A 63,274-nucleotide genomic window follows, 5' to 3' on the forward strand; every position below is an offset into this window, starting at 1 on the left:
TCCTGTTTTCTTCCTCATCATTTTTACTGACATCCAAGGTCCCCTGTGGTAAGCAGAATAATGCCCCTACTCCACCACCCGCAATACCCACATCCTATTATTCCCTTGGGCCTGTGACTAGGTTAGGTTACATGGCGAAAAAGAAATTAAGGTTACAGATGGAATTGAGGTTGCTAATCAGCTGACCTTAAAATAAAGAGATTATCCTGGATTATTTAGGTGGACCCAATCTAATCACAAGGGTCCTTAAAAGTAGAGAAAGGAGGCAGAAGAGGTCAGAGTGATAAGAGAAGGGAAGGGGAACATCACACACTGGGGACTGTTGTGGGGTGGGGGGAGGGGGACGGATAGCATTAGGAGATATACCTAATGCTAAATGATGAGTTAATGGGTGCAGCACACCAATGTGGCACATGTATACATATGTAACAAACCTGCACGTTGTGCACATGTACCCTAAAACTTAAAGTATAATAATAATAAAAAAAATTTATAACCCAAAAAAAAAAAAAAAGATAAGAGAAGGACTCGATTGCCACTGTTAGCTTTGAAGATGTGGGAAGAAGCCACTAGCTAAGGAATGCAAATGCCTCTAGAAATTAGAGAAACATCATCTCCAGAGCCTCCAGCAGCCCTGCTGATACCCTGATTTTAGCCCAGTAAGACTTCTGACCAGAAATCAGGAGGTTAAATTTCTGACCTACAGAACTGAAAGATAATTTCGTGTTTTTTAAAGCCACTAAGTTTGCAGTAATTTCTTAGAGCAACTAATAAGAAACTAATATACCAGACTTTAGGGATCATTTTTCTTCCTTTTGAAACATCCTTAGATATTCTTATCAGTTGTAACAAAACAAAAGACTAAATGCTTGAGGTGATGAATACATCCAAAAAAAATTTTAAAAAGAAACATCCTTACATATTCGTTTAGGAAGTAATCTCATTCACTGTTTATCCGGAAATGTCTTTATGGTGTACTTCTTGAAAGATTGGTTTGGTTTGGTTTGGTTTGGTTTGGTTTGGTTTGGTTTGGTTTTGAGGCAGAGTCTCACTCTGTCACCCAGACTGGAGTGCAGCAGCATGATCTCAACTCACTGCAACCTCTACCTCCTGGGTTCAAGCGATTCTCCTGTCTCAGCCTCCCAAGTAGCTGGGATTACAGGTGCACACCACCACACATGGCTATTTTTTTTTTTTTTTGTACTTTTAGTAGAGATGGGGTTTCACCATGTTGGCCAGGACGGTCTCAAACTCCTGACCTCAAGTGATCCACATTCCTTGGCTTCCCAAAGTGCTAGGATTATAGGCGTGAGCCACCACGCCTGGCCAAAAGATATTTTTGATAGGTACACAATTTTATATTAACAGTTAGTTTTTCTCTCACCATTTTCAAGATGTCTTTCAACTGTCTCCTTGCTTTCGTTGTTGTTGAGAAGTCAGCTGTCATTCCACTTGTGAAATAATATCTTTAGCTTTGGTGATTTACAGATTCATTACAATGTATCTCTGGTGAATTTCTCTTCATTTATCCTTTGTAAAAGCTGTGTTTCTGAGATCTGTAGATTCATCTATTTATCAGTTCTGGAATAGTCTCAGACATTAACTCCTCAATATTGGTGCTCTCTCTCTATTTTCACCTTAAGGTGCTGTGATTAGATGTCTATCGGTTCTTCTCATACTATCCTCACAGTGTCTTAACATATCTGCCATATATTAAATTACCCTATTTCATCATTTTGCATTCTGTGTAATAGTTTTTTAAATCTTTCAGCACAATAGTTTTCTTTAACTATATTCATTTTGCTGTTTAAACCTATTGACTTGAGTTTTTACTTCAATAACTGTATGTATTATTTCTAAAAGCTCAATTTAATTCTCTCTCAAATATGCCAGTTCATTTGTTATTCTTGCTTCTTGCTCACTTTTTAATTTGATTTATTTTCTTTAAATCTTTCAAACATAGTTATATTAAATTCTGAATCTGATAAGTCTGGTTTCTGAGGGCCTCAGTCTACTATTTTTGTTTTAGACTCTGAGGTTCCCACATCACTGGGACCACTTCATGCCTGAAGTTGAAAGTTTGAGCAGTGAGGTCAGATTCCCACCTGGTACTCTAAAGCCCACTTAGTGATAGCCTCAAAACTCTCAAAAAAAGGAAAGGAAAGAGAGGCCACATTAAGTTATTTATAATATTGACCCTCTAACACAAAATTTAACAATTAGCTCTTTGCTAGGACAGGTAAACACAAGCAATAATTAAACATTTTGGTTAAAGCAGTTATTATAGAACAATGTTTCTTAACCTGAGAGCGTTTTGTGGATACACTTCAGGGGATCTATCAACCCATTTAAATTGTATGTACTAATTCATTTTGAGGATAAGAATGCATATCTCAAAATAATTTATAATCTTAAAAAGGTCAAGAATGACTGCCTGGGGAAAGCTTCAAAAATAAAAATAAGTTATTATTTTGTATCTTTATTCACTATCCCTTTGCTGTTCTTATTCCTTATTCATTCCCTTGTTTAGCCTCTAAGAAAGACCCTTTGCTTATTTTATCACTGATTTTGGAGTCATACAAATTGGAAAGAAAAATACTAAATTCCAGTGAAGAAGTGAGCAAAGGAAATTGTGCAAAAAGTAGAATTTAGACAGAAAATAAAAATACAGAAAATGCTTAACTTTCATCAATAACAAGGGATTAATAGTTAAAATAAGCCATTAACAACTAATGAATTAGCAGAAAATAGGAAAAGCCCATTTTCCAACATTGGTGAGATGGCTATGAAATGGGATGCCAGCAATAGGCTCTCGTTCCAACTCTTCCAGAAGGTGATTGAGTGACATGTATCAAAAGTCATGAAAAGATTACTCATCTTTTGATCAACTAATTTCATTTCAGGGAACATTACAATATAAAATAATTCAAAGAATAAAAACCACATGATTATTTCAACATAGTTAAAAATAGCAAAACATTAGAGGTAACCTCAATGTGTTAAAAGGAAAATTAACTAATAATGCTGCATGTATAGACAATTATACAGTTGTTTGAAATGCTTAATTTTGAATATGGGGTAGTAAACATGAAAAGTGCTTATAACACACTGTTAATGTCATCTCACCCAACTGGGGGATCAAAAAAGGGAAGAAGATTTCTGAGCTGCACAGTTCTCAGAAGAGATGGAACTCGGATGTCAGTTTCTCCCAATTATAAAAAAGTTCTGAGCAGAAGGTTGTGCCTCATGATTGGATGACCATATTGTTTGAGTGGCAAACTGTGAAGCCTGTAACTACATATATAGAGTTTACATTTCTAATCAATTCTCACCTAAAATTTACCCTGATTCATCTTTAATGAGTGACATAATGATTACTGAGCAGGATGATAAGTAAGCCCAAACATTTGTGTTGTCATGAGAGATGATATATAATCACCATGGCCCTAGTACTCAGCTGGAAATGTTAGGGTTTTCTTTTCACAGAATCTTCAGTCATTAGCTACGCTAGCAGTAGCCCCTGACGTCATAAGCTCCTGACTCATCGTGTCCATCAGTCTAGTACTCACTCTTTCCAAACATGTCCACCATCTTCATGCCTTTCTATATATGTTCTCCCTTTACCCACAATGCGCTTCTAGCCAAAAACTCATCCACCCCTGAGCCCAGCTACAAGGCTACCTCCTCTGAAAGATCTCCTCAGTGCATTCCTCTATTGGTGTTACAACTTCCTTTCAGGGTTCCCATGTCTTTGTTTTTATATCTACATCACTACACTGTGTTATGGTAATTTGTGATTCCATCTGTTTTCCCACTGGGACTGGGAGTTTCTCAAAATCAGAACTATGTTTAATTCATGGCAAAATAAATCAGATGTGGGATTTGGAGTTGGATAAACCTGGTTTTAAATTTCAGCTGGACCACTTACTAGCTACATGACCTTGCCCAAGTTACTGGGCCTTTCTGACCTTCTGTTTCTTTATCAGTATAATGGGACTCAAAAAGAACCTGTCTCATAAAGCTCTTTGGCACACACTAAGTGCCCAATAAATGTTAGCCATGTACTCAGGCTTGTGGGCTACTGGGGTAAAGCAAGACCAAAGTCTTTGACTACTTGCTCAGCACCATACATAGAAACTAAAGGGAGGTGTTGAAATCCCAAAACGCCCCAGCTGCCTGAGCCAACAAGACTCCAACTCCAAGTCATCAGTTACTTTTCCATCTCCTGGGAGCACTCAGACGCTGCGGAAATCCCTTTGCATACCTTTTGCCCCCACCATGAGAAGGCCCAGGAATAGACATGTGGGGGCAGGAGGAGTCAGATTCTCTACCCACTACCCAGCCTTTCATCCCTCCCCTCACTGGGCCAACAGTCAGTGAGTCACAGCTAACATCCCCCAGAACACCCACTAGTCTTAGAGCTGGTGACTTCATGCTGTGAAGAAATTTTCCTCTGAGGAGCATCTCCTCCAGGTTACCAAAGATTCACTCCTCTCCAAGTACCATTGCCCTGAACTTTATTTACCTCTAACCTTTCAAAGTGACCAGCTAACACTGACAATACCTCTGCCTCACTTTGCATGTTACTAAGACTCCAGACATTTCTCAGGAACTCTCTTGACTTCCTTCCTCAGTGCTTCAGTAGAACCATAGCACCATGTAATGATGAAAATCACTCTGTCTAGTCTTAGTCACATCTCTTAACCCCTGGCCACTTACATGGGATGCTTAACTGAGAAAATTTGGTTTAAGAAAAAAAAAAAAAAAAACCCTGGATGCCATAAAAATTAAATAAAATAACTTGGTGAAAGAACCAAAAACCTTGTAGGTACTCAACACATATTGAATATTACCTACTTTCTCCCTTTCAAAATATTGTTGCTCCTTCCTTTCTTTCTTTGAAGTCCCAGCTTTTGATAGACAGTTCCCCAATAATATTCATATGACACCAAGAATGTCCCAAACAGAATCCATCACCTTCCCACCCCACCCTCTGCTCTCCCCAACCATCTTTCTTCTGATTGCTGTATTTCTGTTGGTAACACAACCCTTCTTGTATTAGTTTCCCATTGCTGCTATACCAAATTACCATAAACTTTGTGCCTTAAAACACAAATTTATCCTCTTACAGTTCTGTAGGGCAGAAGTCTGACAGAGGTGACACTGGGCTCAAATCAAGGTGTCAGCACTGCTGTGATCTTTCTGGACTCTGGGGGAGAATCCATTTCCGAATCATTGCTAGCTGCTAGAGGCCACCCACATTCCTTGTCTCATGGCGGCATCACTCCAACCTCTCCGTTTATCAGCACATCTCCTTTGCAATTCAATCTCCTGTGTCCCTATTTTGAGAATGCTTGTTGTTACATTGGACACAACTGGATACTCCAGGAGAGTCTTTCTATCTTGAGATCCTTAGTTTAATCCCACCTGCAAAATCCTTTTTTCTATGTTAGGTAACACTTGAATTGACTCTAGACATTAGGACACGGATGTCTTTGAGGGCCATAATACTACCTACTGCACTTCTTTCAGACTCCCAGGCCTGTGATATCAGGACCACCTGTGACTCCTCCACCTCCATTCCAATCCCATCTCCCCTCACAGGATGGAGTGATAGCACCAGGCCATGTGCCCACTCTGATCTACTGATACAGGCTGCCTGAACCATGATGCTGAGGACTGTGAAGTTGTGTCTTTGATTCCAAGAAAGTATTGTCCGATCAAGTAGTCATGTCTGCCATGGGCATGGGATGTCAGGTCAGCATGAGTACTTTGCACCTCTATCCCAGCTCCTTCTGTGCCTTGTCAGGCCTCTGAGCCCAAGCTAAGCCAACGTATGCCCTGTGACCTGCACATATACATCCAGATGGCCTGAAGCAAGTGAAGAATCACAAAAGAAGTGAAAATGGCCAGTTCCTGCCTTAACTGATGACATTCCACCATTGTGATTTATTCCTGCCCCACCTTAACTGAGCGATTAACCTTGTGAAATTCCTTTTCCTGGCTCAGAACCTCCCCCACTGAGCACCTTGTGACCCCCACGCCTGCCCAAAGAGAGAAACCCCCTTTGACTGTAATTTTCCACTACCTACCCAAATCCTATAAAACGTCCCCACCCCATCTCCCTTCGCTGACTCTCTTTCGGACTCAGCCCACCTGCACCCAGGTGAAATAAACAGCCTTGTTGCTCACACAAAGCCTGTTTGGTGGTCTTTTCACACAGATGCACGTGACACGCCTGACCTCTCCTTCCCATGCCTACAGGCTTCCCCCTTCCCCAGTTAGAGCTGCTTGTCCAAACCATTGCAATAGCTCTGTGTGAACTGAATCCCTCCACAATCCACATATCAAAGTCCTAACTCCCAGTGTGGCTGTATTTGAAGATAGAGCCTATAAGAAAGTAATTGAGGTTAAATAAGGGTGGGACCCTAACACAATAGAATTGGTGTCCTTATAAGAAGAAGTAGAGACACCAGAGAGCTCTCACTGTCTCTGTGCCTGCACAGACACCAAGGAAAGGCCACAGTGAGAAGGTAGCTGTCTGCCAGCCAGCAAGTGGATGATCTGAGACTTGATCACAGCCTCCAGAACTGGGAGCAAATACATTCTTCCTGTTGGTTAAGCCACCCAGCCTGTGGTATTTTGTTATGGCAGTCTGAGGTGACTAAGACAATCTCCTTAAGACAAAAAGTCTCGGGCGGGGCACGGTGGCTCACATCTGTAATCCCAGCACTTTGGGAGACCGAGGTGGGCAGATCACCTGAGTTCGGGAGTTCGAGACCAGCCTGACCAACATGGAGAAACCCTGTCTCTACTAAAAATACAAAATTAGCCGGGTGTGATAACACACGCCTGTAATCCCAGCTACTTGGGAGGCTGAGGCAGGAGAATCGCTTGAACTGGGGAGGTGGAGGTTGCAGTGAGCCAAGATCACGCCATTGCACTCCAGCCTGGGTAACAAGAGAGAAATTCCATCTCAAAAAATAAAAATAAAAAAAGAATAAAAAAGTCTCTCTTCCCCAGCTCCAATCTGCCTTCTATGCTACTGCCAGATCTTTCAGAGCAGTGGTTTCTACATGTTGGTCCTTAGACCAGTGCCAGTTTTAATGATGAGCTAAATTAAATTAGAAAATCGAGAGCCCAGGGCTTGATATTTAAATATGTTGGGATGCTATTGTTAACTCTTCATTCTTGAGAAAGGCAGTCCTTTCTTCTGAGATCATGCTCACTGAGTGGAGAGGAAATGTAAAAATGGCCTTTCTTTTATGAAATAGTGGCTATAGTAGGTGCAACTTGTTATTTTTATTAATGTTCTTGTAAAAATTATAAGTTGTTTTCCCAAGTTTTTAAAAAGATTACAGGTATGATATATTAAAATATCTTTGAATGTCGGTTTTACATCACAGCTATAATCACATCAGGCCTCCTGCTCCCAATCTTAAAATGTGAATGCCTCTTCCCACAGGTGGAAGGAAACCCCCTCGCTACCCTAACCCCTACTCCCCACCCCCACTGCGTCCACCAGGGAGGACAAAAGTCAACCAGCGAAGACAACTTTAAGACTCTTATCAGTCTGGAGATGGCACCAGGGGAATTTACATTAACAAGCTTTACAAACTAGCCTTTATCTGACATTTCGCCTTTCCACAAGTCACTACTCTTAGAGACTCAAAGTCCTTTTTAATTCTCTTGTCATGTCTCTAAAACTTTACTGTTCTTTGTTGAAGACACTATATAAGCTGGAATTCAAAGCCACCTCTTTGAAAGCTACTTATTCCCTGGGTGTCTCCCATGTATATAAGAAATATACATGTTAATTAACATCTGCTTGTTTTTCTTTTATTAATCTGCCCATTCCAACTAAGAACTTATGAGAACTGAGAAAAAAATATTTTTCCTCTCCTACAAAGTCTTCCTGATCGCCCATCCACTGGCAGTCTCCTCCTCCTCACAGGTCACTTGGATCTTCTTTGTGGTATTTAAATCTTGGCTTGTTTGAGCTTTTTAGCCACCCTGTGCTAAGAAGGAGCATGAATATGTGGTGATTACAAACATGGCTTTCTGTCAGAACTGTCTAAATTTGATTCTTGTCGGCACCACTTACTAACTGGGATAAGTTCCTTAACCTCTCCGAGCCTCAGTTTCTTCATCTGTGCGATAGAGTGATAGAAGTGCCTCCTAGGTGGGGCCCTGTAGGAAATGCAATGGCACTGTGCCTGCAAGAGAAACCATTAGGTCAACCTCATAGCTGTGGTCCGGCTCATTCTTCTTTGTCTCCATAAGGGACCAGTGCTTGACCTGACAGACTCCTGTCCTCCCCTTGTCATTTGCTGCTTCTCTTGTGACTAGCACAAGGCTCAGCTAGTACCTGTTGGCCTGAACATGAATACGCCTGGCCTCAAAATAATCTCCAGTTTTCCAGCATTTTTTTTTTTTTTTGAGACGGAGTCTCGCTCTGTCGCCCGGGCTGGAGTGCAGTGGTGCGATCTCGGCTCACTGCAAGCTCCACCTCCCAGGTTCACGCCATTCTCCTGTCTCAGCCTCCCAAGTAGCTGGCACTACAGGCGCCCGCCACCATGCCCGGCTAATTGTTTTTGTACTTTTTTAGTAGAGACGGGGTTTCACCATGTTAGCCAGGATGGTCTTGATCTCCTGACCTCGTGATCTGTGCGCCTCGGCCTCCCAAAGTGCTGGGATTACAGGCGTGGTCCAGCTTTTAAGAAGGAAGAGGATGCTGAGGAAAAATGGCGGATAGGAGGCAGGACTAATTTGCAGCTCCCACTCAGACGAACAGAGCAGTGTGTGGAGACCCACATCGTGAACTTTTGCTCCAAGAACTTCCACAGGAACATACCAGGAAAGCCGAGAAAGTCCACAGACCCTTTGAAGGAGGTGGATTGCCACTGCAGGCTCCATGGGACAGTCGAGGAACTGTGAGTTCGCTCGTTTTCTCAGCTGGGAGGCTTGTAGCCTGGAGCAAGTTCTCAGCCCAGCTCACCAGCTTCCTGGAAATAAACTCATTGCTGTTGGTGGGGCATGGTGGGAGTGAAACCGGCCTTCAGGGCTGTGGGCTGCATGGGAGCTGGGTGAGGCCTGTGGCTGCCAGCTTTCTCCTACTTCCCCAGCAACCTGTGTGACACAGCGGAGGCAGCCATAATCCACCTGGGAACAGAACTCCATTGGCCTGGGAACCACACCCCCAGACCCCATAGCCGCCTTAGCAAGCCCGGCCCAAGAAGAGTATGAGCTCAGACACACCTAATCCTGCCCCTACCTGATGATCTTTCTCTACCCGCCCTGACAGCCAAATACAAAATACATAATCTCTTGGGAGCTTTAAGGCCAGGAGTAGGTCTCACCCACTGCCTGATCCTCCCTATACTGATGCATTCTTGAAAGCACCAACTCCTAGCTGGAGGCCAACCAACACAAAATCAGTGCAGTTAACAAAAATACAAGAACCCTCATAGAGTCTACTTCACTCCCCTGCTGCCTTCACCAAAGCAAGTGCTGGAATCCATGGCTGACAGACCTGAAGACGGATCATATCACGGGATTCTGCAGATACTCCCCAGTACTAGCCCAGAGCCCAGTAGCTCCACTGGGTGGCCAGGTCCAGAAGATAAATAACAATCACTGCAGTTCAGCTCTAAGGAAGCCCCATCCTTAGGGGAAAGGAGAGCAGCACATCAAGAGAGCACCCCGAGGCACAAAAGAAACTGAACAGCAGCCCTTGAGTCCCAGATATTCACTCTGACATAGTCTACCCAAATGAGAAGGAACCAGAAAAGCTATTCTGGTAATATGACAAGATCAGAGCAGAACTAAATGAAATTGAAACAAAAAAATACAAAAGAAAAATGAAACAAAAACTGGTTCTTTGAAAAGATAAACGAAAGTGATAGACCATTAGCGAGATTAACCAAGAAAAGAAGAGAGAAGATCCAAATAAGCTCAATTAGAAATGAAATGGGAGACATTCCAATACTACAGAAATACAAAAGGTCATTCAAGCCTACTATGAACACCCTTATGTGCATAAACTAGAATACCTATAGGAGATGGATAATTTCCTGGAAATATACAGCCCTCCTAGATTAAACCAGGAAGAAATAGAAACTCTGAACAGACCAACAACAAGCAGTGAGATTGAAATGGTAGTTAGAAGTAATTGGCCGGGCGCGGTGGCTCACGCCTGTAATCCCAGCACTTTGGGAGGCCGAGGCGGGCGGATCACAAGGTCAGGAGATCGAGACCATCCTGGCTAACACGGTGAAACCCCGTCTCTACTAAAAATACAAAAAATTAGCCGGGCGTGGTAGCGGGCGCCTGTAGTCCCAGCTACTCGGGAGGCTGAGGCAGGAGAATGGCGTGAACCCGGGAGGCGGAGCTTGCAGTGAGCCGAGATCGCGCCACTGCACTCCAGCCTGGGCGACTGAGCGAGACTCCGTCTCAAAAAAAAAAAAAAAAAAAAAAGAAGTAATTGTAATGGAAATGGTAACAACAGAAAAAGTCCAGGGCCAGATAGATTCACAGCTGAATTCTATCAGACATTCAAAGAAGAATTGGTATCAATACTATTGACACTATTCCAAAAAATAGAGAAAGAGGGAATCCTCACTAAATCATTCTATGAAGCCAGTATCACCCTAATGCCAAACTAGGAAAGGACATAACAAAAAAGAAAACTATAGACCAATATCCCTGATGAACATGACACAAAAATCCTCACCAAAATACTAGCTAATCGAATCCAGCAGTATATCAAAAAGGTAATCCACCATGATCAAATGGGTTTCATACCAGGAATGCAGGGATAGTTTAACATTCACAACTCAATAAATGTGATACATTACATAAAGAGAATTAAAAACAAAAGTCACATGATCATCTCAATAGATGCAGAAAAAGCATGTGACAAAATCCAGCATCCTTTTATGATCTAAAACCCTCAGCAAAATTGGCATCGAAGGGACATACCTTAAGGTAATAAAAGTTATCTATCACAAACCCACAGCCAACATTATACTGAACAGGAAAAAGTTGAAAGCATTCCCCTTGAGAACTGGAACAAGACAAGAATGCCCACTTTCACCACTTCTATTTAACATAGTACTGGAAGTCCTAGCCAGAAAAATCAGACAAGAGAAAGAAATAAAGGACATCCAAACCAGTAAAGAGGAAGTCAAACTGTTGCTGTTTGCTGATGACATGACTGTATACTTAGAAAACCCTAAAGACTCATCCAGAAAGTTCCTAGAACTGGTAAATGAATTTGGCAAAGTTTCAGGATACAAAGTTAGTGTACACTAATCAATAGCCCTGCTATACACCAACAGCAACCAAGCTGAGAATCGAATCAAGAACTCAATCCCTTTTACAACAGCTGCAAAAAAATAAAAATAAAAATAAATACTTAGGAATATACTTAACCCAAGGAGATGAAAGACCTCTACAAGGAAAACTACAAAACACTGCTGAAAGAAATCATAGATGACACAAACAAATGAAAACACATCCCATGCTCATGGATGGTAGAATCAGTATTGTGAAAATGACCGTGCTGCCAAAAGCAATCTAAATTCAATGCAATTCCCAACAAAATACCACCATCATTTTCACAGAGCTAGAAAAAACAATTCTAAAATTCATAAGGAACCAAAAAAGAGCCCACATAGTCAAAGTATGACTAAGCAAAAAGAGCAAATCTAGAAGCATTACATTACTCGACTTCAAACTATACTATAAGGCCATAGTCACCAAAACAGCATAGTACTGGTATAAAAACCAGCATATAGACTAATGGAACAGAATAGAGAACCCAGAAATAAAGCCAAATACTTACAGTCAACTGATCTTTGACAAAGCAAACAAAAACGTAAAGTGGGAAAAGGACACCCTATTCAACAAATGGTGCTGAGATAATTGGGAAGCCACATGTAGAAAAATGAAACTGGATCCTCATCTCTCATCTTATACAAAAATCAACTCAAGATGGATCAAGAACTTAAATCTAAGACCAAAAACCATAAAAATTCTAGAAAACCCTTCTAGACACTGGGAAACCCTTCTAGACATTGGCTTAGGCAAAGTCTTCATTACCAAGAACCCAAAAGCAAACACAACAAAAATAAAGACAAATAAACGGCACTTAATTAAAATAAAAAGCTTCTGCACAACAAAAGAAATAATCAACAGAGTAAACTGACAACCCTTAGAGTGAGAGAAAATCTTCACAATCTATACATCCAACAAGGGACTAATATCCAGAATCTACAAGAAACTCAAACAAATCAGCAAGAAAAAAAAACAAACCCATCAAAAAGTGGGCTAAGGACATGAATAGACAATTCTCAAAAGAAGATATAGGAATGGCCAACAAACTTATGGAAAAATATTCAATATAACTAACGCAAATCAAAACCTCAATGCAATAACAAGTTATTCCCACAAGAATGGCCATAATGAAAAAAAATAGATGTTGGCATGGATGTGGTAAAAAGGGAACACTTTTACACTGCTGGTGGGAATGTAAACTAGTATAACCACTATGGAAAACAGTGTGGAGATTTCTTAAAGAACTAAAAATATATCTACTCTTTGATCCAGCAATCCCACTTTTGGGTATCTATCCAGAGGAAAAGAAGTCATTATATGAAAAAGATACTTGCACATGCATGTTTATAGCAGCACAATTCACAATTGCAAAGATATGAAACCAGCCCAAAAGCCCATCAATCAATGAGGGGATAAAGAAAATGTGATATATATATATCACTCATAAGTGGGAGCTAAGCTGTAAGGACTCAAAGGCATAAGAATGATACAATGGACTTTGGGGACTCAGGGGGAAAGGGTGGGAGGAGGAATGAGGGATAAAAGACTACACAGCGGGTACAGTGTACACTGCTTGGGTGATGGGTGCACTAAAATCTCAAAATTCCCCACTGAAGAACTTATTCATGTAACCAAACATGCCTGTTTCCCGGAAACCTATTGAAAAAAATGTAATCACACACAGAAAACAAGTAATGCTGAAAATAAAATGATTTTCATTCCCAGCATCCCCCAAAAGAAATTTTTTTTAAAAGGAAGAAGAGAATGTTACAGCAGAATGATCCTTCCTCTGTGAATAGCCCCTCTCTATCTTTCATTGGCACATTCCCCACCCCCTACAAAAATCTCCCTTGATCTCTGTCCATTTTCTAAGCCAGTTATCCAGCCTTCCTATTAATTCTGGGAACTAACCTGATTTTTTTTGAATACTTTTTTTTAAAAATAAATAAATTTCTGTTTAAATTAGTCTGAAGTCTATTTCCACTGCTTGTTCCACAGAGACCTGACTGATGCACATGGATCTACCCACAAAGATTAATTTGCCACACTAATTGTTGTCAACACTTTGCATTTGGGTTCCTAAAGTATGTGATGTATATCACTGGTGGTACATAGGATTAATTTCAGATCTCAGGATGTATTTCTGTGTTTTAATAGTATTATTATGTGTTTATTTTAAGATGTAATAGAAATACCCAGTCCATTAAACTTATGATTTCATGGATATCAGTGTCATGCCCAGGAGGAAGCAAAAGTGAGCAATCTCTATTTAAAAATATGTGCAATTATACAGGCATTCTCAGTGTAGTGGCTTTTAAGTTTTCTACCCATTAACTAAACATGCTTTCCATTTGGGGATGAATTCCACACTGGTCTCGTTTTGGTGGGAGACAGGGCTCTGCCTTCCATTTCATAACCAGAAAGAACCAACTACTCCCTTCCTCCTCCCTGATAGGAAAGTGTGGGCACATGAGCCTTTGCTTATAGGCCACATGGATGCTCTTACTGAAGACTTTGAATCTGAGGGAGTGAAGCGAGACACAGAAAGCATTGGATTACCTGTGGCAGTGGCTACTATCCTGACCACTCACTTTATGAGTGAGCATTTTGATATCACAAAGCACCAAACAAGATCCAGAACATTGCAGGAGTCTGTCCAGGGTCACACAGCTATTGAAGAGTAGGGCTCATGGTGAGACAAGACCTCTCCTCCAAGCCCCATACTCTGTACTACATTCACTTGTAGAAGAGTATCAAGTTTGTCTCTGTGAGTCAGCCACCCTATGAGCACTGTCCCCGGACATGGTGATGCTAAGCTGGGCTCTAAGCTGCACGGTGGAAACCCAGAAAAGGAGCACAGGCTTCACTTGAGAAGAATGTGAGAGTGTTGGCTCAACTTTCCACCATGGGCATAAAGGTACACAAATTACGTGGTGCCCCAGCATGGCCGGGGAGCAGGAGGGGAAACCACTCTACAAAGAGCTCTGGCTTATCCCTACTGACATACACAGGCCATTTCTGGTTCCTACACCTCAGAAGACATGGAAGAGGTAGTACAGATGGTGGCTTGGCTACTCAATGTCTCTCTTAGCATCCACCCAACTCATTCCTGCAGTGCTTGGAAAGCTAAAACCCACATTTCTCAGACTCTCTCACAGCTAGAGTTCCAGATGTGACTTCAATTCTGCCAAGCAGATGCATTCATGGCAGACTTAAATTTGGAATACATTATTTAAATAGAGCCATCTATTTTCTTTTTTCTTTTTTTTTTTTTCAGACGAAGTCTCACTCTTGTCCTCCATGCTGGCATGCAATAGCACAATCTTGGCTCACTGCAACCTTTGCCTCCCAGGTTCAAGGGCTTCTCCTGCCTCAGCCCCTCCGAGTAGCGGGATTATAGGCGTCTGCCACCATGCCCAGCTCATTTTTGTATTTTTGGTAGAGACAGGGTTTCACCATGTTGGCCAGGCTGGTCTAGAACTCCTGACCTCAGGTGATCCACCCACCTCGGCCTCCCAAAGTGCTGGGATTACAGGCGTGAGCCACCACGCCTGACCTAGAGCCATCTATTTCCTTACTGCATATTTTAGCAAGCACAGCATGCTTCAGGAGGTAACTTTCTGATCTCCGGATTATAGGTAAAGCCGTGTTTTTCTGGAGCCAACAGCTGTGTGATCCCTGCACTGGGCCCCAGTGCTGTGTTGCTGGAGCCAGCAGTGTAGCAGCATCTTCCTGATTGTGACAGAGATGATGGCTCTCCAGCAAGCCAGTTTTACAGTGTCCCTGTGGGAATTATTCCTGGATGTCCAGTCAAAAGCCCATTCCTGTGGTCCTCCAGCTGATTCTGTAAGAACCAAATTCTTTATATGGAAACATTTTCCCATTAAACTAGCTAGGGTACTTCCTATAGTCTTTCACTGAATCCCAACAAATTAACCAACATTTCACCCTTTTGCATACCTCTCTGCTTGTGCACGTTCTTGGCTGTGTCTAAAAATCCCCTTGCCCTTACTCTGCCTGGATAACTCTTCCCTTTACCTCAACAGTTGGCCCAAACATCTCCTCTTCTTTGAAGACTGTACTGCCTATTTAGTATAGGATTTAAAGTTAGTTATTGCTCCTCTTCATTCCCATAGTCTACATTTTTCTCCCTTTCCCTCTTCCTCTCCCTCTTCCTCCCTTCCTTCTTCCCTTCCTTTTCTTTTCCTTTCTTCTTTCTTCCCTTTCTTCCTTTCATTCTTTCTCCCTTTTTTCATGTATTCATTTAACACACATTTATTGAGTATCCAGTACAAGTCAGTCACTGGAGATACAAACACACACGGCACAGTTCTGCCCTTGAACTACCTACAGATTCATGGAAGAGGCTCACAATTAACATGCCATTTGGCAAGTGTTATGCTGGGGGCGATCCAGTGTCTCGTGGCTGCTGAGAAAAAGCTGCAGAGCTACACATGGTTTCCAAGAGGGGTTGAGTTTTCAGCTGATCTCTGAAGTATGAGTAAAATTAACCAGGGAAGTAGAAGAGGAAGGATTTTCCAAACAGAAGTTGAGATACAAGTTCTGTGCAAAGACAGAACTTGTGAGAGATGACAGCATCCTGGAGAATCTTTAAGAACCTCATAATCATAATGGCTGTTATTAAATTTGCTGCATGTACAAGAATTCGGAAGGGCAATGGAGAAATGACCTAAAGATTGGCAAGGCCCAGAATCTGAGGAGGCTTTTCTGTGCTACAAACATGTGGGGAGCCATTGAAGAAAAGGCAGGGTGCCATCCCTATGTAGCAATGTGGACCTGCTTTAGAACAAAGCAAGACTGGGAATTCCCATTTGGGAGCCCCTCTGTCTCGCAAGAGAGAGCCATTCTCCTTTCTCTTCCTTTTTCCTATTAAACCTCTGCTCCTAAACAAAACAAAACAAAAAAAAAATGGAGGCAAGACTTTGTGGTAAGGAGACTAGCTGGGAGGTTGTTCAGTGACCTACAGATAAGGAGACAAGAGTCTAACCCACAGTGCTGACCGTGAGGATGGAGAGAAAACCCTAGAAATGTTTAGGAGGTAGACTCAATAGGACCTAGTAACTACTGAATATGGGAAGTGACTATTGAATGTAGAAGGGATCAAGGGTATTATTATTTAAAGGCTTAGATAACTGGCGGGCAGCAATCACATCATTCATTGAGAAAGATGATACAAGAGGTGGAGGAACAGATTGATTCTAAGGGTAGTCAGGGAGATGGTTAATTCCATTTGAGTTGTGTTGTGTTTGAGATGCAGATGGGATGCTAAATGGAGTGTCCAGTTGGAAACTGGATGTACAAACCTGGAAGCTAGAAGAGAAAAATGCACTAAAGATAAAGATCTGTCAGTTATGGTTGAAGCTTGGAGATGCCTGAAGGAGAGAATGTGGAGTAAAGGGAAACCCAACATTTACATTATTTTGTAGCGTCATTCAAAAAAATTATCTCTTCTTCCTGCTGGGTGAATTATAACATTATTTTTATCTTTAAGTCTCCATTTTTTACAATAGTGTCTTGAATATAATGACAGCTCAAAAGGTGGGAATAAATGAGGTATCAATGAATTAATTTGGTCATTTTAAAAAGGAAAAACTTTAACTGTAACTAGAAAATAATATCTTCCTCTTGATCTCAAGAAGAGGCACATGTTAGGAGAGAATCAGGAAAGTGGACTATAGGATATGTGATAAAAAAAAAAACACATTAGGGGGGCACCAATCTGAGCCTGAGTGGCATTTCCAATGCAGTGGCCAATCAGAGCATCAGAGAGAATCACAGGAGCCCAGATACTGACCTTGAGGCCACTTGGAATGAGGACTCTTTCCCAAATGCCCCCACTTCTCACCCTTCCCAAATGCCCCCACTTCTCACCCCAGCCGGTTATAGCTCTATCCCCTCAGCATTGTTCCTGGTCTTCCTCTAATGTTATTTGGAGATGTATTAAGAATGTACATGTCTTATGTTTACTAACCATGAGTGAAATAAAACTTCTCTTTCTTTGCCCTAAAAAAGTCTCCTCCAAGCTTCAATGAGTGTCATGTCTGAAGTGCTAGCCACTTCCCTTTGCTCAACCTGAGAATGCCATTCCTCTCTGAGCTGCATGCAAAGGGCCTCAAAGGCTTCCTCCAACCCTGATACAGCAAGTGTCTGCTTTGCTTTCCAGTGGTTCCCTGACCCATGGAGTCTGTGGGCAGGAGTTGCAATTGTCTGTTGCTGGCCCTGAGGTCATGCAGGTAGGAGAGATCTTGCACTGGTCACAGCTTTCCCTAAGGGGCCACAATGGGAATGAGTTGCTGTGAGAAACCCTGGCAGTGCTGCAAAATTACATGCATCACAGTGATGATTTGCAAAGCCCAGTGTGCTTTCCTCCATCTGCTATTCAGTAGAGCTATTTATTCTAGCAAGCATTAATACAATAAAATCTATCTAGGGTTACTGTCAACACAACTCCCACATCACTCTCCATTTGCTTTGGAGAACACAATTTGTAGCAAACCTCCGCTTTCTCTGCTCACCTTCACTGTTCATCTAATAGCAGATTTTTTTTCTGCACAGCCTGTATCACTATCCAAAATTATATTGAGTATGTATTTGCTCAGGCATTTATTCTCTGTCCCCTACCACTGGAATGTAAATTCCTTACTATGTCTTATTCACAGATGCATCTCAATGCCCAAAACAGTATCATGCACAGAGCAGGTGCTTGATAGTTACTTTTTAAATGAATAAACCTATCTATTTTTTTCCATTCTCTTTTCTAACTGTTTTCTCAATTTGTGCCTTGGCGGAGACCTGGCTATCCTCTGGGACCATGTTTCCCCTGCATCTTTCTCAAGGAGAAGAAGCTCATGCCCCTACCATCTGGATATCACAGGGCCAGCATGGGGTCATCTCTCTACCGACGTTTTCAGATTGTGACTTCTCCAGCCTTTGTAAAACAAAACAAAAACAAAAACAAACAAAAGCATCAGTCCTTTAACGTTTTTACCATCCTATATCTCTCTTTGTAGCTTTCAGCTACTGACTGCCTAGTCATTCTCCCCTATTTATTAAATATTTGTCACTGGAACCTAGCTCTCTTCTTTGTCCTAATCCCCAAGGGGTCTTAATGTCCATTTGGATGACTAACACCATGACCTTTCTGTAAAAATTACTATACTACCCTCTGACCACAACCGATAGCAGTCTTGTTCTCTCTCTCTCTCTCTCTCTCTCTCTTTTTCTCATTCTTCATTATTCCCATTGCTCAGGCATTTCAACCACACAGAAACCTTCCATCCTTTAACCTGCTCAAATTTGCTCTACCACCTCCTCCTTGGAGGTCTTCACTTCCTTCAGTTGCTCACTCGGACCATTCTTTCATCAATATTCTCCACTGTTTGGCTCCTTTGCCCTCCCATTGCACTGTGTGGAAAGCTCTGGATCTGTCCAAGGTCCACCCTCCCAGACTAACCCAAAGCCACTGCCCCACACTGATGATATCCAAAACTAACTGGCCCCATGTTTGCTTAGCAAACCTTTCATGTTTCTATAATGAGCTGGCTGACCCATCTCCACAGAAAATATTTCCAGCCTACTCCACTGACTTCAATCTCCTAGCCCATCTCCTTTTTCCTCACTTATAGCAAAGTAATAGAAGCTGGGAGAAGGACACTTTCTCAGTTCCCCATTAGCCCACATTAAAACCTGTTGAAACTTTCTTTATGCTTTCTCTCTTCTCTCTCATTCAATAGAAGCAGGAGCCCACTCTTACCCAAGGCCAGTCCCTCTGCATTTGCTTTGCGTCCCATTCAGGCTCCTCAAGGCTCTCACATCATCAGTCATCCTCAGTCACTTAGTCATACCTCAGTGTGCCTGGCTCTGTACTAAGGGCTTGGAGTGTGTGAGTGAACCCAGTCTTCCCCATAGAAGCCTGTGAAGCAGTGGTTCTTATTACTGTTACACCCACTTCACTTAACCATGTTTACACAAAGGGGAAGAAAAATGCTCTATATTCTTTATCCCACTATTATTAAATGAAACTGCTTTTAGTTCTTATTTCATTTCGGCTGAGAAAATCTTAAGAGCCCAAAGGCCTGAGCTGTTGCTTATCATACAAATAATATCGCTTATAGTGCTTCTAGTCTTCAGAATTAACAAACAAACAAAAAGTTCTCTGATACAGGTGCCCCCACTCCCTCACAGCTTCAGTGGTTTTGCAGCATAAACTTTTTCAAAGAATTCATCTGAGAGGCATTAAACTGAGAACAGCCGCAAGACTAGCACTTTTTTTTCTGTGCATTATAAAGACCTGTACAAATACCCACTGCTGTCACCAACTTTTCTGGGTTTTTTTTTTTGGTTTTTTTTTTTTTTTTTTTGAGACAGAGTTTCATCCTATTGCCCAGCTGGAGTGCAGTGGCACGATCTCGGCTCAAACTTCGCCTCCCAGGTTCAAGTGATTCTTAAGCCTCAGCCTCCCGAGTAGTTGGGATTACAGGAACATGACACCAAGCCCTGTTAATTTTTGTATATTTAGTAGACACAGTGTTTTGCCATGTTGGCCAGGCTAGTCTCGAGCTCCTGACCTCGTGATCCGCCCGCCTTGGCCTCCCGAAGTGCTGGGGTTACAGGCATGAGCCACTGCACCTGGCTGCCATCTCCAACTTTTCTGTTCCTAGTTAAAATAAATATGTCATTGCAAAGATTTGAACAAAAGAGGGATATATTATGAACGTACATTCCTTATGTTTAATAATCAGTGTAAGACACTGAAGATTTCAGAAAATGTTTCAACGTACTGTAGAAACAACCCTGAAAATGAAACCTGTAATTTGTTGTCTTAATTGGCAACTTGTTGCTGTTCTGATTTTAAAACATGCCCATGAATTCTTTGAGACTTTTCTCATTAAGAAGTGGAGTATGATTTTCCTCCCTTTGAATGCAGACTGACATTAGTGAATAGAATGAGGCAAAAGTTATGCTGAATGACTTCTGAAGTGAAGTCATCAAAAGTTATATAGTTTCTGCCTGACTCTCTCTCTCTCCTAGCCCTTACTCTTGAAACCCAGTTGCCATATTGTGGGGAAGCCCAGGTGTCATGAAGAGGCCAAGCAAAGGTGGTTTGGCCAACAGTCCCGCTGAGGTCCCAGCAGAGATCCAGCATCAATCTCCAGACCTGTGAGTAAGGCAGTCATCTGACCAGTCCAGTTCCCACCCTTAGACTCCTCTCAGCTGATGTTGAGTGGAGTGAAGACAAGATGTCCCTATGTCCCCACTGAGTCCTGCCCAATTACAGAGTCACAAAGGAGAATAGATATTTTCTTTTGTAAAAAAAAAAAAAAGTTATTTCTTATGGAGCGGTTTATGAATTTGCATGCCATCCTTGTGCAGGGGCCATGCTAAACCTCTCTGTATTGTTCCAATTTTAGTATATGTGCTGCCGAAGCGAGCGCAGATTAAATGATTTCTATTTTTAAGCCATTAAGTTTAAGGGTGGTTTATTCCACAGCAATAGATACATGAAACATAGATAAATAGATAAATGGAAATAATACTGAAAAAGTATTTTCATATGTTTAATGATACAAATTTTTAATGGTATAAATACTGAAAAGATTTATTGCTAATTCTAAAGAAGGTAACTGACACTTTTTTTTTTGAGACAGAGTTTTGCTCTTGTTGTCCGGGTTGGAGTGCAATGGCATGATCTCGGCTCACTGCAACCTCCACCTGCCCAGCTCAAGTAATTCTCCTGCCTCAGCCTCCTGAGTAGCTGTGATTACAGGCATGTGCCAACATGCCCACCTAATTTTGTATTTGTAGTAGAGACAGGGTTTCTCCATGTTGGTCAGGCTGGTCTCGAACTCCCCACCTCAGATTATCTGCCCACCTCGGCCTCCCACAGTGCTGGGATTACAGGTGTGAGCCACCGTGCCCAGCCTTTTTTTTTTTTTTTTTTTTGAGATGGTGTCTTGCTCTGTCACCCAGGCTGGGGTGCAGCGGCATGATCTCAGCTCACTACAACCTCTGCCTCCTGGGTTCAAGTGATTCTCCTGCATCTGCCTCCCTAGTAGCTGGGACTACAGGTGCATGCCACCATACACAGCTAACTTTTTATTTTTAATAGAGACGGGGTTTCACCAACATGGCCAGGCTGGTCTCGAACTCCTGAGCTCAGGTGCCCAGATCACCTCAGCCTCCCAAAGTGCTGGTATTACAGGTGTGATCCACTGCGCCCAGCCAGACACTGACATTTTTCTTTGCTCCCGGATTCATTAGAAAATAAGAAAAGCATGACTCTCCTACACTTATAATTTTTTCAGTAATTTGAGTACATCAATTTCATTCCATTTTCTCTGATGAGAAATAACAGAGTGGAAATTTGAATCCAGGCAGGTTTGCTCGAGAGCTCATGCATGTACTCATACTGTAACCTCGCCCTGTTTTTTCCAACCTGTCCTTCACTGGCTCCTTCCTGTCAGCTTTCACACTTGTTTAAACCTGCCACATCTTGACAGTTTCTTTCCTTAGCCCCATGACTCCCTCTAGCTACACCCTTCTCTTTCTCCTCCCCTTCACAGCCAAAGTTATTAAAATAATTCTCCCTACTCACTGTCTCTGTGTTCTCACTTTCCACTCACTCCTGAAGACCCTTCATCTTCACTTTTGCACAATCACTCTTCTGAAGGCACTCTGGAGTTTTTAGCTCCTAGATCCAGTGGACACTTTTCAAACTTTTCTGGACTTGATCTACTGTTAGCATTCGACACTGCTGGCTCTCGCCCTAAAGCCCTCTTATATAGACTTCCATGATTCCACTTCTCCTGATTTTCCTTCTGCCTCTCCAGACCTCTCCTTCTAAACCTCCATAGAAGGCTTTTCATCTTCTGCCTGCCTCTCAAATATCTCTCTCTCCTGGGCCATCTCCTCTCTTAAACTAACCTCTCTCTTCATTTCATTCACCTCATAAGTTCATCTTCTTTGTGCTGAAAACTCTGAAATGTGTATCTCCATTCCAAATTTCTCTCCTGCACTCCATGTCTGCATATGTAACTGCCCACTGAAATCCTCTACCTGGATGCTCACATACACCTCAAAATTCAACATAGGCAAAAGCAGAGCTTATGATTTCCACACTCTCTGCCCCCAAACTACCACTTTCTTTTCCAGCATTGCTTATGTCAGTGAATAGAATCACCACCCATCAATAGAACCACCACTCATTAGTAGAGACACCTACCAATAGACACCAAAAAAAGAAACCTTCACAATGACTCTCTCACTCTGCCTACAATAAACCACCAAAATCTATTAACTCTACCTCCCAAAGATGCCTTAAATCTATTAACTTCTTTCAAATCTCCTGCAGTTGAGAGATGATGAGTGTCTAACAATTCTTGAAGGAAACCACTTGAGTGGCTGTGCCAATAATCCATGCTCCAGTTGGCAGCCAGAAGCAACTATTTTAGGAGGTCAATCTGATCGTGTCACTCCCTTGCTTGAAATCATCCATGGTGACTCCATATTGCCCTCCTGATAAAGACCCAGCTTGTAGCTTGCCTTAATGGATTTCCTGATCTGGCTGTGCTCTTTGCTTTAACAACTTGTGGCTCCTTGGAGTGGATTAGCAACAGGCTGCCTATTCTGATTTTATTCCCATCAGTTAGAAAGTTATTAGGAATGCTGGCCTTTTTTTTTTTTTTAGTACAAGGCACTTTATAGCCAACTGTCATAATATTGTTATAGTAAATATTCAATTCTATGATATCAACATGTGAATGGTGCCCTCTAGAGTTACACAGTGGAAACCCTGCATTTCTATATAAGGTGGCCCAATCATTTCATGTTCATTTATGAGAACAATCACTTGCTACATAATGAAGTTTCACTCAACGATGAACTGTCTACACAACGGTGGCCCTGTAAGATTATAATATCATATTTTTACTATATTTTTCTATGCTTGCATATGTTTAAATATACACATACTTACCATCATGTTATAGTTGCCTGCAGTATTCAGTACAGTCACATGTTGTACGGGTTTATAGCCTAGGGGCAAGAGGTTATACCATATAGTCTAAGTGTGTAGTAGGCTGTACCATCTAGGTTTGTGTAAGTACACTCTGTGATATTCACACAACAAAATCGCCTAATGACACATTTCTTAGACTGTATCTCTGTCCTTTTGTGAGGCAAGACTCTATCTAGAAATAAAAATGCCAAGGCCCCATCCCCTTAGGAGCTCACAGTCTGGTGCCATATAAGAACACCGATAAAGGGGTAAATGTCTACCTACTGCCAGCAGGGTGTGCGGGGAGTAGGAATGGGCTCTGCCACACCTATATTCTCTTGTCAGGATCTCTTCAGAGCAAGAGCTCCCATCCCTTTGGTCAAGTGATTGTCCAGGCCCAGAAGGTACCATCTATATGGTACAACAAAGCTGTACCAAAGGACAACACCTTATGGAAGAGGACCCAACCTCCAGAACAGGGAAGGAAGCATCATCTACCTTGAACACACACCCCCAAAAAACATATTCCTATCTCCATACTAGACAGCCCTGGGCAAAGCATCTTCCACCCCTACTGGAATCCAAACCTTTGGTGTCTCTGTCTCTTGTGTTAGGAGGGGATGTGAACTCTCTGAGCCAAACTTCCCTGAATTTGCATGCGTGGTCACCTACTTTGCCTCCCCGCCAGGGTGTGGGGATAATGACTGATGAGCAGCCTCTCATAATGAGGAATGAGGATGATTTTCCATGACCTCCTATGACTAACGCACACAAGCAGAGAGCGACAGAGAGGGTCAGAATTTGGTGCATGGTTCCATATAGGAAAGTCAAAGTTTGATTTTCAACTTCCTGTTTTAGTTATTCCCTTTTTCGTCATAGGAACATAAACGTACCAAGCGTCACGTTCCCTGATTGGGATCTAACTTCTGTGGGTCTGACTTGCGACTTACAACAGGGGGCTTTATTTTTAAATCATGTGACAAGCACATGTTACAGGTGGTGGTAGTAAGGGGGGATTCTGTCTATTCAGCATCAGTGGCAGAAATGGACGTGGAAGAAGTGACGTTCCGTAGAGGCTGGAGATCCTCAGACTCTTCATAAGAATAACCCACAGGCTGCCTAGAAATTCAGCTTTCTAGGCTCAGCTCCACAATTTTGCAATTTTGTATTAGCCAGTAAGGGGTAGAGTCCCAGAAATCTTCATTTTTAACTAGCATTTCAGCTGATCCTGATATAAGTGGTTAAGATAATTTGAGAGCCTCTGGTTTCCTGACAGTACATTTTTAACATAGTAAGCACGCAAATATATAATGTCAGCAGCATCCTCTGAGTTGATGTAAAGGGGCAGGCCATGGAGATAATCTTGGATTTGGGTCAGGCTACTCTTGGGAATATCAGATAAAACATTTGTTGATATTCCTCTCAGCTTGCCTAAGAATCATTCAAAGCCATTGATTAAGCTCTCACTGTTGCCCAACATTGAATTCAGGGCTTGGGAGGGCATGAAGGAATGAGGAGTAGTGTGTGAACCTGAGAAGGCTAGGAAGTCAAACCTTACACATAGCCCCTGGCACAGAAGCTAAGCCTTAAGCCTGTCCTTGCTTCTCCCAGTTTACTTGCCACAGACTGGGACTCCAGCTGGGCTTCACCTTCCTCTGGAAGTCCTTCCAAGGGCTGACCCTCTCCCTTGGGTTCCTAGTTAGCATTAAAACCACAGAGCAAGATGAAGAAGATTTGAGAGAGCTTGGCTAAGGCTGGCTTTCTCATCTTCCTTAGGAGCACCAAATCTTGGACCCCATTCAATTCTGTATGCCCCCTACCCAGTTCTGCACTTGAACATTGCAGGTGGTCAGTAACATTTGATGAAAGAATGAATGAATGAATTGCTGGCTACACAGCCATGTCAGGGTTTCTCATGGAGGCAGCATAGCATGATGGTCAGGAGTGCACATTCAGGAATCAGTCAGCCTGTGCTTTACCCCCTCCTCTTCCATTTGTTTACAGTGACTTTGGGCACAGATTCTTTGCAGATCTTCCCCTTGAGAGGAAGAATCCATTTCTCTACCCACATCTCCATAAATCAGGGCTGGCCTTGGGACTTGCTTAGACCAACAGGCTATGGTAGGAGTGAATAACATGAGGCAGGTTATGACAAAGTGCTTCTGACATTGGCTGAGAGCCCCAGTATCCCATCCACCCTCACCAGCTCCACTTCTGGGGACTAGACCCTTTCTCCACTACTCCCACCCACTGCCACAGTCCTTCCTGACAAATGTGAGTTTTGGACCCTAGGCCTATTTGCAGCTTCTACCTTTCCCTTTTTGAGAAGCAACACTAAGATAGCCATGTAAGAAAGTCATTCCAGTTTACTGGAGGATGGGAGGACACATGAATAGCCAAGGCCCCCAACCAACAGCCAGCACCAACAGCCAGACATGGGAGAGACTATCTTGGACTTTCCAGCTGAGTTGAGCCTCCAGCTGAGTGCAACAGAGCCCTGGCGAGATCAGCAGAGGAACCACCTAGTCAACTCACAGAATCAGAAGGAATAATGAATCACTGATGTTTTAAATCACTGCATTGTGGGTTGGTTCGTTACTCAGCAACAGATAACTGAGGCACCACGCAAAGTGATTCAGACATTGACTGGGAACCCTGATATCCTGTCCACCCCTCACCAGCCCTCCTTCTAGAGACTAGACCCTCTTCCCACTACTCCCACCTAATGCCACAGTCTTTCCTAATAAATCTGGACAGGGGCTCTGGTGCTAGTCTCTGCAGAGCGTGACCTCTAAGTAGGACCCTTTTGGGAATCCTATTTGAGTTCTTTTCTTCATTCAGCAAATGTTGCTGAGTGCTTGACACGTCATAAATGCTTGTACATGCTGGTAATACATAAACAAGGCAAAAAGAAAATCCTCTGCCCTGTGGATCTTGCATTCTAGTGGAGGATAAAGGAAAAAAAAGTACAGTAAATAAAAAATAAATTATAGAGTGTATTAGAATGTGATAGTACCATAGGCAATCTAAGGGTGCTGAGATTTGAGGGGGTGCATATTGCAGTTTTAACGGGGGTAACCAGGGTAGGCCTTACTGAGGAAACAAGCCAGGCAGGTAATTGGGGAACAAGTGTTCAAAACACAAGGCTACTGCTGAAGCTCTGGAGTAGCATCGTGCCTGGAGTGTGTCTTTGGAGAATCGTGAGGAGACCAGTGTCTGAAGCAGAGGGTGTGAACAGGGAGAGGCATGTGGAAGAAGGTATCAAAAATAACACATTTTCTCACATAAACCTATGAGCACTCATTGGAATGTGTGCACTGGAACCAGTCTACAAAATGCATAACTAGCTGATACCTACGTCTGCTGTCCTTTATGCAGATAAACTTACATAACCAGTGCTATTTTTTGTATCATGGGTCCTGTGACCATGGACCTTCAGAAAATGTCTGTGAGAAATATTCCAGTATGGAAGAGCCTCTGCTAGAACTCAAGGCTCCCAGCATCCTTTGTCACCCAATTCTGTGACCAGAGCCTGGGCGAGAACATCCAAGGGAATTGGAGGGAATGAGTGTACAGGAGACAGATTCACAGCAATGTCCCTGTCATGGGGAGAAGGGATCAAGCATTCGTGTGATGCTCCTTCACATAGGTGGGAAAAATGTCGAAATGAGTATGTGTCTAATATCTACCTTCCCTCCTAAGCTCTAAACTCCTAGAGAGCAGGGGCTGTGTCCCTCGTGACAAGGGGGAGCTAACAAAAATTGTTACCCAACAGAATGGACACCCGGACTTCCTGAAGTCATCACAGGATCCAATTCTACTCTCACGCATTGCGTGGAAGGATACATCTACTGTAAGTGAGATGCAGATTTGAGGCACAAGGGCTGACACACAGTAGCTGCTAAGTATTTGAAGAATTAAATGTTAGAGCTCATTCAGAACCTAGCCCCAAAAAGGCAGCGCCAACATTGATCTCTGTCGCCATCTTTAGCCCAAAGGCCACACTGCAGGCTCCCAGCCTCAGAAATGGGCAGGGGGATCACGCCTCTAGATAGCGTGGAGTCTGTGCCTTTGAGGGCGGAGATTGGAATCTGCTCTGGGGATAGACTGTGTTTTGGTAGAATTCTGGTGAACCCTTTTAGTTATGCAAATGTAAAATCCAACCAGAAATAAAGTCAGGTAAACCGAATGCCAGTGCTTCAGTCCAAGATGTTAACTTTACTGTTTATATTCATTACACTTGTTTCTGTCAAGTTCATTTATGAAGTAGTTGTATATTTTAGAGAATTATATCAAGGAAAAGTCAGTATCCATTAAAGTTGTCTTCATTTTTCTTCACTTTTACTGTTTCCTCCCTAAATGTGAGTTTAGATTTCCCTAGAACTGACATGATTGCGAGATGAAAATTTGGGTCAAAGGGAAGAGTGACTAGATTTTGAATCCTGGTGGAATGACTTAGGAAATACAGGTTATAGGAGACCCTGGGTTCATCGCCCTCTTGTGTGAAGTTGTTCCATAGCTTCTTGGAACAAAGACTAGGCCCTCTGTGAATCAACTGCTGCCTACATCTGGAGTCTCTTGTAAGCACGTATGCACACACAGCACACACATACACATACATGGACATGCAAACACATACAGACACACATGCACATACAGACACACACATTCACCCTCCCCACCCACCCTGCTCCTGGTGCTACCTGACCGAAAGCTGGCCACACTGTGTTTAATTGCCTGTTTACTCTCTCTCTGGACCTACCAGTTCATTCTGAAATGTAAATAGTGGATAAGACCTAAAGTGTACCTCTCCCTAGAATTCACATAATAATAACCCTCTAGCCTGGTTAGGTTTTGGAGTGAAGACTTTGGTGTGGTTTCTAGGGAGGAGAAGGAATTTAAGGGATGAGCCTTGGGGTGTGGGAGAAGAATACTCTTGGCATTGCTGAACTGCACCTGTCAGAAGTTGCCTCCATTCCTTACTTTTAAACCCTAGTGCCAGAAAGTCCCATCACTATTTCTACCACAGTCCTGCAGAATTTGATTCTAAGTGCTATTTGGAGTGTCTTGCAGTCAATAAATATGAGCTTTTATTCACAAGGTCTGGTTTTCCCATCTGCACTATGTGTCCTTCAGTCATAGAGACATGTCTTCTAAGTCTTTATGTCCTCTTCCTCTTCTGTGCACTGTTAGAGAATTGGCATATTTTACATGCTGAAAATTTTTTTTAGTTATATAGAGAACATGATTCAACTTGGAACAGCACCACTAGTAAGTAGGAGGAGGCCTGCATTTGCCTGGGTGGTCCATGGGCACAGTTCACAAGGGAAGGGCCAGCAGAAATGAGTTACCATGTGTTAAAATAATTAATTGGGAAGGTATTAGGCTGAGATGACTCCAGCGTGTTGGGTTCCTGCCTAAGTAAACTAAAACCCAACCCAGAGTGAATGGTCATTGACTAAGAAAACGAAACTTAAGCTTAGCCAATCAGGAACCGCCGACTAACCTGCAACTAAGGATTTTCCACTTAACCAATGAATTTTTTTCTTCCTTTTGCTTCCTGAACAACTTATAAAAGGTTTTCCGGTAGCCCCTGGGTGGAGCCCTGAATCGCTTGCAATTTGGCACCTTGTGATTCATGAATCATTCTCTGCTCAAATAAACTCCTTAAAATTTTAATATGCCAAAGTTTGTCTTTCAACACATGCATGAAGGTGATGAACTGGTCAGGGAAGATGAAGCAGGGGTCAGGCTGACTGTGAAATCACAGCATGGAAGCTGACCCCGGGGCGGTGCTAAACAGAAGTCAGGGAGGGAGAAGGGGAGGGAGAGGGTGGCTGAGAAGAGCTGAGGACCCAGTAGCATCTGTGTTGATTAAAATCTGGGTCCTGCCTGAAATACCTGGATGATTCCTTGGGGCCTCCCAGATAAAAACTCCTTCACAAGGCATTAGCAATCAGGAGCCACCCATCTTCTCATGTGAATTTGCAGCCACTCCTCAGTCCAAGCCCTGGGTCCCAGCCACATTGATGACTCACCTCAGATGTGCTGGGAGCTCTTCTCCATCATCACACCTTCCTGAGCAGTTTTTCTGCCTGGGTTGCCCATCCCCGCGTTCTCTGCCTGGAAAACACCCGCTTTTTCTCTGAGGCCCAGATTATATGCTCTTTCTTCTGTGAAGCCCTGCCCAGCCCTCCCTGCCAGCTCCACCTCTAGGCTACAATGGTGTCTCTACCTGGTACCATAGCTCTTCTCACACAGTATGATGAATGTCCCATAAGAACCAAGTGATTGGCCAGATGTAGCAGCTCACACCTGTAATCCCAACACTTTGGGTGGCTGAGGTGGGAAGATCACCTGAGCCCAGGAGTTCAAGACCAGCCTGGGCAACATGATGAGAGCCTGTCTCTACAAAAAATTTAAAAAACCTAGCTGGGCATGGTGATGCATGCCTGTGGTCGCAGCTACTCAAGAGGCTGAGGCAGAGAATGGCTTGATCCAGGAGGTCAAGGCTGCAGTGAGCCATGATTGCACCACTGTACTCCAGCCTGGGTGATAGAGCAAGACCCTGTCCTGAGGAGGAGGAGGAGGAGGAGGAGGAGAAGGAGGAGGAGGAGGAAGAAGAAGGAGGAGGAGGAGGAAGAAGAAGAGGAGGAAGAGGAGGAGGAGAGGAGGAAGAAGAGGAAGAAGAAGAAGAAGAGGAGGAGGAGGAGAAGGAGAAGAAGGAGGAGGAGGAGGAAGAAGAAGAGGAGGAAGAGGAGGAGGAGAGGAGGAAGAAGAGGAAGAAGAAGAAGAAGAGGAGGAGGAGGAGGAGGAGGAGGAATAGGAATCAAGTGTGATTATCCATTAACTTGTTTAAGATTTTGCATTTACTCAGCCTCTTCTGCATTTACCAGCAGCTGTTCTGGCCACGGCTGACATAAAATTGAGTCCCACCATGTAAACACATAGTTATAATGGGCTAGCCAGGTGATCAAGTTCCCGGGGCACATACAGGCTGTGGAGAGGCAGCTCAGAGAAAGAACCTAAACATTATCAGAGCCTATCGTGTAGCTCCCGTCACACTTAATACTTGGAAGCCTGTACTTTGCCTTCAAGGCCACACATGACCCAACCCTGCTGGTCTTGCTCACTGCCTACTCCTCCCTTGCTCTCCAGGCTCCAGCCCCCACCCCAGCCTTCTACTGTTACTTGAACATACCAGTTCCTTTCTGTCTCAGGGCCAACACATTTGCTACTCTTTTGCCTTGATTATTTCTAGTCACAGTTCCTTCCTGTCCATAACCTCAGTGCAGATGTTACCTCTTCAAAAAAGTAAAAAAAAAAAAAAAAACTCCCCTGACCCCCCCATCTAATATTTCCATTGAATACCTGCTGCCCTCACCTTCTAATCATGAAAAGTGCCCTCTCTGTTTTCTTGTTTGTTTATTTGCTTGTTTAGTGTTTCTCCCTTTCAATTATCAGCTACAAGGAAGTTTGGTTTTATTCACCATTCTATCCTCAGCTCCTTAAGTGGAATAAAAATTTGCAAAATGGCAATGAGGTCAGCTGCACCAAGTTTTATCTTGAGCTCCAACACTGATAGCCCATATGACCTTCAGCAAGTTATTTCACTTCTCTTAGTCCAGTTTCCTCATCTGTCAAATGGAGGTGAAAATGCTTGCCTTGAAGAGTCATTCTGAGGATGACAACAGAATGTTCTTAAAATTGCTGCCCCATGGTTGGAACTCAGAACACGCTAGGTGAATGTTGAGTAGTTATACAACAGAGGGACAGCGCCAGCAGCCTGTGCCTTCTCTGAGTCCTGATACCATGGGCTCTCTGCTCTAGCTTGATCCCAGTCAAATATTTTCCATGAAACAGAGAAGCGTTTGAGCTCTGAGGATGAGTATGAATTCCAATTGCAAACTCTCAGCTGAATTCCAGCCCTGTACTCCCAGCTATATCAAATCACCTCAACATAGAGACTCCACTGTAACCTTAAACTCAACACACCCAGGACACACATATTGTCTGGCCCTTGCTACTCCTTGCTTTGCACACTCAAAGCACCTGGCAGATAGCGGACTGTACCAACAGTCAACCACGGAATTGTGGATTCACTGTGAAGTATCTGGTAGAAAATCACAAGACTTGAGCTAGAATTTAAGTTGTAAGCAGCCCAGGGCTTTGTCCCTGTGCAGAGGACAGTGAGTTCTGCCTGGGGCTTCTTGGTTGTTTCTAGAGGCTCCATAGCAGATGGACTGGAGGAGAAGCTGCAGGTAGCCTTCTAAGAACTCACCAAGTCTCTTGCATCAAACACTGGACACAGGGTCGAATAAGGCTCTGTAGTAGTTTTCTATGGCTGCTATAGCAAGTTACCACAAACTTAGAGGTTTACAATAACACAAGTTTATTATTTTATAGTTGTGGAAGTCAGAAGTCTGAAATGGGTGTCACTGAGCTGAAATCCACGTGTCAAGAGCTGTGTTCCTTCTGGAGACTCTAGAGGAGAATCCGTTCCCTTGGCTTTTCCACCTTCTAAAAACCCCTGCATTTGTTGGCTCAAGGCCCCTGACTCCATCTTCAAAATTAGAAGCATGGTATCTTCCATTCTCTCTCTGACTCTCCCTTCCTGCCTCCTTCTTGTGATTAAACTGAGCCCACAAGGATAACCCAGGATTGTCTCCTCATCTCAAGATCCTTAACATAATCACATTTCCTCTTTGGACATGTATGGTAACATATGCACAGATCTTGGGATTAGGATGTGGACATATTTCAGGGGACATTATTCTGCCTACCATAGACCCTGAGCAGGATGAGCTTGGTTTGGGGGCACAAGGCTAAAACGCAGCTTCCTGTCTCCCTACCAGCTCTGTTCAAAGTAAAACTTGGTACGGGCTGAGGGCTCACTCTCCTTGGTGAGCTGTACTGGCTGCTGGGGCTCTGCCGGGCCACACAGGAACCAGCCAGGCCGGGCAGCAGCCTCAAGCCTGAAGGCGGAGCCTGAGCTGCTCTGGAAGAAGGTGAAGCGTGTGGCCTCTTCACCACCTTTGTACAGTTCCTCAATGTTCACATCCTGTGGGGGCAAGGTGGATGGCTGCAGAATGAGAGTGCTGATGGCGGTGTTAGCCCTGGAGGCCTCTGGGACTTGGCCAAAAAAGGACCTGACAGGGCTGGTTTTTACCCAAGGGACTGCCTTCTGCAGATTCTAGAGGGCAAGGGTCTTGGTGCTAGGTGCAGAGGGAGATGGTGGAAACCTGAGGAAGTAGGACATGTGGACCTGGCTGGGAATCCACAGATAGGCACAAAGATGCCAGAGCATCCCAGGGGTCAGGCCAGGTCTGCAGTGTCCCCTAGAATGGGGAGAGGCCTCTCACCTCCAGCTGTAGGGAAGGCCCCTCTTCTGTGTCCACACATGCCAGGCAGCGGCTCCCTCCCTGGATCCCCAGGAAAATGGGAACCTTGGTGCGGTCCAAGCCTCTGTTAGGAAGTATGCAGATCTTCTCTGGGAGGGAAGAGAGAGAACAGTCAAGGGACAAGGGAACCCCATGTTGCAGGCTCTTGGCAGGTAAAGGCTCAGGCAGGAAGGAGCTGGACATGGGCACACCTGGCCTGGCCCTGCATGCAGACTGGACGGTGAGCCAGGACTTCTGCAGGAGTCGTGTCCCCTCACTAGGAGAGGCCACAGCTGCTCTCTGGCCCTTCTCACTGTCACTGGGGGCAGCTGCTGACCCTCTGCTGGGGAGGAAAGGGAAGAAGAGAAGGGAGGGCCTATGGCAGATGGAGCATGGAGTGGAGGCCCCAGAAGCTCACCTGCACAGCAGTTGTCTGCAACAGGATCTCCCACCAGCAGCTGGCCATCTCTTGTGTATAGAGCCTTCTGGTCTGCATATTTAATTCTGAAACAGTATGACAGTGCTGATGGCCCATTCCCTTTATGCACCACTGGCCCCCAAGCCCTTCCACTTCCATGCTCTGAATCACCACCTTGAGCATTTGGGCGATTTTCTCTCCTTCACAGGTGGTAAGAGGGAAATGGTCACTCCCAAGAGCAGGTAAAGACCAGGCCAGCCTTAAAGCAAGGAAGGTCTCCTGTGTTCTTGCTTTTCAGAGGCTGTGCTTCCTGCCTTCTCATGGCTTGGGGAGGCCTTCAGAGGAGAATGGAGAGCCAATGCCCTCTGACAGAGGGGTAAAGAAAATGTTCCTGGCTTCCTGAGAAATTTCTTAGTGAGGCTCAGATGACTTTGGGATACAGTGGACATTATCTTAAATTTTTTGGGCCTGCCCTAATTGTTTATAAATGTTTATTCTCTTTAGTACAGAGATTAATTGAGTGTATACTGAAGTGTGATTTGCTTTTCAGATATTTTAAAGGCTTCAAAGTCATGCAGGGTATTAGCTCAGTCACCTAGCTGGTTTCAAAGATGCCTGTCAGCTGCTGTCAGGGCTGGAGAGCTCTCATTAACCTTTTAGGGCAGAACCTCTGGACAAATTCCACCACCTCCAGGGGATTTTTCTATCTCAATAACAGCTAACGATAATACCCTTAGCTAATGACTGTACATATTTAAAGCAGGTTCACTTGTACAATAAAAATAAAATTCCGGAAAGATCCTGGGCTTGCTAACTGGCATTCCCCTTGCCACCTTGACAACCCAGATGTGACAACTCACATGCCAGCAGCATTCTATTTGGAGACCAGAACCCATATTAGATGCCCTGAAGTGCTGACATCTGCTTTGTCATTTATGTGCTTCCTATGTATGTGTCTTGCTTCCCAGCCAGGCTGTCACCTCCTTGAGACTAGGACTGCTCCCCACCCACCTTGTCCAGGACACAGCCCTGGACATTACAGGGTCCATGGGAGGAGCAGAGGAAATGCATCCCAGAGTCCTCTTTTATTTTTCTTATGCCTCACCTCCTTCCTGAAAGGAGCTTATGACAAAATCACAGACAACAAAGTAGTAAAAGATAAGGAAGGATGCAAATCTCAAATGAGATGAAATGTAAGTAAGTATTAGAAGCCCACACTGGGAGTAAAGGCCACAGGGACCACCATCAAGATGCTGTCATTGAGATTCAAAACTTTCTGACATTTCAGAGAGGCGGATGGAGCAGCATAGAGGACATGAAGTCTGATTCCTGGCTCTGCCTTTTGGTAGCTGTGTGACATGGGGGAAGTTATTTACCCTCTTTGAGCCTCAGCTTCCAGATCTGTAAAATGGGGTTAATAACACTCCACTTATAGACTTTTTGGAACAGAGATGAGGCAGTAGATTGGCTGGCATCTTGCAGACGTTCAGGAAAGAGCTGTTGCTACTGTGGTGATGATGAAGCTTAATTATGGGGCACTTGCAATTTCTAAGGTGAGAAGGAGCCTCATCCTCTGACTCAGCATTCCTTTCCTCTTCCCACCCTGACCCCCTGGCTTGGAAAGCAGGGACATGCCAGGACAACTTACATGTAGTATCTTGCCATGGGGAGGGAACACATTCCTGCAATCAGTGGTGTCTGGTCCTCACTGATGGGGAGGAGAGAAGGGCAGTTAGAAAAGGAGGCTGGGTGAAGCCAGAGGCAGACGTGCTGGGGCTTAGAACCACTCAGCCACGGGCTGCACGGGTTCCCCAGGCCATTCATCTATAATTGGCCTGCCAGAATCCACCAAGGCTTCCACCAGCCCAGCAGGCTCCAGGCAGCTCTGCCTCTCCCTGACTGAGGCTATCTAGGAGCAAGTCCAGCCACCAGGGGTGTGAGCCTGGGATGTGTGTGCTTGCGCTGGTTCTGAGAAACTGGAAAACAGATTCCCCCAAATAGCTGAGCCACAACAATTCCCAGCCCTGAGAGTGGGGTGGAGTGTGCTGTAGCCTCCCTCACAGTTGGAGGATAAGCCCAGCTCAAACCCAGTCCCACTGCCCTGTTGGCCAACAGGGCACCACACCCCCGCCCCCATAACTAGCCAAGGGTTAGCTAACTAGAGCCCAGAGTGAAAGAAGAGAGCACAACTAGAAGGGGTCTCCAGCAGCAGTGAGGCTGGTGGGGTCCCCCCAGAAAGTTGGAAAACATCATTCCTAGTGACTAGAAGTGCTTGGCCAAGACTGCTGAAAACAGCCCATCCAAACTCCCCCATTCTGTTCCAGATGGAAAATGGCACAGTGAAGATAGTGGCCCTGTATAAATGCCAGGCCACACAGCCTCACATGACTCTGCTCCTTCCCGATGGGTTATCCTGTCCTAGAGCTCTTCCCTAAAATGAACACCCATTGGAAAGGCCAGTCCAGAATTTAGCATGGAAATAAACCCAGAGCTAATCAGGAGTTGGAAATTAGCTCAGGAAAGTAACGCAAGTATGACTAGGGCTGAGGTTTACCGAGTAGATCTGATTCTCACCAAATAAGAAGGCAATAGAGAAGAAAAAATATAAGAAAGCAGAAAATGAGAGAAGAGAAAGGAAGAAGGCAGGTGGAAGAAAGTAATAGGGCTCAGGGAGGAATAGAGAGATGCTGAGGGACCCTGGGGAGGCAGGTGAGAAGGAACAGGTGGGTGCTGAGGATATGGCTTCCAACCACCTCAGCACTCAAGTTCCAGAAAGAGGGCTGCAGCCAAGGTGGCTTTTAGTACTGGGTCTGTCACTGTCACTTTGGACAAGTCATTTTCTGTCCCCAGGCCTTGGGGTATGACTTTGAGACTTAACAGTGAAGGATAATAGGGACTGAGAAGTGCAAATTCTGGAGGGATGTTGGTGCTGTCAATGAAAGTCTTAAAGCATTCTGTATACTTTGTGATTGCATGTGTTTCCCTTACTCTTAGGAAAAATAACGGATTGCCCAAATGTTTACTTACAAAAATGTTCACTGCATAATTTTTTACAATAGCAAGAAGTTGAAAAAAATCTGAATTTTCAGTAATAGGTAATTGGCTAAGAAATTATAGCAAAATTCAATAAATAAGGATGTATGTGTTTGTTAAAGATGATATTATAGAAGCTTGTTTTAGGACATAAAATTTTTCAAAATATATTAGGTGAAAAATGCAGATTATAAATCAAGTGTACACTGTAATTCTATTTAAATCCACACATAGAGACACATACATAGAAACGTTACTCGTGTTGTTGCACCACTTACCTATGGCTTTATGAGTAATTTTTTAAACATATCAACATTTTTCCTATAATGAACATGAATTTCCTTTGTAGTATCAAGTAAGTTTCAACATTTTTTAAATGAAGTGTTCAGTTAAAGTCATTGGCTCCTAAATGTGCCTGCCCATCTGCATCACCTGGGGGACTCTGTATAATTACTATTTCCTGGGCCGAAGGTTCTAATTCAGTAGGACTTGGAGTGATTCCAGCAATCAGCCAGGCTGCTTGGGAACTGGTGTACTTTCATTCCATTCTTCACATTTATTAATAAATATATAAACCACCTGCAGTTCTTGTTAAAATAACAGATTCTGGTTTTTCAGGCCTGGGGTGGGGCCTGAGACTGTACATTTCAAATATGCAGCCAGGTGATGTCAATGCTGCTGGTTCCTCCTGGCCAGCACTTTGAGTCCTAAAGGACTAGACAATCCCCCAGTACAGATAACTCAACAGCATCATGGCCTCAATGCAAGCCCACTTGATGATGGGCTCCCCTTGGCCAAACCACTGGGGCTTCTTTGGTTGTAGCAGCAGGACAGTGGGCAGTGTGGTAGCTGTGCCCAGATCTAGGTGGGGCAACAAAGTGGAGGGCCCTGGGTGAAGGTGGATAGCAAGCTGATGACTCCCACTCTGGGTCAGTGTCAGCTCAAAGAGCTGGAAGAAATTCAATGCTGGTGCAGTCCAGCTGGATCCCATGGGCCCTAGAAACCTCCCATTCTGGCACAGCCAAAATGTACAGTGTCTTTCCCAAAGGCTCCCCTATTCGGCTCCCTCTGCCTGGGTTCTGATAGATTGTGATGAAGTGAGTAAGGGTAGGAAGCTAGCGTCTGGTCCATCAGAGAGCCTGGGTCTTGGTGCTGAACGTCTGCTGTGTGCCAAGCCCCTCCCAGTGTGCCACATGCCTCACCCCCAAAGCTTCCCCTCCCTATTGTCCTCAAATGACTTTTCACTGAACTTCAGTCTATATCCCTCTTTTCTCCCTCTCATTTCTCCCTGGACATGGCATCTGGCTCTCAGACCTCCGCAGTTCACCTGTCCTGGCTCAAACACTGCCATCAGCTACACTTGGGCTTTCCCCATGTTCTTTTGCACAGCACCCTGTCGTATCCTTCATCATTCTCCTGCACAGTATCTATGTGGGATGTTCTGTCCAAGACCAATATTAACTTCTGCGGAGCCAGATCCAGAGATTCTTTTGATTCCTTTGATATTTAGTCATTGCCTCCTTGGAACCCTTGACATTGAACGACTCCCTTCACACCTCTTTCTCCCATTGTAGATTTCACCTCCTTCTGGGGCCACCCCTAAGGCTAACAAGGTCCTAAGCACTTCTATTTCACATCATATTAAGCTGCAATTCATTGACTTCTACAGCTGCAATGATCATCTTGGGCTAATGGCTCCCAAATGTAGACTGCACATCCCACTTTACCTCCTGCAGCCTACAGGACAGCCCACTTTGGACATCCTGCTGATATCCAACCAAATATATTTAAGGTTAAGTTAATTATCTTCTCCTCCCAGCCCACACATTCCTCCCAATTTCATTTCTCTCACTGTCATAATATTCCTCTCACCAGTGATGTTCAAAACCTGAGACTCATTGACAATATCTCCTACTTCTCCTGACTCAGTGTCTAACTTATCAAGTCCCTACAGGTTATTTCTTTAAAATATAACTTTGTGTTTTTAATTGCCATTACTACTGTACTTGTATTCCCGGTTTTTCTGCCTTTCATTCATTCCAACCTATGTGAGGAATCTGGACCCACGTTCTAAAGATTTTTTTCACCACATCCCTGCCCAGCTCTAGAATCTACAGTGACTGACTGTTTTGCCACCATCTGGCACTGATTTTCTTGTGTGACAGCGTCTCACTTCTCCATGGACACTAAACCACACCTCCTGGCAACATAATTCCTTTCTTATCTTCTCAGTGGACGTACTCACAGGTGTCCCATTGTTCTCCCTCCTCAAAAGTCATCCCTTCTCATTGTCATCCATTCAGATCTTTTGATATTAAGATCACTGGAGATAGTATCAGTATAGATGGGTTCAGTATCTAGTTCTATCAAATTAATTACCAGTGTAGAGTTACAGCTTAGACATACAGGGTTATGTCTTTTAACCTCCAACCCTCCGTTTCAGCACTATACATTCATGGGATTAGATTATGTGGTTATGAAGGTTCTTTCTAGGCCAAACTATTTATAATTCCATGACTCAGAGTTTAATGAATCTTTCCCTTACTATTGTAACTTTACTCTGAACTCCTATTAAATTTTACTGTATTATTTATTGTTGTACATAAAGATATTTGTTTCCCTTATAAAAGTTAATAAGATCTTGAAGTCATGAAGCATGGCTTACAGCTCACTTGAAGCTCTCTCCAACCACCCTAATTGAACTACCCTGGTCCTTGTGGCCAGGACATAGAAACACAGAGCAGACTTTGAATAGAAAGGCTGAGTCCTAGACCTAGCTCTGCTACCAATTTATTTTGCCACCTTTTATCCCTGGGCCTTCAACTTATCAACATTGGATGGAAAGATTGAGTAAGGTATCTTTCAAAACTGTTTTAAGTTTCACAATAAAATTTTATGCAGAATTCTAATGATTGTAAAAAGGATAAAGGGCAGCTGCTTTGCTGACACAGGAAGCAATGGAGACTTTGGAACCCTGCTAGTATTTCTCATGCCTACAAAGAAGACACTGAGGAGCTGCCAAGGAGCACAAAAAAAAAAAAAAAAAAAAAAAAAAATGAAAACAAAAAATCTCTTAAGCTTCCACCAAACACGGTTTGAATACCATTGGCCCAGATGGTTTCTTTTGAGATTACTTTCTAAAGTCAGTTGTTCTAAGTAGTTCAGAAATCTTGATTTGGCTTAACCTATTCCTTCTCCTCAAATCTCTTTATGTGCTCCTAAATGTTTTTGATGTCCCATCATGTCATATGAGGGGACTACCTTGTTACCTAGACAGCTTGCCAGGAGGAGTGAAGGGATAGAGGGCATACCAGAGATATTGACAGGAGAGAGTAGAAAAGAAAGAAAAGAGAGAGAGAATATTGCCTGTCCATCACTGACCTGCAGATCCTGAGTTCCTGGAACCCTGATCCCTGGAGACTCCAACTGATTTCTCCAGGGCATTGCACTGTGTTTATACCGTCTGGTACGGGTGGGTCAGGCCTGCACCAATCTCTATAATTGGCTGCAGGACATGAAGGAAGAAGAGCCTGGGCATTTCACAATGTCTTTGGTACAGCATGAATAATAAGATGGTGGGAACATTAATGAGCATTTGTTGAAGGGGGAGAGAGTCATCCATAAAGCCTTGGCAGAAATAAGGTATGGGGCCCCTGCTCTGTACTGACTGTCATTGACTATGTTATTAGTGGGTTTGCAGCCAGATAAACAGTGCTGGGGTCAGACATCTTTGGTGCCCCGTGGGGCTCCATCCTAGGCTTGAAGAGGTGGTGAATACAAGAGAAAGTATGTCTGGCAAGCCCAAGGACAGAACAAATTCTGATGCCTGAATCCAGGCTGTGGCCAGACAGCCAGAATAAGAGAAGGGGCTGATAGCACTGTGAGTGTGGCTCTGTTTGGAAAGACGAGAAGGGAGTCTCTGCTTTTCAGTGGGTTTAATTAGTTGGTACCAGCTTGATGGGACAGAACATCTAGGGAAACCCAACTGCAAAGATATTGACCTCAGATTCACCCTGAGACTGAGCAGACATCATGTGCCATGGACTGCTAGGAAATATGATAGTGTGAGTAGAGCACAGAGGAAAGAACACTCAGGTCTCTAATTGACATTACTTGACTCAGTCCATCCATCCATCCATCCACCCGGCCACCCATCTGTCCATCTATCTACCCATCTGTCCATTCTTCCATCCATCCATCATCCATCCAACCATCCATCCACCCATTTGCCCATCCATCCACCCTTCTGTCCACCCTTTCATCCATCCATTCATCCATCCATCCATCCATCCATCCATCCATCCATCCATTACAAGCGTGGAGAAGCTTAGGTGTAATGTTCTCTGGAAACTAACAACCTTATTATAATTCTCCCTCTTTGGTCATTTGCAAAGTTCCACCAAGGGCTTCTTGAGGAAGTGGGATAGGTGGGTCTAAGACTCAGATGCTTGAAGGATGAGAAATGAGAAAAGATGGGCAGAAATGGGACCAGATTTCTGCTTTCTAAGGCCAGTGATCATTCTTCTTCCACTCTCCCAATCTCTCACCCTTCTATGGGAAGGCTTAAAGCATGAGTTACTATGTCAGGCAACCAGTGAGTGTTTACCCAGCATTTACACTGCTGTGTGACACAGACATTCAATACACAGTCCTTGTTGTTAAGTAGTTTCACAGTCTACTGAGGAACTAAGTCATAAACACTTGAAAAGATAATTAAGAAGACCAGACTCTCTAAGCTGTGGGCCAAGGACATGTTGGAAACAATAGTGGCAGATAAGCTCCTTGGGCAAAAAAAAATCTTAGAATTGAAAGGACTTTAGGCCAGGCATGGTGGCTCATGCCTGTATCCCAACACTTTGGGAGGCTAAGGCAGGCAGATCACTTGAGGTCAGGAGTTCAAACCAGCCTGGCCAACATGGTGAAACCTCGTGTCTACTAAAAATACAAAAATTAGCCAGGCATGGTGGCATGCACCTGTAGGCCCAGCTACTTAGGAGGCTGAGGCAGGGGAATCACTGGAACCTGGGAGGCAGAGGTTGCAGTGGGCCAAGATGGCACCACTGTACTCCAGCCCGGGCGACAGAGTGAAACTCCATCTCATAGACATGGAATCATAGTTTCCCTCCAATTGGAGAAATCTGTGCTATGGCATCCCTGAGAAATTGGTTAATTAGGCTCTGCCTTAACATCTCCAGGGTCAGGGACCACACAACCTCTTGAAGAAACACTATCAATGTTTGTGGTCCTTGTGGTTAAACTATGGGGGTCATAGAGGAAAAACAGCCTCCACATAATTTGCACCCATTGGTTCTGCTTGTGTGTTCTGGAATTACACAGAACAAGCACGTTCTTCTACTTGGCAAGCCTTTAAGTGCTTGAAGAGGGCTCCCTGTGCATTGCTTTTTTCAGGATAATACCTCCCACATCATAGCCTCTTCCCTACAGCCTGCCCTTGGAACATTCTCTGTTCCTCGATGTCTGCAATTTGTACAAACCCCACATGATGTGAGTATTGCATCTCTGTAAATACAGGTCCAGGCCAGTGATTTATACCAAAATTGCAGAAATCTAAAGCCACTAACTCTTTTTCACTTGTATAGTCATGATGTCCAGCCTGTACATTCCTGAAGGAGGCATTTTATATTCCTTCTTTTACTACTGACTTGTGTCGGCTCATCATGGCTAAAGCTCTTCTGAGTTCTGTCATCCTACAAATGAGGAAGCAACAAATTCAGGCTGGAGAAACCTTCAAGAATGAGGTGGAATTTAAGCTGCTCCCTTAGAGGTGGGCCTGTTTAGATGGGTGGAGGAGAAGGAGAGAATATTCCAGGGTGGAGAAATAGTTTCTACATTATATACTCATTGGGTTTCCATTATGTGCCAAGCATTATGCAAGGTGCTAAGAGACAAACTTATATGTCCCTAACCTTAAGGTCATCCCAGGGGCCACAGACTCCAAGTTAAGGTACTACAGTGCAGGGAGGTGCATACAAACATTGCCAGATCAGATAGCTGGGGGTGTCTCAACTCAGTAAAAGCTTCTTGGAGGAGGTGACATCTTAGCAGGGTATCGAAAGATGAGAGATTTATCTAGGCAGAGAGGATGGATGGAGGACCCAAAAGCAGAGGGAGCAGCACAAGACTGTGTCTGGGCCCATGGACAAAGAGAGTGTGAACAGGGTCTGAAACAGAGCCTAGCATCCGGAGCTCATGTTCTTGGCAGCCCTGAGAGGCCTGGGGTAGGAGCTGTGCTGCCTGTTGCCTGAGGACTTCAGCTGAATCTGGGCTGGAGCTGTGAGGTCCATAGAGGCAGCCTTGTCTGTCCTGGCCACCTCCTTGCCAGTGCCTCAGTGGACTCTCAACCACCAAGCTGGTCCAACAGGTGAAGTGCAGGTGGAATACCTGGGGCTCAGATATGGGCTCCTCCTCTGGCTTCTGCTCCCATTCCCCAGGGTTTGGGTGGGGACACTGGAGTTCATTCCTGGCACATAGGACAAGAGGATCTCAATCTTGCAGAAACAGATGACTCAACAAATGTTGTATTATTAGCTTTTAAATAGAATATTTGGGTAAATGAAGGATAGTTGTTCATTGTGAGAAAGAAAATAAAAAATATTGGAGAAAATTGCAATAATAAAACAAATGCATTTGTTTCTCTTTCTCTGCATATTATTTATCTATTGCTGCATAACAAGTTAGACCAAAACTGAGCAACTTAAAACAACAAACATTGATTATCTCACAGAGTCTCTGCTTCTAGGTTCACTAATGTGGCTGTGGGCAGGAGACTTCATTTTTTACCACATAAGTCTCTTTATAGGCCTGCTCATAGCATGGCAGCTAGCTTCCCCCAGAGCGAGTGAGCCAAGATAGATTGGGGGCGGTGGGTGGCAGAGAGAGAGGGCTCAAGTAGAAGCTGCAGTGTCTTTTATAACCTAATCTTGGAAGTGGCATGCCATCACTTCTGCCATATTCTATTGGTCACAAAGACAACTTTGGTACATCGTGGGAGGGGACACACACAGAATGTAAACACGAGGAGACAGGGATCATTTTAGCAGCTGTATTAGTTTCCTAGAGCTGCCGTAACCAATTATCCTTGGTGGCTTAAAACAGCCAAAATTTATTCTTTCTTCGTTCAGGAGGCTGGAAGTCTGAGATTAAGGTTTCAGCAGAGCCGTTATCCCTCTAAAGCCTCTAGGGAAGAATTCTTCTTTGCCTCTTCCAAGCTTCTGATGGTTGCCACAATCCTTGGTGTTTCTTAGCTTGTGGCCGCAAAACTCCGATCTCTGCCTTCATCTTTACATAGTCTTCCCCGTGTCTCCTCTGTCTCTGTGTCCTCTCCTTTTCATACAAGGAAACCAGTCATATTGAATTTAGGTCTACCTTCATCCATCATGACCTTGTCTTAACTAACTACATCTGCAGAGACCTTATCTCCAAATAAACTCACAGACTGAGATTCCAAGAAGGATGTGAATTTGAGGGGGACACAATTCAACCAGTACAGCAGCCTTCTTAGAGACTGGATCCAATGCCTTGGAATCCCAGGGGCTGTGATCCTTCTAGGAAAGAATTACCAGATGATTTTTGTTCTTTAAGTTCCTTACCCAGAGATTCCAGCCACACAAACTCATCACAGCCTCCTCCTCAGTGGCTTTGCTGAGATCTGTTTCCTGGTCACTACTACAACCAACCAGAGCAGCAGAGCTCGATTCAATTTGAATTTACTCTGGGGAAGTGGAGGCTGAGGACAATCAGAGATGATGTCTACTCTGCTTACCTCAAGATTAATATTTCTTTTCTTATTATTATACAAGGAATTCATCTTCATTGTAGAAAAATTAGGAAATACAGATAAATTAACAGAATTAAAAGAAAAATCACCTATACTGCCACCACCCTGACATTGCTACAAGTGAAGTAAACTCTTCCAGACTTTTTTCTATAAAGAAATATATAAATAGGTATCTTTTAATTAAAATAAATTGCAATATATGCCACTTTGTAAGTTGGTCTTCTCAATATGTCATGAGCACTTTTTCATGGGAATAGAGGCCAGCATCTGGGATTTTGATTGTATCTTGGGTTTTTAAAAGAGGATCAGCATGCCCTACTTATCTTTTATCTTCTGAGCTCGAGCCATTTCTTCTGACATCACCACCTCCTCATGCCCACAACAAGATGATGAGGGAAGAGATAGGAAAGGTAGCATATGACAGTGGCAGGATTAAAGGGAAGGGGGTGGGGCTGGGACAAGGGCCATAGATCCCTGACTCTATGACCACCTCCCTCTCCTGCACAGTGGTGAGTGACAGGACTTCATGTGGAGAGCTACTGACCCTATAAGGCTCAACTGGGGATGGGTTGGCCTGCGGGGCTCAGGGTAACACTGGTCAGTTACCATTAAGCAGGAATGATTCCCACCACTCCCCCACCCCCACAGAAATCTTTTCATGTTATTCCCAGTTTACCCCACATGGTTTTTACAAGTTTGCACAGCAGTAGCACCATCCAGTGGGGGAGGACCGTGGACTGAGCTCCAAATCTCAGAATTTATCCAAACTGGGAACCAGAAGACAAAGTGGCCAGGTGCCCACTAAGTCAGACGTGGGGGTCCTGAGAGCAGAGAGAGTGATTGTCCGCCATGGGTCTCCTCCACTCACCCCTCACCCGAGCTGGCTCTGCCCAGGGAGTTCTGGGGGGCACGTTGCCCTAGTCACACTGCTGGAAGTAGAAGTCTGTGATGGGGGCATTCCAGCCACCATTCTCAGGAAGCTGGGTGAGTCTGACAGGCTGATCGGCTTCAGGCACCGTGCACAGGAACCAGCCCGGGTAGGTAGCCGACTCGAAGCTGGAGGTGAGCCCCATGTCCCGCCGGTAGAAGGTGAAGCTCTTGGATTCCTTGGCACCAAGATAGAGCTCCATGATGTTCACTGGCTGCCGGCAGAGGAGGGCAGGTCAGGTGAGGGCAGAAGCAGGGGCAGAGGGAGGGCTGGGCAGGGTCCTTAGGGAGGAGGCAAAGCTGCCATCAACAGAATCCTGCTAGGGTGTCCCACAGCACCAGGGCTGTGGGCTGCCCGGCTTCAGTAGGCTCAGCATCTGTGTCTCAGTCCCCAGTGAGGATGCCCCAAGTCTCACCTCTAGTGTTAGAGTCGGCTCCTGCCCCGCCCCACATGACAGGCACTGGCTTCCACCCTGGACGCCCAGGATGACGGGGGACAGGCTGGCATCCAGCCACCGATTGGGGACCACGCTGATCTCTTCACCTGTGGGAAAGAGGCCAGATGCAGGGCCCTGGATGCCTTTCCCTCCTTCTTCCCCTGTCCTGGGCTCTAGGGCACAGGACTGCTGTGAGACGGCCTGCCCCCAGGCTGGGCAGAAGGGAGGCTTCTCAGCAGCTGTCATGACATGGCTTCTCCTGTCCACTGGCCCAGAGTGGACATCAAGGCATGGAAGCACATTGTACCACCTCCACTCCACCCTCTAGTTCAGGGTCAAATCTTCAAGCCTCTATACCCCAAAATAGATTCAACCCCCTCCTTTAATGCCCCTTGGGTCTCAGGCCTTTTTCTGAACCCTGTCTTGATAAGCCCCCCTTTGGAATTGTTTGGACAACTTTCTACACCCTGTGAGGTTGCTGAGAGCAAAAGAGGGTCTCATTCCTCTCTGTACATCCCCTCACCACCCACATACATCAGATACATACATGCACAGATACATGCATGCACACATATACATATACACACACATGCTCATACATACATACCTGCACTCACACATACATGGTTACACACAGATACATGCATGCACACATATGCTCACACATATATGCCTGTGTGCACACGTACATACACCAGTAAGCACACACATACACATATGGCCTAGCTGAAGGATCTACCTGGCATCTGTGCTCAGCAAGGGTGCCCCAGGTGGGTAGGTGCAAACTATTTTAGAGAGGGACCTGTTGCAGTGCATGGGGCAGAGTGAGCAAGCAGGAGGTCCAACAATGCCACCTGTTCTCTGGGTCCCTCCACTCTAAGTGACGAGGATCTTCAGAGAGCAGAGGGGACCCAGGGTGGAGAGGCAGAAACCCACTCCCATATGGGAAAAAAGGTATAGAGAATCTACGTTAGTTCTCTCCTTGGTACTTACTGGCTCCCAGGGAATGCAATGCTTGACCTAAATCTACCTGTAAGGGAATGACAAGACAAGCCTCTTGGAAAACATTCCCACTTCTGCATAGAAGCTTCAGGTGGCCCCAGAGCCTGTGTCTTCACTTTGCTGAGAGGTGTGGTATTTTATTTGCCTTTGCTTAGAGCCTGGTTTGTGCTGCCCTAATGCCTGGGCTCTGTAGGCCTATGCTAATCTGTATGACTATTCTAAGCCCTCTTCAGGCCCCCTCCCCTGAGAGTGTATAGAAACCAAGGAAAGTGGGTCATGTTTCATCACCAACCTTTAATGACCTTCCCTGCATGCAGCCCTCCAGCTAGAAGCTGGTTATTATGCAGATAAAGCACCTTCAATGCCGAGTCCTTCATTCTGAAACATCAGGAAGGGGTGAGGACTACATTAGGAGGAGGGTGGACACTCCAGCATGCCCTGGGTCCAGAGAACCCCCTGATCTCAGGCATTTTGTCTCTCTTTCTTCCTACTGTGCCAGAAGTAACAGCACAGCCTTGTCTCCCAGCCCTGCTGGGCTCATGCCCTACAAGGAGGATGACCCCACAGTCTCCCACTGGAGTCTGTGGTTTTCTCCTTCACCCTATTCAACCTTTTCTGCCCCAACCCATCTCCTGTTGGAAGAGAAGCTGCACGGTGAGTCAGAGCCCTAGGTTCTTGCCCCATCTCTGCCTCCAATGCTGCTGAGTCGCAGGAGACAACTCTCTCGCCCACTCTGGGCCTGAGCCTCCCCATTGCTACACTAAGATGATGGGTTGGATAACATCCAGGCCTCTTCCAGATTAAAGCCTGATTCTTCAATTCTTCAAGATACATGTATTTCTATTTGGTCATATATTCCTTACTAAGTGAGGAGTTTCTTTAAATTTAAATTTCTTTTATTTAACTTTTCAAAGTTGTTTCTCATCTTTGAACTCAGTTGATTTCCTGGCATCCTATGAGGTGGAAGATGTATCCTAAAGTGGGTTTCTCCAAAAGTTATATGGGGGAAAAGGATGCAGTGTAAAAATTGGGTCGATGCATGGCTAAATACGATTCAACAAGTTGCCTTACTTCAGAAAACCTCAGAGTCACTCATATGCTGAGCTGGGCTGTGGTTCTCTTATGAGAGGATGTAGAAAGCAGAATTCCCTGCATTTACTTGATCAGAGAGCTCCACTGTGTAAAGCATCTCCTGGATGCCTCTGTGGGACTCCTCTAATCGAGTCCCATAGAACACATCGTGGGAAGTGCTTTATTAGACTGAGAGAAAGGACCACTCTCATCCTCTGTTGTAAAGCCCAGAACACGGCAGAGTGTCTGGCTTGGTACATGCCAGTGGGTGGACAGACTGACTGATGGTCATGGTTTTTGTTTTATTATTATCCCCAAAGAGTAGCAGGGAGGTAGGGGCACAGAGTGGGTGAGCTTACATCCATTCACTGTGCTGGGGGACAATGGCGGAGCTCTGAGCAGGGATCCTGGCCCCCGTTCCCACCTTGGATAGACTTGGCTGCAGCTCTAGACTGGGAGGTTCACTTGTCCCCCTCAGCATCAGGGACCCCTTGTGAGATGGCCTGCCCCAGTCCTGCCCCTATTTGAAAAAGGCTGGGAAAACTCTAAGAGCAGTGAGGTGCTGGTCACAATTTCCCAGCTGCAATGGCAGCCCCTCCCTTCCTCCCTCCTGCTCAGAGCTGGACAACGGGTCTATCCAGAACTCACTTCCTCCGGAGGACACCACCAAACCAGGGCCTCATACACTCACCGGAAGCACAGCGCCCCACTCAGGACCATCTTGAGCTCCACAGGGTGTAGACTCCCCTATTTTGGAATAAACAACAGAAAATCATGGAGAGAGAGGCTGAGTTGGCTGGGGTCTGGGGAGCAAGCAGCTGCACCGAGCTCCCCGGCATGTGAACAGCCTCCACGGAGCAGATTCTGGGTCTGGGGTCAGGAGAGAGCTCCGGTACCACCAGTGCCCCAGAGCATACCTCAGAATGTTCCTTTCTCCTGGCGGGAGCTGTGGAGTCTGCCTGTTCCTCCAAGGATGCCTCAGCCTTTTAAGTAAGGCCTAGGGAGGGGCCCTGAAACTGCCAGGACCTGAGGAGGAGCAGGATTCCCAGCGTGATTTCACATCACCCTAAGTCGCCAGAAGCACTTGCTGCTCATTATCTGTCGTGGGGAGGGAAGCTTCTGGAGACAGTTTCCTTCCAGAAATATTGAAGAACTTCCTTGAGGCTTTTCAGCTCTTTGTGAGCACTAGGCTTTTGCATCTCAGGGGCTTTCAGACCCTAAGAGTCAGTGCCCATGGCAGCTCAAGGGAAGCGCAACTTTCTTTCCTCCCTGCCTCCCTCCCTTTCTTCCTTCTCTCCATCTTTCATTCACTCACTCCCTCCCTTTTCCCTTCCTTTCTTCCCTCCCTCTTTCCTTCCTTTCCTTCTTTCCCTTCCCATTTCCTCCCTTCCTCCCCTATTCCCTTTCTTCCTTACCTTTTTCACTCCTTCCTTCACTCCTTCCCTCCTCCCTCCTTCCTTCCTCTGTCTTTCCTGCCTGCCATTGCCAGGCCTACAGGAGATGTTAGAGGTGGGACTCTCCTGCTTAGGGAATGTTCAGCCTACATGTTCATTGTAGAAAAACCTGAAAATCCAGATCAGCCACAGGAAAAAATGTGAATACTTGTCTCTTCTGAGTGCATCATCAGAAAACCAATGACGACACTTTTTCCTCCACACACATACACATGTAACTATAGACGGCTTTCATACAACAGATTCACAAAACCTATACTTTTTCCAACCTCATTTTTTCATGTAGCAAAATAGCAAAATATCTTTCCATACTAAATATGAATAATGACATGCTTGAATAGCTGTATAGTATTTAACTGTATCACTGTAACATTATTTATTGAAACCTATCCACTGTTATTTGTCTTTTATATATTTTTCTCTCTTTTTTTGCTATTGAAAACCATGTTGTGACAAACATCTTTGTATTAACATCTTTGCTCATGTATCTGATTATTTCTTTAGAAAGTAAAATCTAGCTCATGCCATCTATAATTCTGTAAGCGATCTTTCTTGAATACCTAATTGATAAGATAATACTTAATTGTGAAACAGTTAATGCAGTTTAAATACCTCCATGCACTCTCTGTGATGGATCTGAAATAAAGGTAAGGGTCAGTGCACAAGAAACAATTTAATTATATCTTGAATAACACAGATAACTATTTATTAATAATTTATTGTTAAAGCATACACTTTATTTTTTTAAGTTTTATTTTTCTTTTTTCTTTTATTATTATTATTATACTTTAAGTTTTAGGATACATGTGTACAATGTGCAGGTTTGTTACATATGTATACATGTTAAAGCGTACATTTTAAAGAAATGGTATTCAGACATATGAGCCAAGAGGTCCTACAAGTGTTCAAGAATAAATAAAATATCAAGTTGTTCAAAACACAGAAAATAATCTACGATTTTCATAATGCCACTAATATGATAGACACTTTTCAGAAAAATAAAATTAATGTAGAAACTGCCTTGTACAAAATTATTAAATTACAAATTGACCAAATGGAATGACAGTAGAAATAAGATGAAATGAGACAAGCCTGGCCAACATGGCAAAACCCCATCTCTACTGAAAACACAAAAATTAGCCGGGTTGGTGGTGCACATTTGTAATCCAAGCTACTCAGGAGGCTGAGGTGTGAGAATTGCTTGAACCTGGGAGGTGGAGGTTGCAGTGAGCCAAGATTGAGCCACTGTACTCCAGCCTGGATGACAGAGAGAGCTAGACTCTGCCTCAATAAATAAATAAATAATAAGTAAAATGAAACGATGACTGTGTATACTGTCAATATTATATGAAAACATTATCAAACAGGCCTCACCAACAATAAGTTCTCTCTGGACCTATCCCTTTGCTTGACTTACTAATTAGGTCTCAGACTCTGTGAAATTAGCCATGAACTAAGAGAACATTGATAAATTACACATTATTCCTGTCTGATAGAAAAGATAACTCCAAAGGGTGCAGTTTTATTGCCTCACAAGTCATAAAGCTGTCTTTAAAAACGTAACTTAGCCAACCTATTTCAGCCTTTATTTCTTGACTGACGGTATAAGCCTCCATTCCCTGAATTATCTTTTGATAATCAGCTTTATAATCTTGCTGATTCCCTCACTTATGAAAAATAGTAAATCTTTGACACATGCTCACTATATGTGTGTATGAGAGTCAAGTTTTGAACTTCTGAAAAATAAACTTTGGCACTACCTAAAGACAATGCTGCCAATTCGCAAACCATGTGTGGCTATTTTAAAATATGTCCATAAATTCTTGGAAACTTCATCTTTAAGAAGGTGATATGGTTTGGCTCTGTTCCCACCCAAATTTCATCTTGAATTGTAGCTTCTATAATTCCCACGTGTCATGGAAGGAACCCAGTGGGAGGTAATCGAATCATGGGGGCAGGTCTTTCTTGTGCTGGTCTCATGATAGTGAATAAGTCTCACAAGATCTGATGGTTTTATACAGGGGAATTTCCCCGCACAAGCTCTCTTGCCTGCCACTATGTAAGACATGACTTTGCTCTTCCTTCATCATCTTCCACCATGATTGTGAGGCCTCTCCAGCCATGTGGAACTCTAAGTCAATTCAACCTCTTTCCTTTATAAATTACACAGTCTTGGTTATGTTGTTATTAGCAGCATGAGAACAGACTGATATAGTAAATTGATACTGGGAGTGGGGCGCTATGTTACATGATGAACATGGCAGCATCATAAAAGGCATTGCAATTTCCTCCTAGCTCTTAGATCACTCACCTGGACAAAGCCAGCCACTATGTGATAAGGACACTCAAGCAGCCCTATGGAGAGGCCCACGTGGTGAGAAACTATTTTTTCCTGCCAACAGTCTGTGAATGCACAATCTTAGAAGCAGATCCTCTAGCCCCAGTCAAGCCTTCAGATGACTGCAACCCTGGCTGACATCTTTCCTGTAACCTAATGAGACACCCTGAGCCAAACCCTCCAGCCAAGCCAGTTTTCTCATTCCTGACTCTCAGCCTTTGTTAAATAATAATTTTTTCTTGTTTTAAGCTGCTAACTTTGCTGATACTTTGTTACACAACAATTGGTAACTAACACACCTTGACATCACTATTGGCATTTCGGCACTTTAACACTTCGCCTGTTACCCAGCAATTTGGAACTGGGTAAAAGGCAGAGGTTGGAACAGTTTGGAGGGCTCAGAAGAAGACAGGAGGATGTGGGAAAGTTTGGAACTTCCTGGAGACTCACTGAATGGCTTTGACCAAAATGCTGATAGTGATATGGACAATAAGGTCCAGGCTGAGGTGGTCTCAGATGGAGATGAGGAAGTTGTTGGGAACTGAAGCAAAGGTGACTCTTGTTATGCTTTAGCAAAGAGACTGGCAGCATTTTGCCCCTGACCTAGAAATCTGTGGAACTTCGAACTTGAAAGAGATGATTTAGGGCATCTGGCAGAAGAAATTTCTAAGCAGCAAAGTATTCAAGAGGTGATTTGGGTGCCGATAACATTCAGTTTTATGTATTCACAAATATATGGTTTGGAATTGGAAGCTACATTTAAAAAGGAAGCAGAGCATAAAAGTTTGGAAAACATGCAGCATGAAGATGAGATAAGAAAAACCCATTTTCTGAAGAGAAATTCAAGCTGGCTGCAGAAATTTGCATAAGGAAAGAGGAGCCAAATGTTTTTCACCAAGAAAATGGGGAAAGTGTCTCCAGGGCATATCAGAGGTCTTCACAGAAGCCCCTACCATCACAGACCTGGAGGTCCAGGAGGAAAAAATGGTTTCATGGGCCAGACCCAGGGCCTTGTGGCTTTGTGTAGTCTCAGGACTTGGGGTGACTTGCATCCCAGCCACTCCAGCTTTGGCTAAAAAGGGCAAAGGTACAGCTTGGGTCATGGCTTTAGAGGGTGTAAATCCCAACCCTTGGCAGCTTCCATGTGGTGTTGAGCCTGTGGGTGCACAAAAGTGAAGAACTGAGGTTTGGGAGCCTCCGCCTAGATTTCATAGGATGTTTGGAAATGTCTAAATGTCCAAGCAGAGGTGTGCTGCATGGGCATAGCCCTCATGGAGAACCTCTGCTAGGGCAGTGCAGAAGGGAAATGTGGGGTGGGAGCCCCCACACAATGTCCCCACTGGGGCATTGTCTAGTGGAACTGTGAGAAGAGGGCCACTGTCCTCCAGATCCCAGAATGGTAGATCCACCAACAGTTTATGCTGTGTGCCTGGAAAAGCCACAGACAATGTCAGCCCATGAAAGCAGCCAGGAGGAGGGTTGTACCCTGCAAAGTCACAGGAGTGGAGCTGCCAAAGACTATGGGAACCCACCTCTTGCATAAGCATGACCTGGATGTGAGACAGAGACTCAAAGGAGGTAATTTTGAAGCGTTAAGATTTGACTGCCCCGCTGGATTTTGAACTTGCATGGGGCCTGTAGCCCCTTTGTTTTGGCCAATTTCTCCCATTTGGAATAGCTGTATTTGCCAAATGCCTGTACTCCCATTGTATTTAGGAAGTAACTAACTTGCTTTTGATTTTACAGCTCATAGGCAGAAGAGACTTGCCTTGTCTCAGATGAGACTTTGGACTGTGGAATTTTGAGTTAATGCTGAAATGCGTTAAGACTTTGGGGGACTGTTGGGAAGGCATGATTGGTTTTGAAATGTGAGGACATGTGATTTGCGAGGAGCCAGGGGTGGAATGATATAGTTTGGCTGTGTTCCCACCCAAAGCTCATCTTGAGTTGTTGCTCCCATAATTCCCATATGTCATGGAAGGGACCCAGTGGGAGGTAACTGAATCATCAGGGCAGGTCTTTCCTGTGCTATTCTCATTCTAGTGAATAAGTCTCATGAGATCTGATGGTTTTATAAAGGGGCATTCCCCTACACAAGCTCTCTTCCCTCCTGCCATGTAAGATGTGACTTTGCTCTTCCTTCATCTTCCATCATGATTGTGATGCCACCTCAGCCATGTGGAACTGTGAGTCAATTCAATCTCTTTCCTTTACAAATTACTCAGTCTCAGGTATGTCTTTATTAGCAGTGTGAGAACAGACTGATACAGAGAGGAAGTTTAACTGCCCTTCTCTTGAGTATGGACTGGACTTAGTGACTTTTTTCTAATGAGTATGTTACATGGTGAACATGGCAGCATGTCACTTCTGAGACCAGGTCATAAAAGGCATTGCAGTTTCCTCCTTGCTCTTAGAACACTCACCTGGATGAAGCCAGCTGCCATCTAATAAGGATATTCAAGCACCCCTATATAGAGGCCCACATGGTGAGAAACTGTGGTTTCCTGCCAATGGTCTGAGTGAGCAATCTTAGAAACAGATCCTTCAGCTCCAGTCAAGCCTTCAGATGACTAAAACCTTGGCTGACATCTTTCCTACAACCTAATCAGACACCCTGAGCTAACCCTCCAGCCAAGCCAGTTTTCTTATTCCCGACTCTGTCTTTGTTAAATAATTTTTTTTTGTTTTAGGCTGCTAGGTTTGCTGATACTTTGTTACACAGCAATTAGTAACTAATATAGTTTGATATCACTATTGGGAAGTTTCTACTCCTGTTATTTTTTCATTTTCCACTGTCTTCAGTGGGTATGCTCTCTTCTCAGCAAACATCTCAGTTCTTCATGGGCTTTATATGCCCTGGAAAGTGTCACAGCCTGCAGAGAAGCAATGTTCCCCACGGTGACTTATCCTCACCTTTGTGAGAATGGCAATAACCCTGGAGGTAGATGTGGCCTCTGCTCTTGCTGTAGAGATGACTTAGGGCAGGTGTATTCACCTATATGAGTATGTAAGCAGAGTTTATTATGGTAAGATAGTAAATTCCTGTTAGGGAGATAAATTTAGTAATAATTAAAATAACTGATATTCACTTGGTGCCCACTATGTCCCTAGAATTCTATAGCACTTCCCACAATGTGTTCTATGAGACTCCAATAGAGAGATAATGAGCAGCAAGTATTCCCGGCGGCTTAGGGTGGTGTGAAATCACGCTGAGAATCCTGCTTCTCCTCAGGTCCTGGTAGTTTCAGGGCCCCTCCCTAGGCCTTACTTAAAAGGCTGAGGCATCCTTGGAAGAGCAGGCAGACTCCACGGATCCCACCAGGAGAAAGGAGCATTCTGAGGTATGCTCTAGGGCACTGGTGGGACTGGAGCTCTCTCCTCATTTCAGACCCAGAATCTCCTGCTCTGTGGAAGCTGTTCTCATGCTGGGGGGCTCAGTGTGGCTGCTTGACTGGATGAGACAGAAGATGTGAAGAGCCAGGTTGGCATCTAGCACAAACCCACAGACACGGGTTCCTCCCCACTCTGTCTTTCTCACCTCTCCTTCACTTTTCCTAGGTATGTAAAGAAGACATTAAGAACACGGCAAAGGCCAAATTTACATTGACTTAAATCTAAGACTGGTTCATGACCAAAAATGCATGGCTTTCCCAACGCAGAGAGAAAAAGGCATGGCCTCAGCTCCAACAGACTGGCCTAATGAGTGCAGAATATGCTGTGAGGTTTTAAATTTGCTGACAAGAAAGGTTAACATTTGTTACACATTCACTCTGTCAGGCACAGTGATAAATGCAATATAGCTATTATGTTGCCTCATTCCCACATCAGTCCTCTAAGGTAAGTGCTATGCTTATTCCCATTTAACTGATAAGACAAAATGAAAATTAGAGAGGCTAAGTCACCTAAGGTCACAAAACTAGTAAGAGATGGACCTGGTATTGGTACTCTTGCAGCTTGATTTCATACTAATTCACACCCATTCCCCAATATGAAAAATAAACTGTGTAATGCTTATAAATTCACACATTTGGAATAGAAGGCAGAGCTGGAGGCTGGGGGAATGAAGGAGTCTGCACAAAGGACCAACAGGCTTTCTAAGAAGATAATAGAAACCGGCCAGGTGCAGTGGCTCGCACCTGTAATCCCAGTACCTTGGGAGGTAGAGGCGGGCAGAACACTTGAGGCCAGGAGTTCAAGACCAGCCTGGCAAACATGAAGAAACCCCGTCTCTACTAAAAATACAAAAACTAGTTGGGCATAGTGGTGCACACCTGTAATCCCAGCTACTTGGGAGGCTGAGGCACGAGAATCACTTGAATCCCAGGAGGTGAAAGTTGCAGTGACCTGAGATCATGTCACTGCACTTCATCCTGGGCAACAGAGCAAGACTCTGTCTCAAAAAAAAAAAAAAAGGAGAGAGGGAGAGAAGATAATAGAAACCAACAGAGTTGGTGCAGAGACAAAGGGGTGCCCCATGGCAGAGTGTGGCACACTTGCCAGGGACGGAATTTATCACTCCCTGGAGTGACTTTTGGTAGCTGAGGACATCCGTGAAAGTCCTTTCTGGAGTAGGAGTGATGGTGTGCATGCACAGCCTCCGCCTCCAGGGAGCCGTGAGCAGAAGGGGACCTCCAGCTGCATCCAGGACTCCCTCTCCAACCCAGCCACATCAGAGGGGAAGGGTACCACTTGGCTCATAGCGCTTTCGAGAAACCCTGGATGCCAGTGAAGTCATGGGGAGGCTGTGGGCCAGGTTCCACAGGGCTGCAGCTGGGTGCTGAGCCAGAGGCCAGTGGCTTTGTTGCCTGCCCTCAGCCCCGTGGCACCCTCTGCCTGGGAGGCTGGGGAAGGGCCAGGTGCACAGGCCGGGATCTGAGAGAGCGTGTGGGCAGTCCACAGGGCAGGTGAGGCTCCGGTGTGTGTCACACCCACCGTTTCTGCTGACTGAGTCCCATGAACAGGGCCAGAGCCACCGGCAACTTCCGTACCCCAGATCCACATTCAGGCGCTTTCTTCGTCTGTGCCTCAGAGGCCTCCAGAGCCTGCGGACTCACCTCCGCCGGATTGTGTAGTTTGACCATTGCTCTCCAGCAGGAAATTGGAAATAAACCCAGTGCTAGGCACTGGCCTAGCTCCATTCTCCCCGATCCTGCGCTGGCCCCTCCGGCGGGGCCTGCCACTCTCAGTGTGCCAGGCTGGGATCTCCCGGCAGGGGGCGCTCTCCACCAGGCGAGATCGGGAGGCCACGCTGAGATGCGCGGCCTCCAATTCAAGCTCTTCCTGTTTTTCTGTCTCTTTCCACAAGGATCTGCAGCCCTCACCCAAGGAGCGAGCATCTAAAGCAGGACTGGACGAGGCAAGGGAGCTGCACCAGGGCTACCCCTGAGAAAGCCCCAGCTCTCCTTGGCTTTCTCAGTGATGTGTGGCTTTCGTGGGCTCCTCAAAAACAGAAACTATCTTTTTTTAAATTATTATCTGTCCCTTTTTGCTGTTTTTGATAACTTATTTATTCGATAGATGTCTGCACATTTGCCTCTTTTGATATATCTTTAAATTGTTATTATTAAATGTGGTAAGATACACATAATATAAAAATTACCATTTTAACCATTTTTAAGTGTACAGTTCAGTGGCATTAAGGACATTCACATTGTTGGGCAACCATCACCACCATCCATCTCCAGAACTCTTCTCGTTTTGAAAACAGAAATTTTGTACCTACAAAACAATAACTCCCCACTCCCCTCTCCCCAGCGGCCCCTGGCAACCACCGTTTTACTTTCCATCTCTATGAATTTGACTGCTTTAGGCGCTTCATATACGTGGAATTACACGGTATTTTTTTTTTGTTGTTATTAGTTTATTTCACTTAACTGAGTTTACTTTCAAGGTTCATCCATGTTGTAGCATGTATCAGAACTTCATTCCTTTTAAGGCTGTATCGTGTGTGTACATTTTCTTTATTCGTTCATCTGTCGATGGACACTTGGGTTGCCATCACCTTTTGGGTATTGTGAATAATGCTGCTATGAACATGGGTGTTCAAATAGCTTTTCAAGTCTCCGCTGTCAATTCTTTGTGAATATACCCAGAGGTGGAATTCCTGGATCATATGGATAATTCTATGTTTAAGTTTTTGAGGAACAACCATACCGTTTTCCACAGTGGTTGCACCATTTTACATTCCCACCAACAGTGCACAAGGGTTCCAGTTTCTCCACATTCTTTTTTTTTTTTTTTTTTTTAGACGGAGTTTCACTCTTGTCGCCCAGGCTGGAGTGCAGTGGCGTGATCTCAGCTCACTTCAACCTCTGCCTCTCAGGTTCAAGTGATTCTCCTGCCTCAGCTTCCTGAGTAGCTGGGATTACAGGTGCACGCCATCATGCCTGGCTAACTTTTGTATTTTTAGTAGAGACAGGGTTTCACCATGGTGACCAAGCTGGTCTCAAACTCCTGACCTCAGGTGGTCCGCCCACCTCGGCCTCCAAAAGTGCTGGGATTACAGGCATGTGCCATCACGCCCCACCCAATTCCTCCACATTCTCATCAACACTTGTTATTTTCTATTTTTTTCTAATAGCAACCATCTTAATGGGTGTGAAATAGCAGTATATCATTGTGGTTTTGATTTACGCTTTCCTAATTATTAGGGATGTTGAGCACCCTTTCATGTGCTTATTGGCTATTAGTATATATTATTTGGAGAAATGTCTACTCAAGTCATTTGACCATTTTTTAACTGGGCTATTTGCTTTTTTGTTGTTGAGTTACAGGAGTTCTATATATATTCTAGATGTCAACCCCTTATATGACTTTCACCTATTTCCTCCCATTCCCTGAGTTACCTTAACATACTATTAACAGTGTCATTTGATGTACAGAAGTTTTAAATTTTGATGTAGTCCAATGTATCCATTTTTTCTTTTGTTGCTTTTGTTGCCTATTTTTTGGTGCTATATGCAAGAAATCATTGCCAAATCCAATGTGATAAAGTTTTCCCCTATGTTTTCTTCTAAGGGCTTTAACTTTCATTTAGGTCTTTGATTCATTTTGAGTTGATGTTTTTATGTGGTATAAGATAAGGGTCTAATTTCATTCTTTTGCATGTGCACCATCACCACTTGCTCCACCATCACCATCGTCACCCACCAACACAACTGCCATCATCAGTATCATTATTGTGTGATGCTTCCTCTTCATCATCATTAAGAAGAACAATAGCTAGCATATTTTAAATTATTAAACATTTTTAAAATAAATTCAATTGCTTTCATAGAAATGGGATTACTCAGGTTACTTACTTCTTCTGTGGGTTTTAGTAGTTTGGCTTTCCAAATGTTGGTCCATTTTATCTAAGTTGTTAAATTTATGGGCATGAATTTGTTTGTAGTATCCTCTTATTACCCTTCTAAAGTATGTGTAATCAGTAGTGATGTCCCTCTTCTATTCATGAAACCGGTAATTAGTCTCCTCTCATTTTTCTTGATTTTTTAATAATCAGATTTTAGTTTCATTAATATTCTCTACTGCTTTCTGCATTCAATTCTATTGATTTTTGAATTTTGAGACTAGGGAGGCTCAACTTGTACTATGAATATTCTTGAGCTTAATTCCAATCTTATGAATTTCTTTCCCACTCCTTGCTTTGAGCTTGTTTTACTCCTTTTTCTAGTACCTTCAGGTGGAATCTCAAATTATTAATTTGACATCTTTCTTCTTTTCTAAACATTTATGCTATTTTTCCAAGCATGATTTAGTTGTATCCCACAAATTTAGCTATAATTTTGGGGGTGTTTTTGTTTTTTGTTTGAGGCAGAGTCTCACTCTGTCACTCAGGCTGGAGAGCAGTGGCGAGATCTCAGTCCACTGCAATCTTCGCCTCCCGGGTTCAAGCAATTCTCCTGCCTCAGCCACCTGAGTAGCTGGGATTACAGGTGCATGCCACCATGCCTGGCTAACTGTTGTATTTTTACAATTTAATACAATTACAATTGTATTTTAGTAGAGACAGGGTTTCACCATGTTGGCCAGGCTGAACTCTCGATCTCAAGTGATTCAAGTGATTAGTAATTGCATGATACATCTTTCTCCACCTTCTTACCTTTAAACTATCTATAGTTTTATATTTCAAGAGGGTTTCTTACAGACACTGTATATTTACATCTTGCATTTTTATCCAATCTGACGATCTCAGTCTTTTACCTGGCGTGTTTTTATCACTTACATTTAATTTGAGTATTGATATGGTTGGATTAATATCTACCATCTTGCTGTTTTCTATGTGGTCCATCTGTTTTATATTTATTTTTCTTCTTCTGTCTTCTCCTGAGTTAACATTTTTTATTATTCCATTTTATCTCTTTTATTGACTTATTAATTATACCCTTATATATTTATATTGGTTAGCCCAGGGCTTCCAATACATATTCTTAATTAAAGTCTACCTTTAATTTTTTTATACCACTTTAAGTCTACCACAAGGACCTTACGACAATATATTTCCAACTCTTTCTTTCTACACTTTGCGTTATCATTGTCATTAACCACAAGGCTGGGGATAAAAACATTTGAAAGGTCACAATACCTGTTCCCACTGTCTGGCCTGGAAAACCTTATCATTCCCAAGGCATTGGCTACAGCATTCAGAAGGACCTTGCTTAAGTAATGGAAAATAACTAGACCTAAACTAAGTGCTTCTCAGGTTCAACCTATCAAATCCTAAAATCAAGTCCCAAATGGATCAAATTCTTGCCAAGAGCCTTAATTACACTACGGAATTAAGCTCAAGAATATTCATAGTACAAGTTGAGCCTCCCTAGTCTCAAAATTCAAAATCTGAAATCTTTCAAAATCCAAAACTTTTTGAGCACCAACATGACACTCAAAAGTCATGCTCGTAAGAAATGCTAATTGGAGCATTTCTAATTTTGAATTTTTGGATCAGGGATACTCAACCTGTAATACAAAAGTACCCAACACCCTTGGCAAAATGGCTGAATTTGGGACTGGCCCAGAAAATACACAACAGCAGCCTAAGCATGTTGTTGTAACAAAAAGTAAGGAAATACTTAAAAAAATCCACGGTGATTGGTATGTCAAAGGAACACAGGAGCTAAATAAAAGTGCTTCCAATGGCCAAAGCTGGAACAACTTAAGTAGCAAAATAAATAAAGTAGCACTGGATTATAATTTAAAACATAAAACAAATATCAGTGAGCACCAGCTGACTAAATAAATAAATAAGACAGACTAATCTCCCATGCAAAATAATTCCAAATTATTTATTTAGCTATCCAACTCTCAAGAAATTACAACATAACCTTCAGGCTCTAAGTGTGGGCTACACATAGTAACTTCTCTGTAATGAATATAGTATGGAAATGGGGGTGAAAGAGTAACTTTACAGTGGAGAAACCTAATAAACACTATCTCAGCCAGGTAATCAAGATTAACATCAGCAGTAATAAGTTATGTTGACAGTATGTACCTTAGATATGATATATAATAAAAATAGCATTTTATCTCTGTGATCTCCCTCCCCCAAACCCATAACCCTGGTCTAATCATAAGAAAAACATCAGACAAATCCGAATCGATTTACTGTACTCCTCAAAACCGTCATTAACAACAAACAAAGCCTACGAAATTTTTATAGCAAAGAGGAGTCTAAGGAGACATGGTGACTAAAAGTCTTATCTTTGATGGAATGGTGGAACAAAAAAAGGATATTAGATAAAAACTGAAGAGGCCAGGCGCGGTGGCTCACGCTTGTAATCCCAACACTTTGGGGGCCAAGGTGGGCGGATCACGAGGTCAGGAGATCGAGACCATACTGGCTAACATGGTGAAACACCGTCTCTACTAAAAATACAAAAAATTAGCTGAGCATGGTCGCGGGAGTCTGTAGTCCCAGCTACTCAGGAGGTTGAAGCAGGAGAATGGCATGAACCTGGGAGGTGGAGCTTGCAGTAAGCCGAGATGGTGCCACTGCACTCCAGCCTGGGTGAGAGAGCCAGACTCCGTCTCAAAAAAAAAAAAAAAAAAAAAAAAACCTGAAGAAACCAGAATATAAACTTTATATAATAATAATGTATCAATATTGGTGTATTCATTTTAACATGTATGCAAAACAAATGTAAAATGTTAATACACAATCTTTGCACTTTTTCTGTAAATTTGAAAGCTTTCCAAAGTAAGAATGCATTATTATGTATTAAAAAAGTACTTAGCAGCTAACACAGTAAAATTACAGTGTCTGACATCCAATGCTTACAAGAAAGTCAAAGAAACAGGAAATTCAGACACAGTATGAGGAGAAAAATTAATCAAAGCCAACCCAGAACTGATACAGATGTTAAAATGAACAAATACACATTAAAATGTTATGTCTAAATTCTGTATATTTAATAATTTAAGTAGAGACATGAAAGAGCTTAAAACAGACTCAAGTCAAACTCCAAGATGTAAAAACTGCCATGTCTGGAATGAAATATACACTACATGAAATTAGCATATAGAAGAAATTATTAGTGAATTTGAGGACATAGAAATAGAAATGATCCAAAATAAATTATGAAGTGAAAAAAGTAAAAGGACATACGACACATACAAGAACAGAGAATCAGTGATATATGGGACTAATTCAAGGGGACTAATATATGGAATTTTTAAAGGAAAAGAGGATGGTGGGAACAAAAATTTTTTTCAAATCTTAGCCAAGTATTTTCAGCCTTTAAAAAGAAGAAAATCCAGCCATTTGGGACAACATGGAAGAACCTGGAGTATATCATGCTATGTGAAATGAGCCAGTCACAAAACGACAAATACTGCATGATTCCACTTACAGATACGATATCTGAAATAGTCAAATTCATAGAAACAGAGAGTAGAATGGTGGTTTCCAGGGACTGGGGGAAGGAGAAATGAAGAGATGCTCTTCAATGCATATAATATTCATTTAAGCAAGAGAAATAAGTTCTAGAGATCTGTACAAGAGTATACCTACAGTATACTTTATTAACAATATTATACATTTAAAAATTTATTAGGCAGGTATATCTCATTTTAAGCCATAATACAAGTAATTATAGGATGTATCTCAAGGAATACTAAGAGAAAATGCAATGTTTTATGCATTTATAAGAAAATAAAGAATAAAAATGAGTAGACATAAATTTCTGAAGAAGTTGAATTGCTTCTTCCAGAAAACATCCAGGCAACGTCAAAGATGGCCAGATTTCTCCCCAGCCCTGAGTTTAGGAGATCAAATATCCCAGTTGGTCCAACAGCTGGTCCATACATCTCAGTTTAGGTCCATTAACCTCGTGCATTCATAGACCCCTTTCACTCTCCTAAGTGTTTTGGTCATCTCACAGGTCTAGAGAAATTACCAGCACAGGGAAAGGCAGAGAAGAAACAGTTCTACTTTTTTGTAGGAACCATGAGAAATGAAAAGCTCGGGGAGTGCTATGCTGTCACCAGGAAAAATGTAATCTCTAACATCAATGTGGTCACTCAAATGCTGAGTGGAAGAAGACATCAGGATGGGATGAGGAGGTTGGGGCAATGCCTGCAGGGCCCTGGAATTCATCAGTGTGCTCAGGAAAACAGCATTTCCACATCTTCCTCCAAAGCTTAGGGACAAGTAAAAATATAATGGAAAGTAAACATTACAACAGGACTACACAGATGAACTATTTTGGGAATCATAATACGGCAAGAAATAAAATTTCAGCTAATATTCTGTAAGAAGAAAACTTATTTCAAAATAAGAAAGGATTAAAAAGAAGTCTTCAAAATAAGAGAGGATTAAAAAGAAGTCTTCAAAATAAATGTTCTCTAGATGAACGGGACCCATGTCAGTTTATGGTTTGTGAGTTCACAGGAAAAACCCACAGTAGACTCTCAGAAACCCTTGCCAGAAGAGGCAGGGAGGGTTTTTCAGATAGCTGTGCACCTGCATTGTTCACTGAAATAGGGAGTGAAATTTCTATTAGTGAAGCACTATTTGTCCCACCCACCCCAGTAGTGAGGCCTGGAGAAACCTGAGTTTGGGAAGATACC

At 43.7% G+C, this 63,274-nt stretch overlaps 2 protein-coding genes and 1 pseudogene across 3 annotated transcripts; all 3 read right to left on the bottom strand.

Annotated features, from left to right (window-relative positions):
- Positions 1 to 20,673: 20,673 nt before the first annotated feature.
- Positions 20,674 to 20,792, bottom strand: LOC112208208 (U6 spliceosomal RNA; annotated as a pseudogene).
- Positions 20,793 to 31,728: 10,936 nt separating this feature from the next.
- IL1F10 (interleukin 1 family member 10) lies at positions 31,729 to 34,859 on the bottom strand. The gene is made up of 4 exons (XM_016945802.3): positions 34,800 to 34,859; positions 33,152 to 33,237; positions 32,716 to 32,843; positions 31,729 to 32,414 (listed from the first exon to the last, which is right to left on the bottom strand). The coding sequence occupies exons 1-4, from the start codon at positions 34,829 to 34,831 to the stop codon at positions 32,202 to 32,204; spliced, it is 459 nt and encodes a 152-aa protein (XP_016801291.2). The 5' UTR covers positions 34,832 to 34,859; the 3' UTR covers positions 31,729 to 32,201.
- A 7,976-nt stretch (positions 34,860 to 42,835) lies between these two features.
- On the bottom strand, positions 42,836 to 48,946 carry IL36RN (interleukin 36 receptor antagonist). Of its 2 annotated transcripts, none has more exons than XM_054678190.2 (5): positions 48,835 to 48,946; positions 48,111 to 48,166; positions 46,641 to 46,726; positions 45,326 to 45,453; positions 42,836 to 45,124 (listed from the first exon to the last, which is right to left on the bottom strand). In XM_054678190.2, exons 2-5 carry the CDS (start codon positions 48,137 to 48,139, stop codon positions 44,900 to 44,902), a joined length of 468 nt encoding a protein of 155 aa, XP_054534165.1. In that variant the 5' UTR covers positions 48,140 to 48,166; positions 48,835 to 48,946; the 3' UTR covers positions 42,836 to 44,899. The 2 variants fall into 2 exon arrangements, with proteins under 2 accessions (XP_054534165.1, XP_054534166.1); XM_054678191.2 differs by lacking the exon at positions 48,835 to 48,946 and adding an exon at positions 48,337 to 48,445.
- Positions 48,947 to 63,274: the final 14,328 nt, after the last annotated feature.

The sequence above is a fragment of the Pan troglodytes genome, chromosome 12 (assembly GCF_028858775.2).
Source record: "Pan troglodytes isolate AG18354 chromosome 12, NHGRI_mPanTro3-v2.0_pri, whole genome shotgun sequence".
Classification (NCBI taxonomy): Eukaryota; Metazoa; Chordata; class Mammalia; order Primates; family Hominidae; genus Pan; species Pan troglodytes.

Bases quoted from the DNA above. Each gene is read 5' to 3' on its own strand.
- IL1F10 (XM_016945802.3), bottom strand. From the start codon at position 34,831: ATGTGTTCCCTCCCCATGGCAAGATACTACAT. The intron at 33,238-34,799 runs GTAAGTTGTCCT...ATACTGTTTCAG, and splicing joins CCCATGGCAAGATACTACAT to AATTAAATATGCAGACCAGA. The intron at 32,415-32,715 runs GTGAGAGGCCTC...TTGCCCCCACAG, and splicing joins GGCCTTCCCTACAGCTGGAG to GATGTGAACATTGAGGAACT.
- IL36RN (XM_054678190.2), bottom strand. From the start codon at position 48,139: ATGGTCCTGAGTGGGGCGCTGTGCTTCCG. The intron at 45,454-46,640 runs GTTGGTGATGAA...TCTTTCCCACAG, and splicing joins TGCAGGGAAGGTCATTAAAG to GTGAAGAGATCAGCGTGGTC. The intron at 45,125-45,325 runs GTGAGACTTGGG...CTCTGCCGGCAG, and splicing joins AGCCGACTCTAACACTAGAG to CCAGTGAACATCATGGAGCT.